At 36.7% G+C, this 60,948-nt stretch overlaps 2 protein-coding genes and 1 pseudogene across 3 annotated transcripts; all 3 read left to right on the top strand.

The window, feature by feature from the left end:
* The first annotated feature begins 7,550 nt into the window (after positions 1-7,550).
* On the top strand, positions 7,551-17,112 carry LOC132629862 (G-type lectin S-receptor-like serine/threonine-protein kinase At4g27290; annotated as a pseudogene).
* A 14,344-nt stretch (positions 17,113-31,456) lies between these two features.
* LOC132633639 (calcium-binding protein KRP1-like) lies at positions 31,457-32,028 on the top strand. Its single transcript, XM_060350170.1, has one exon. It carries the CDS (start codon positions 31,506-31,508, stop codon positions 31,851-31,853), a length of 348 nt encoding a protein of 115 aa, XP_060206153.1. The 5' UTR covers positions 31,457-31,505; the 3' UTR covers positions 31,854-32,028.
* Positions 32,029-46,856: 14,828 nt separating this feature from the next.
* Positions 46,857-59,541, top strand: LOC132629863 (uncharacterized). 2 transcript variants are annotated; one of them, XM_060345259.1, is made up of 9 exons: positions 46,857-47,016; positions 48,159-48,421; positions 48,508-48,719; positions 49,246-49,510; positions 50,186-50,405; positions 54,741-54,901; positions 55,512-55,723; positions 56,447-56,711; positions 59,029-59,541. In XM_060345259.1, exons 1-9 carry the CDS (start codon positions 46,923-46,925, stop codon positions 59,317-59,319), a joined length of 1,983 nt encoding a protein of 660 aa, XP_060201242.1. In that variant the 5' UTR covers positions 46,857-46,922; the 3' UTR covers positions 59,320-59,541. The 2 variants fall into 2 exon arrangements, with proteins under 2 accessions (XP_060201242.1, XP_060201241.1); XM_060345258.1 differs by lacking the exons at positions 46,857-47,016; positions 48,159-48,421; positions 48,508-48,719; positions 49,246-49,510; positions 50,186-50,405 and adding an exon at positions 53,288-53,511 and having other exon boundaries at positions 54,651-54,901.
* The last annotated feature ends 1,407 nt before the right edge of the window (positions 59,542-60,948 follow it).

Consider the following 60,948-nt stretch of genomic DNA (forward strand, 5'->3'; position numbering starts at 1 on the left):
GGAAAGATGTTGGATGAGTTGTGATTTGTATACTCGAGGGGTTAAAGACATATGACAACAATGTTCGAGAATGGTATGTATGTTTATAGCCTCCTAATTCTAAATGTGGTGCACAACACACCCATAAATAGGACTCTACTAGACATGATACGAATTCTCAAAAATTGCCCCATTGTCGAGTTACGGGGACACTAGGATATAAAAAGGGTAGGATTATGAAAGAGTTGATTGAATTGAGATTTAATGGTGTATATGAAAGAAAAATTGGAAAACCCACATATCACATATTTTGGGACATAGGCAGAGTTCGAGAGTAGATCTGTGACCTTTGCTAGCGAGTTTGATATTCCTCTTCAGCAAATTTTGCCCCAATTCACTGCATAAGAGAGAGTTCCACGTTGTGTTACATCTCATGTAGATTGTATTTCCTGTCAAAACTTAAAATAAATAATTAGCAAATGAAGTACATAAAGTAAAATGTAAAAGTAGAATATGATTGAGATAAATGTGAAGCCATATTGCTATGAAAATGAAGTTGTGACGAGTCCAAATAATGTCTCTAGAATCTTGACGTGGTTTCCTTAGCAAACAATGTGTTGTAATGTCTCAAGCAAAAGTTACCTGAAATTCATGCTAAAATCATTAGTAAAGTCTGGGGTAAAGTTGAAAGTGTGAAATTCATAAAGAGTGTAAAAATGATAATAATTATGAGTGTGAGAATGAGGATGAAGCCATGTGGCTTATGAGATGATGAGGCAGTGTGGCCAAATGTTGTCTCCGGTTGTCTTCAGGGACTCAAATGAATGATGCCTTCGATAGTCTTCGGGAACTTGATGTTGAGTGTTAAAAATCCTGTAAAACTTCAGGGTAAAGTTGTTAAATAAAGTCATGATAAAGTAAGGATAAAGTGGATGATAAGTGAGAAATAGAGCCATGTGGTTTATCATGAAGGGGCCGTGTGGCCGATTGATGTCTCCGGTTGTCTTCGGGGACTTGGTGATGAATGACTCCAGTTGTCTTCGGGGACTTGGTGTTGATTGTTGTAAAATCCTCCGGTTGTCCTTGGGGACAGATGTTTGTTGTTGTAAATCCTGCAAAACTTTAGAGTAAAGTTGTTAAATAGAGTCATAAGTCATGGCAAAGTAAATAATAAGTAAGAAATAAAGCCGTGTTGCTTATGACGATGGGGCCATATGGCCAAGCGAGGCCTCCGAGTGTCTTCGGAGTGTTAAAGATGAGTGACGTCTCCGATTGTCACCAATGGTAAACGATGTTTGTAAAAATGAAGGCAAAGTCGTCAAAAGTTGATAAAGTGAATGATATAAAGTAAATGGTAAAATAGAGAGTAAGATAAGAGTGTAGCCGTTTAGCTTATGCAGATGGGGCTGTGCGGCCAAATGATGTCTTCAATTGTCCTCAAAGACTTAGTGTTGATTAAGGCCAAATTAATGATGTCTTCGATCTTTAACATGTAGTCTTAATCTTGTTTTGCCTTTGATCTCGACAACCTGCAAAATATAAGATAAAGTTAGAGATGCAGCCATTTGGCTTATTAAGGCGAAGCCATAGCAGGCCAAATGATATTCTTTGGCCATAATTGGCAGACTTGATTGTTGATCTCGTGGTTTCGTCATTACTGCACTCAAAGAAAAATTCTTAGTTTGGGAGGGGGGAAGTTGATTCGTGTTGACTCGAAGTTTGACTTTGTTGGCGCTCCATTCATCTTGTTTATTCGGACCTTGTGATCTCCGTTCAGGTCTTGGTAAATGAATAGTAGAATTTTTTTTTGAAAGAAATGTATCATTTGTAAGATATATATGTAAGTATATGCATATAGGTTGTAAAAATTTCTGCCAACTTTTAGATTGTGACACTTTCGAAAAAAATTGAAACGTCCTTTGTCTTCATACTTCTTATCTGGTATCATGAATCAAGTGTAGCTTGACAGTGTCTAGTCGTTCCTTGCCTATGTCTTCCAAAAATTTGCCCCAGTTTTCGCTTCGGGAGGGTATAATAAACTTATGTTGTAGTGAGACCGAACCTTATATAGGTTGCCTATATATCCTGCCATGGGAATCAGGTCAGAATGTAGTTCGTACATAAAAAATAGTTTAGGTTTTTTTTTCTAATAAAGGGGGGACCGAACCCGATATAAATTGCCTACGTATCCCGCCGAGGGAATCAGGTCAGGCGTAGTTCTCCTTACATACAAATAATAAGGATTTTTTTTTTGTTTTTACTATAATGAAATCGAGCTCTATGTGGGCTGCCTACGTATTCCGCTGAGGGAATCTGGTCAGCGTAGTTCGTCAGTACATGAAAAATGAAAATTAAAAGCCAAAAGGAACCTATCTAAAGTCATCTTTTGACGTAGTGCCTTGACTTCTCTTAAACGGATAGGCTTCATGCTTGAACTATACGTCTAATTCTCGTTCTTCAAAATCTTATTTGGCATACAAATTTTTCCTTTTGTTTCGTTATATGTCACAATCATAAAATTGACAGATTTGATAATTTATATATTATAATAGAAGATAACAAGTAAAAGACAGTTAAGAAAAACAGAAAACGCATTCATAGATTTTTTAGGTTTTCAAAAGACGAGGCAAAATAACATAAAGTATTAGGCACGATTCAAGCCTCGAATTGTTTTTTTTATCGTGCTATTTCAAAAAGCGTTACTACTTGTTCATTCTACCAAGACTCCTGGCGAGCCAGGGATGGAGTACAAGTCCAATTCTTCAAAGTATCCTCTGGTTCGGCACCCTAGCTTGTCGATGTCTTGGTATTGTGAGTAGTTGTAGCAACATCCACCATTTCAATTGGTATGATTGTTCCGTTCAAGTTCCAAGCTTTCTCGGTAGCTATCATTTTCACATTGACATTCCTTTGGTTAGGTAGAGGGTTTTTGCTCACATTGGATTGAGCTTTAGTAAGTTGAATTGCTCCTTCCTTGATTAAGGCTTCGATCTTATTTTTGAGACCATAGCAATCCTCAGTATCATGCCCAGCAACTCCAGAATGATATGCACAATTCTTGGAACCATCAAACCATTTTGGGATAGGACTGAGGATTTTCCCTTCAATTGGTTGTATCATACCCGCTGCTTTTAACCTTTCAAATAACTGAGCCAAAGGTTTGGCTATTGGGGTGTAATTAGGGGTGTTTCTTACTTTGGGGTTTGGATGGGGTCTGAATTTGGTATTTGGAGGATTCTTATAGGCTGTAACTTGGTATGGTTGTTGGTGCAAAGGTAAGTAGAGGTTCGAGGTTGATAGTAGTTTGGTTGGATGTTATAGGTGGAGTAAAAATATGGTAGGCTTTGGTAAGAAGTATGACAAAAGGTTCGAAAGGCTTCAGTGTATTGGCATGGGTGAGAGGATTTGGATGGATGATTTTTATGACTCGTATTTGGCTTATGTCGCTTGTGTTCACGGGTAGTCATAGCAGATGACACCTTTTTCCTTTCCCTTTTACTCTCGTTAGTCAACTCAGATTGAATGATTTTGCTTGTGGTGTACAACCTTGTTGAGTTTGAGATCCTTCCAGACTTGATTCCTCCCTCTAAGATAATCCCCATATTGGCAACTTCTGGGAACTTTCGACATACCATGCCTATCACCTTCTCATAATATATTCCGTCTAGAGAATTAATGAACATGACGATCATCTCACTTTCGCTCATGCATGGTTGTACTTTAGATGCTTATGACCTCCAGCGCAATGCATATTCCCGAAATGACTCTGTAGATTTCTTTTTTAAACTTGTCATGTAGAGCCTGTCTGGCGTAATATCAGTATTAAAACTGAATTGGTCCATAAAGTCTTGAGCCATGGCAGTCCAACTGTGCCATTTTCGAGGGTTCAGTCGCGCATACCAGATAAAGGCGTTACCAACCAAACTCCTCATAAACAATTTCATCCTGACGTCTTTATGTTTTCCTACTTCCCCTAGTCTGTCACAATAAGATATCAAGTGTGCGTAAGGATCGCCTGTGTCATCAAACGTGTCAAACTTTGGTGGCCTGTAACCCATGGGCAAGTCAACATCAGGGCGAACACACAAATCCTCATATTCCAGATCCTTAGTGCCCCTTGTGGTTCAATGACTTTTCATAGTTTGTTTCAGACTGCAGACCTCTTTTGCTACCGAATTATCGGATTCTTCTATATCTTCGTGCTTATCGAAATTGGGTAGGAACTTTACTGCCCTTGGGGTAGTGGATATTTGGGATTTGACTGCATATTGCGTGTTAGGAGTGGAAACATGTGCCCTTGATATATGTTGGGTGATTGGATAAGTTTGGATAGTAGGGGTATTCTGAGTCAGAAATCACGTGTCTACAATAATAATACTAATAATAGTAAATATAGTAGAAGTAGCAATAGTAATAGTTAAAATATTTAGTTTATTAATAATTTAGAAGCTCAAGAAATTGGAATAAAGGAGGGACAAAATTAAGTGTCAATAGCAGTTACTACTCGAGATGCTAGAACTAATTTAATTTCAATAGGAGTAGTATATTAGATTTCAGCATTGGGATTTTAGGTATTAATTATGTTGCCGTGTTGTAGTCGTTTTCATCATCCCGAACCCGAGGATTTTTTTTAATATTTTATTATATTCAAATTTAATATATATAATATATTTTACATATCTAAACTTATTTGGTATGGTTCAGTATTTTTTGGTTTATTTTTATAAAATTAAGAACTAACCTAACTATTCCGTACGGTTATAAATTTATATAAAAATCGTCGATTTTATTAAAAATAACTTAAAAATCGATTCGGTACGGTTCGGTTCGGCCGGTTAAGTTTTTTTTTTTTTTTTTAAACCATTGACACCCCTAGCTATACTTGTGGGCAGCCTAGTCATGTTATGCGGGACTATCTGTCTTGCGGTAGAGGTGGCCCGGCTCAACCGACAGGTTCGGTTGCAGGCTCTTCATCTTCTATTCGCCTTCCTGGACAAGCTTCTGCTTCAGCCCCAACAGGTAGAGGCAGGGGCTGAGGTCATGACATCTAGTTCAGGTAGCAGTCAGAACCGTATTTATGCGCTCACAGGGCGGAAGGATCTTGAGTCGTCTCCGGATGTTGTGACAGGTATCTTATCCATCTGTTCTCACGATGTTTATGCTTTGATTGATCCAGGTTCCACGTTATCTTATATCAATCCATATGTTGCGGTAAAGTTTGGTATTAAGCCAGAATCATTATCCAAGCCTTTCTCCATTTCTACCCCAGTCAGGGAACCTGCTATTGTGAGACGAATTTATCGTAAGTGTGTGTTACGATATGTGGCCGCGAAACTCTTGCTGATTTAGTAGAATTAGAAATGGTGGACTTCGATGACATTATGGGCATGGACTGGTTGGCTTCTTGCTATGCCGATGTTGAATGTTGGTCCAAAACCGTGAAGTTTCAATTCCCTGGCGAACTAGTTCTTAAATGGAAGGGCAATACTCCAACACCAAAGGGTAGGTTTATTTCCTACCTTAAGGCGCGAAAAATGATCTCCAAAGGCTATATTTATCACTTGGTTCGAGTTAGGAGTACTGAAGCCGAACCACCAACTCTACAGTCTGTTCCAGTAGTTAATGAATTTCAGGATGAATTACCAGGTCTTCCTCTCGAAAGGGAAATCGAATTTGCAATTGATGTGTATTCGGGCACCCAACCCATCTCTATTACTCACTATCGCATGTCCCTTGTCGAATTGGGAAAATTGAAGGTGCAATTGCAGGACTTGCTAGATAAAGGGTTTATTAGGCCCATCACTTCTCTGTGGGGAGCGCCGTTATTATTTGTGTGCAACAAGGATGGCTCACTAAGAATGTGTATTGACTACCGACAACTAAATAAGGTGACTATCAAGAATAAATATCCATTTCCCAGAATTGATGATTTGTTTGATCAGCTGCAGGATGCCAAATGTTTCTCGAAAATTGACTTAAGGTCAGGATAACATCAGTTACGTGTAAAAGGGGAAGATATTCCAAAGACAGCTTTCCGAACAAGATATGGGCATTTTGAATTCTTAGTTTTGTCCTTCAGATTGATAAATGCTCTAGTGGCATTCATGGCGCTAATGAATACTATGTTTCGGCCCTTCTTGGATATTTTTGTTATAGTATTCATTGATGATATTTTAGTATATTCTCATTTTGAAGCAGAACATGCTGATCACCTCCGGAAGGTGTTGCAAACATTACGAGATCGAAGGTTGTATGCAAAGTTCTTCGAATGTGAATTCTGACTAAAGAAGAAAGTCAGCAAAATACTTGATTTTATGAAACATCTTTTATTTTTAAAAGTACTAAAAGAGTAAAAGTACCACTTCTTTTGAAATGGAGGGAGTATGGCTAATTACTACTCCCTCCATTCACTTTTACTTGTCCACTTTTGATTGTGCACACTATGTAATATTTAATAAATAAAGTATATATTTTAATATAATATCCATATTAATTGGTGTATAATTGTATTGGAGTTGGGTATATAATTTGAAATGAGTAATAAATGCTAAGGGTAAAATAGGAAAAACAAATTATTTTTCCCTTGATATGCAAAAGTGGACAAATAAAAATAAAAATCTATTTTTGAAATAGTGAATAAGTAAAAGTGAACGGAGGGAGTAATTAGCATGTTCAGCCATTTCAGGTGATAAAATGAGGCGATAATAAACATTAATTTATTCATGATTGACTTTTAAAAGTTCCAAATATCCATCCACTTATCATCATGCATTTATTACTTCATTATTAAATTTGTAACACATTTTCGCCTCAAACTAGGAAGTCAAAGATTACAGCTTTGAAAACTACAAAATATATATTACTCTCCGGATTAAAAATAGCCTATTTAGACTTTCATAAAGAGTGTTCACTTATCAAATAAAAAAAAATTAATCATATTTTTTTAGATTTATCTCTATTAAGTATTATATGATCAAACACCAATGTCTATTTAATTAGGGGTAATTTAATCAAATTATTTATTTTTATCTAGAAATTAGGGTGTGCAAATGACTAAATTAAAACTCTTTTTGATCCTTAGGCTCTTAGCCGCCTCTATGGCCTCTCAACAGAAAGAATTATTACTCAAGTGAGATATGATATTATTCAATTGATCAATAACTTGAGTGATTGGCTCATACGAAAGTTAATTAAGGTCATTTCCGTAAAATGCTTCCAAGTCCATTTGTTTAGACCCAGTAATCAACGAATTTAGTTAGAAAATTATATGGTCTCAGATTTAAATTTAGACGAGGCAAAAATATAAGTGATTCCTTTTCATATGAACAAGTGGAGGGGAAGGGACTGATGTGTGAGGAGAGGTAATTACTTATTTTAATTTTTTGTTTAATTGTGAGTGGAATATTTTTAATTATTAGTTAAAATTACAGTTGTCAATTATTGATTGTTGATTTGACACGTCGATGGTGAGTGAGTTTCACGCTGATGGTCTTACCGGTACAAGAGTTTAAAAGACAATATCTAAGTTTTGAGTATCAACTTATACGACGTGTAAGTTTAACTGTTGAAGGGGTATTTAGCCTATTCTTTATAAGACGAATAGTGGACATGACTTTTTGATTCTAAACTGGTGTGCAGAAAAGTCAAGTTTGTCAACCTAAGGTTCCTCTGTTGTGTCAGCTATGTTGAGAATCCAAGGCTTGAACCTTGCCAATCAAAAATATGAGTCAGAATCCATGAAAGGCCTACCTTTTTTGTTCCTTTGCTCCCATTTTCTCTTCAAATCACTAACTTCTGCAGCATTAGACACAATCACTACAGATAAATCCATTAGAGATGGTGACACAATTATTTCAACTGGTGGGATTTATGAACTTGGATTTTTCAGCCCTGGAAATTCCAAGAATCGCTATGTTGGCATATGGTACAAGAAGATAGCACCTAGAACTGTCGTATGGGTTGCCAACACATATATTCCACTGCGTGACACTAAAGGAGTTTTAACACTCAAAACCAATGGGATTCTTGTACTTGTTGATAATTCGAATGTCTCAATTTGGTCATCAAACTCATCAAGATCCTTAAAGAATCCAAAAGCGCGGCTCCTGGATTCTGCGAACCTTGTGGTAAGTGATGGAAATGACAGAGACCCAGGAAATAATTTTGCGTGGCAGAGTTTTGATTATCCAGGAAATACTTTATTACCGGGCATGAAGATAGGAAAAAATTTGGTAAAGGGCATGGATTGGAACATAACGTCATGGAAGAGTATGGATGATCCTACTCCTGGTGAATATGTAGTCTATGCTGATTCTCATGGATACCCGCAATTGCTCTTGTCCAAAAATTCATCTATAGTATTTAGCTCAGGGCCATGGGACGGTATTGCATATACTGGTAGTCCTAACAGTAAATCAAATCAATATTACACTAAAGAGTTTGTTATTAATCAGCAGGAAATTTACTACAAATACGAGCTTAAGAATGAGTCCATGCCGACCTGCAGGGTGGTGATCAACCCAGCTGGGTTGATAGAACACCTAACATGGATTGAGCACACTCAGAGCTGGTTTCTCTACTTGACAGCACAATTTGATAATTGTGATCGTTTTGCTTTATGTGGTCCTTATGCAAGTTGCAACATCAATAATTCCCCTCCATGTGACTGTCTGAAAGGTTTCAAGCCTAGGTACGTATTTGCTAAACTATTAGAGGTAACACAAATTTAATTACTTAGTTATGTCCTTGAACGCCCACTCATGTGTGGTCTTGATTCTTTTTCTTGGGCCAGGCACATATCTTTTTGTTTGATTACTTAACTATGTTGGGTCCATCCCATAATTTGAGGAACGAAACATCTCCCTCATTTTAAGGAAGAAAACATTTCCCTTGTTTTGAGGAAGAAAACATATTCCTTGTTTTAAGGAAGAAAACATCTTCCTTGTATTTGGCAAATTGTCAAGTGCTTGCTTGAGTCACAAATGACATCAATAGGTTCATTTCATCCCTATAAATAGGGAAGCCTTCTATCATTTGTAGCATCACCAAGAGCAAGAGAGAAAAACAGTAAGGAAAACACTTGAGTGAGATATAGGTATTCAGTTTAGGATTGGTTTTTTGTAATAGTTGACTGTGAGAGTTGCTCCTCCTATTGCAATTCTGTTCCGGTTATGAATAGAAGACTTTTCCAATCCTAACAAGTGGTATCAAGAGCTTGGTTAATCTTCCAGGCCAATCTTTTAAAGTTTCGTTAAATTTTCAGTCAAAAAAATCTTTGTCCCAAAATTGTGATCTGAGTATACCATTAGAAAGATCTCGTTCCGAGGATTCCGAATATATATTTTTCAGAATTTTTCGACCACCGGAAGGCCTCCAAAAGTCCAGTCAAAGTTTCTCTGTCCACCATCGCCGCCGCTGCTCCGCCACCTTCCGGCCACCAGCTCACCGGAGAAGACGACCGGAGAAACCCGATCCGACCAGCCCGTTTTGTCCAGACCAACCCGTTTGACCAGAACCAGATCTGGTCAAAGTCCAATTGCCACATCATCCTTTTGTTGACTCTTTCAACCAGCCAGTGGTTAAACCGGCCCGCTTCGGTTTGAATTGTGCAGCCCGGTTCACTCTGTTTTTGTCCGGTTTTCAGATTGGTCAGACCAGTTCCCTAGGTTTTCGACCATTCCGGATTCAACCGTGAGTCCCATTTTGCCTGATTCTGCTTCCACAGTCCAGTACAAGCAGATTAGGTGCACTTTATCATGGAGAAATCATCATCGGATACCATGATTCCACTAATATCCTCAAATTATAACATGTGGAAACCTCGTATGGAGGACTTGTTAAATTTGAAGGATTTAGCCGAGCCGCTCGAAAATAAAGGTGCCAAACCCGACAAGAGGACAGACGAAGAATAGGCAAGAATGAATAGGAAAACGGTCGCACAAATTCGACAGTGGATTGACCATAGTGTATTCCATCATGTCGTGCAGGAAACGAGTGCTTACAAACTTTGGGAAAAGCTTGGGAGCATGTACCAAGCAAAAACGGCTCGAAATAAAACATTGTTGATGAGGCGATTGGTAAATCACAAGCTACGTAGCGGTACCTCTGTCACAGAACACACAAGTCAGTTCCAAGATCTCGTGAACCAGCTAAGTGCAGCCGAATGGGTTCTCAAAGATGAGGAGCAAGCAATCTTGCTCCTAAGTTCTCTACCTGATAGCTGGGAGACTCTTGTCGTCACTCTCAGTAATTCCGCCTCCAATGGTAAGGTGACCATGCAGATGGTCACGGACGCCTTAATAAACGAGGAATCGCGAAGAAAATAAGCCGGGGTAGATCAATCATATGCCCTTGTTTCTGAAAATAGTGGACGCAACGGAGGTAGAAGCGGAGGTAGAGGAAGAGGCCGAGGCAAAGGTAGAGGTCGAGGTCAAAGTAGAGGAAGATCTCAAGTTCGAGGGAGATCACGAGAGCGGGGAAAGTTCGTCGATACCAACACTTGGTTCGAGGGCTATTGTAACTATTGTGGCAACTATGGCCACAAGAAGGTGGAGTGTCGAAAGCTTAAACGGGAGCAGCCTCAAACTAACCAGAGTTCGAGCAAGGAAGATGGTGAGACCATGGTCACCGTGTCACCAGACATTGCACTTGTTACATGCGGAGAGGAAGCATGCCTACACGTGGGCACAAATGATATTGAGTGGGTGATTGATACTGCTGCATCATTCCATGCCACTCCACACCGGGATTTGTTCAGTACTTATAAATCTGGAGACCACGGCGTTGTGAAGATGGGCAACACCAGTTTCTCAAGCATTGTTGGCATTGGTGATGTGCACATAAAAACCAGCAATGGAAGCTCACTTGTGTTAAAAGAGGTTCGTCATGTTCTAGATCTGAGATTGAATCTGATCTCAGGAGTAGCTCTAGATCGACAGGGGTATGGAAATCTGTTCAAGGATGGTACGTGGAAGCTGTCCAAAGGCTCTATGGTTATTGCTAGAGGACATATTTGTGGTACTCTTTACAAAACCAATGTAAAGTTGTATCGACCGAGTCTCAATGCAGTTGAAGAAGAGACATCGCCAAACTTGTGGCATAGACGATTGGGCCACATGAGTCTGAAGGGATTGAAGACTCTTGCAAAGAAATAAGCCATCTCAATAGATAAAGACGTAACTTTGGATCCCTGTGATCACTGTTTATTCGGGAAACAACATAGAGTTTCTTTCAGTTCCACCAGAAAGAATCGTTCCGAGTTGCTGAGCCTTGTCCACTCTGACGTGTGTGGACCCATTGAAGAAGAATCTCTTGGTGGTAGCAAATACTTCGTGACATTCATCGACGACGCATCACGGAAGGTTTGGGCTTATTGTCTCAAATCAAAGGATCAAGTATTCGATCGTTTCAAGACATTCCATGCTATGGTAGAAAGGGAGACTGGAAAGAAGCTGAAATGCCTCCGATCCGACAATGGAGGCGAGTACACTTCCCGAGAGTTTTTTGCATATTGTGCTAAACATGGGATCAGACATGAGAAAACGGTGCCACGAACACCACAACATAACGGTGTAGCTGAAAGAATGAACCGGACTATTGTTGAGAAAGTCCGATGCATGCTCAGTATGGCTAAACTGCCAAAGCCATTCTGGGGCGAAGCTGTTCTGACAGCTTGTTATCTTATAAACAGGTCACCTTCAGTCCCATTGAACTTTGAAGTTCCAGAAAAGATATGGTCTGGGAAAGATATTTCATATTCTCACTTGAAAGTGTTCGGGTGCAAGGCATTTGTGCATGTATCCAAGGAGTTGAGGCAAAAGCTTAATCTCAGATCAACTCCGTGTATCTTTATCGGCTATGGAGATCAAGAGTTCGGATACAGGCTGTGGGATCCCGAAATGAAGAAAGTGATTCGAAGTAGAGACGTCGTGTTCCATGAAAACCAGTTTCATGAGTGTGCTCCAACAGTCAATAAGCAACGAAGTTATCATGCTCCAGATGATGTCCCTGAATCACCACGCATTCCTCTCAACAACGAGGAACTTCATGATAATGTCCATGATGAACAAGAAAACATTGATCCGGTAGATGTTGATGATGATCAAAACGAAGAAATTCTTGAGCAGGGGGAGCCTTCACCCCAAGACGCAGCTGGAAATAATCAAGTTCGACGTTCTGCACGAGGGTTAATCCCTCAAAGGTCATACTCGCCAACATAATGGATCCTTCTTACCAGCGAGGGGGAGCCAGAGAGCTTTCAAGAAGCTCAATCTCATCGTGAAAAATCCAATTGGCGACAGGCCATGGAGGAAGAAATGAATTCTTTACAAAAGAATCAAACATATGAGTTGGTGAAACTTCCTCCAGGAAAGAAGGCCTTGAAGAACAAATGGGTTTTCAAGCTCAAGAAAGATGCTAGCGGAAATATCGTGAAGTACAAGGCAAGGCTCGTAGTCAAAGGTTTCCAACAGAAGGAAGGAATTGACTTTGATGAGATTTTTTCGCCGGTTGTGAAGATGATGTCTATCCGAGTGGTTCTCGGATTGGTGGCAAGTATGGATTTTGAACTTGAGCAGATGGACGTGAAAACAGATTTTCTGCATGGTGATTTGGAGGAAGAAATATACATGGAGCAGCCCGATGGTTTTCGAATCCCAAAGAAAGAGCATCTCGTTTGCAAGTTAAGGAAGAGTCTCTACGGTCTCAAACAAGCCCCAAGGCAATGATACAAAAAGTTCGACTCATTCATGCTGAAACATCAATACAAAAGAACAACTGCAGATCATTGTGTGTACTTGAAGAAGTTCCCCGATGGAAAATTTATCGTCCTTCTGCTCTATATGGATGATATGCTGATAGTAGGCCAGGATGCAACTATGATCAACAACTTGAAGAGAGATTTGTCTAAGTTCTTGGATATGAAAGACTTAGGCCCTGCACAACATATCTTGGGCATGAAAATCATTCGTGATCGAAAGGCAAAGAAGTTGTTCTTGTCACAAGAGGAATACGTTGAACGCGTGATCAAAAGGTTCAACATGAAAAATACCAAGCCTGTTGGTACTCCACTAGCAAATCACTTCAAGTTGAGCAAGGAAAGTTGTCCTTCTTCCGAAGAAGAAAAGAAGAAGATGAAAGCAGTGCCCTACTCTTCAGCAGTTAGAAGTTTGATGTATGCAATGGTGTGCACAAGGCCAGAAATTGCTTATGCTGTCGGTGTTGTGAGCAGATACTTATCAAATCCAGGAAGAATACATTGGGAAGCTGTCAAGTGGATACTACGGTACCTGAAGGGTACATCCAGACTATGTTTGTGCTATGGGGGAGCTAAGCCAATTTTGGAAGGTTACACTAATGCTGACATGGCAGGAGATTATGATAGCAGGAAATCAACTTCGAGTTATATATTCACATTTGCAGGGGGAGCTGTGTCATGGCAATCCAAGTTACAAAAGTGTGTAGCACTATCAACCACAGAAGCCGAATACATTGTCGCAGTTGAAGCTGGGAAGGAGCTTATGTGGCTGAAACGTTTCCTTCAAGAACTGGGTTTCCGACAAGAAGAATACATAGTTCATTGTGATAGTCAAAGCGCTATGGATCTCAGCAAAAACTCGAGGTACCACTCACGCACAAAACATATTGACGTTCGATATCACTGGCTCAGAGAAGCAGTCGAGCAACATGAACTGAAGCTCTCCAAGATCAACACAAACGACAATCTTGCAGACATGCTGACCAAGGTGGTACCGAGAGACAAGTTCGAATTGTGCAAAGAACTTGTCGGCATACACTCAAGCTAAAAACCAGTGTACCCTCCTTCAGGTGTATGGGACTGGAGGGGGAGATTTGTTGGGTCCATCCCATAATTTGAGGAAGAAAACATCTCCCTCATTTTAAGGAAGAAAACAAGGAAGAAAACATTTCCCTTGTTTTGAGGAAGAAAACATATTCCTAGTTTTAAGGAAGAAAACATCTTCCTTGTATTTGGCAAATTGTCAAGTGCTTGCTTGAGTCACAAATGACATCAATAGGTTCATTTCATCCCTATAAATAGGGAAGCCTTCTATCATTTGTAGCATCACCAAGAGCAAGAGAGAAAAACAGTAAGGAAAACACTTGAGTGAGATATAGGTATTCAGTTTAGGATTGGTTTTTTGTAATAGTTGAGTGTGAGAGTTGTTCCTCCTATTGTAATTCTGTTCCAGTTATGAATAGAAGACTTTTCCAATCCTAACAAACTATGCTTTCAGGGATCCTCAACAGTCTGTAGCAAACTGGTCTAGTGGTTGTGTAAGGAGAACTTCTTTGGACTGTAACCAAGATGGTTTTCTTAAATTTTCGGGCATCAAGATGCCAGATTCAAGAAACTCCTGGTATAATGAGAGCATGAACCTTGAAGAATGCGAGAAAATGTGTTTGGCTGATTGCAATTGTACAGCCTACTCAAATCTTGACGTTAGAAATGGCGGTAGCGGATGCTTACTATGGTTTGGAGAACTCATAGATATCAGAGAGCTCAGCCAAAATGAGCAAGACCTGTATGTGAGAGTTTCTGCTTCAGAATTAGGTAATGATCCAACTCTACACCATTTTTGTCATTTTATTATACAATATAAAGCACAATTCTTTAGAACTGAAGGAACTCTACTATCTTATTTTACTTACTTGATGTACATTAAAGTTGAGTAGGTGCTTTAGTAGTTTGTATTATGTTGTTTGCATTGTAAAGGATAGAATGCTTTTATACCTATGAAAAAGTCATCCTCTAGTTTTAAACTTGCTTATCTAAGCTGAAACATCAAAAATATTGTTTAAAGATTTATCAACGATTAAAAGGTTGCACATCTGCAATATTTTCTCTTTTAGGAGCCATATAAGTAGGAGCAGATAATTTAGTAAGAACTTGTCCTACTAATAGAGTGACGATGACACATTGCAAAATCTTACTCTATGGATACTAGGACATATTCAGTTAGTACAGTGATGAGTTGTAGGATTGCCAAGGGATGAGACACTTCCTCCCCTGAAGAGGTTTAATAATATACTTGACCTCGTGGCAGATCAAGGTGGTTTACATGGACTACCTTTTAAGTAATACACTCATGCAAATTGCTACTTCTATGTCCAACTCATATGTAAATTGAAGACTGCTTATGGACTAATTATTGAACATAATCAGACAAGAATCGGTGGAGAAAGAAGCCAGTCCTGATTGCTGTCATTTCAGCAGTGATAGGAACATTTATCCTCAGCTGTTTAGCTTGGTTTTCCTTCCAAAGAAGAAAAAGAAGAACAGGTAAATATACTTTGAGGTACTCTTGGCTACCAACTTCATTAGAAAATTGTTAACTCTGAATGTTGTTCTACCTAGGTGGACTTTCTATCTGGCTTACATTGTCCGCCGTTACCAAATTCTCATTATAGGTAAATATACTTGAGGTACTCATGTTTGTGACAGGCATATTTGTATTGACAGGTTCACAAGTTGGGAATGAGGACATGGAGCTTCCACTGTTTGATTTAGTTACTGTTACTAGAGCCACTGATAACTTCTCTTCTGCTAATGTTATTGGGGAAGGCGGCTTTGGACCAGTTTACAAGGTAAATCAACTTTGATCTTCAACTTCTATCTGGAAGTGGGAGCTTTGATCCTTGACAGAAAATTGCAGGGTATCCTACGAGATGGACAAGAGATTGCAGTAAAGAGGCTATCGAAGTATTCTGGACAAGGTGTTCAAGAGTTGAGGAACGAAATCGTTCTCATTTCCAAGCTGCAACACAGAAACCTTATTAAGCTCTCGGGTTGCTGCCTTGAAAGAGAAGAAAGCATGCTGATCTATGAGTTTATGCCCAACACTAGCTTGGACTCTTTCATTTTTGGTCTGCTTTACATGATTCATTAACTAAATACTACTTGATAAATCCTCAAATCTCTGCAGCACTCAATTATTAGCTCTACATTGTGCAAATCCAAGCAGAAAAGCTTCACTTGCATGGACGAACCGCTTTGAAATTTCTATGGGAATATCTCTAGGTCTTCTTTACCTTCACCAGGACTCAAGATTAAGAATTATTCATAGAGATCTCAAAACCAGCAACATTTTATTAGATAGTGACATGAATGCCAAAATTTCCGATTTCGGCCTTGCCAAATTTTTTGGTGGAGATCAAAAGGAAGGAAAAACTAAGAGAGTAATAGGGACATAGTAAGTTTCTATAAATCTTTTTTCATTACATTCAATCAGTACTTTAGCTTAAATTTGTTGAGTTGATGCAGTGGATATATGTCCCCCGAGTATGCTGTTGACAGGCAATATTCAGTAAAATCAGATGTATTCAGTATCGGCGTAATCATTCTTGAAATAGTTAGTGGCAGAAAGAACACATCTGGAACATCATCACAACCTTTTGGGACATGTAAGCACATATGTTGCAAACTTCATTCCCTCAAGTCACTTTCTATTGTGAATGCAACTCATGTATAAATGTGTTCTTTTTGTAATTTAGGCGTGGTTACTTTGGACTGAAGGCAAAGCATTGGAATTGTTGGACGAATGTTTGAAAGACTCAGTTTCAGAATCTCAAGTGTTGAGATGCATCCAGGTCGGTTTGTTGTGCGTTCAAAAACTCCCAGAGGATAGGCCGAAAATGGCATCAGTAGTTTTCTGGTTGGGAAATGAAGGTCTGGTTCTTCCTCAACCAAAGCAACCTGGGTTTTTTATAGAGAGGAATTCAATGGAATCAGCAAAGTCAGCTGATGAAGGATATCTAAGTAACAGTGTGTCGATAACAGTTCTGGAGCCAAGATAGACATAAAATAACAATTGGAACTTTTGAAATGTATCTACTTATTCTTGTTTGTCAACGGTACTAGTGTATATGTGACAGTATGAGGTGAATTGAGGAACATGGCCGAGTATTTTTCGTTTGTCATTGAAATGCATTCTTTCGATACTATGATGGACTATGTTACTTAGACTCTCCAAAAATGTTGTCAGACCCATGTCGGATCCTCAAAAAATGCACTAATTTTGGAGGTTCCGACACGCAGACGATTGATCAGATTATACTAAAAGTGGGAAGCTCCAAAGTGCAAAGTTGGATTACCAAAATTCCCATTCAAAGATAAATGACAACTTTATCCTTCAATCAACTTATTAAGCTAATCCTTTCAAATACCCATGTATGTGAACATTAATTTTCTTATAACTACGTGAGTAAGCATAGGTTCATGCAATCTCGAAAATTTTGTAACTACTAATCATTTCATATACCCATGTATGTGAGCATTAAATTTTTTATAACTACGTGAGTAAACATAGGTTCATGCAAACTGGAAAAATATTGTAACTTCTTATTTATTGTGATTATTGATGGCATGTCATATGAAACATCATTTTAAAATTTATATAATTAGGAAGCAAAAGGTTAACATCAGTTCAAAGTCTCTTATCCTCCTCCATTCTCAAAACGGCCCTAAATGAGTGTTTCCTCTTACAAGTTATCAACGCGTTTTAGGGCTGGTTTGCAAAATACATATGGAGTATAGAGCTCCAACAACAAAGGTTATAAATCAACGCTTGAAGATCAGAATTAAAGAGGATATCTTTCAATGTTAAGTAGGTTTTAAGTTTCTTTGATCGATCGGCTAATCTTGATTTATATTGTATGTATGTGGCCACATAATGTGGGGATTTTATTTTTTGCTTCTAGGCATAGGAAATTTTGTTTTGTAAAGATTGCCGCATGAGCTTTTCAATATATTTTACTCTATTATTCATTTGAGCAAAGAGTACTGAAGGTCTAAAATTATGTATTACTAATATGAATGAAAATTTCCTCTTCTGTCTTTGTTTTTGTATAGGTACACAACAGAAGTTTATGTAATTGGAGGTAGTCCTAAAATTCATCACTTTCACTTAGTGAATACACTTGTTATCATTTGCATTTTACTGCTTTGTTATGTTTTTTTCATCGTTGTACAATAATATAATTTGTACATACATCAATAACATTACATTTTTAATTTGTTGTCTTGGCATATAATTCTGTTATGTCTTCTTTCTTTGTTGAGTTAGTTACATCAAAATCAATATTCCTCACTTTTAAGGAGTTTTTACCTTTTTGCTAAATTTTGTTTAATTTAAACACAAATTATTTGTATTATTTATGTTAGTATAAAAAAATTCATGCATTACTATAAAGGGTTCACGCGCAACGCACGTTCCCAGAAGCTAGTATTATTGAAAAGTCCGAGCAACATAGATGATGGACGTAAAGAATTAGCCTATCCTGAGTAGAGAACTTATTAATAACTTGCGAAATTGGGCCTACTCTAGTCCCTTCTCTATTTTTGCTCACAAATGCTGCTGTCTAAGGCAACTTCAATACATGTGCACGAGGCATGGCATCTCACTGTGTTCTTGATTCAGGTCTCTGAAAGAGATTGTCACCCTGTGACAGAAACATGGCTTTTATACTTGCTGATGCAAATGAAAGCTTGCTAACTTCATCATTTGGTGGAACACAGTAGGCAGTAGCTGTTGGATTCTGTTTGTCATGTCAACTGTAGAACAAGGCTGATTTTGTGAAATAATATCGAAATTTTCTCTGAATTATAATTGCTTCCAGCTCTGTGTCCAGTCTACTTACCAAATTGTATGAACTTGACGCACTTGTATCCTTAAAAGAAGTTTGCTAACTTCATCATTTGTTAATTGCATGAAAAAAAATCAGAATACTGTTCCTGGTGCAATAGGCCTAAAATATGATTAGGCAACCTGATCAAACTAAATCCATACTATCATTTTATCTGAACATGAATATATCAGGACTCAATCAACTTTACTAGGAAGAAGAGCTACAGTTACTCTCTACATGTTATTAGTTAGATCGTGGTCATCGATGATGTAATATGAGAATAAAGATAACACAACAACCAATACAAGATAAAAAGTAGGGAGAAGAGATGGATATTAAGAAAGATAGAAGCTTAATCAATTACATGAAAGAAAAATAAGGCATTCAAGTAAATGATTGTAATAGCGGGATAGTACTACCCATGTAATCAAGAGGGTTTAATTGGAGAGATGAGAGGGTCTCCCCAAAACTCATAAAGGAGCCTAAACCTCAAATGTTCATCCAAAAGCTAACCCCCAAACTAAACCGTAGTTTCTACTATTTGTAATAGTGGATAAACTAACCTAAGCTGCAAGAAATTGCTTTGCCTAGCCAATTGGCTATTTTAAATGTAGCCAGCCCTTTTCTTTAAATCTCCACCTTAGTATGTTGTAGTCTTTCTATGTTTTATTCATTGATCTTCTGAAGTCTTAATAGCACTTTGGATCTAGTTGGCGATCTTCATACCCATGATGGCTAATCCGTATCCCATCAATCGATGTCTTAGATTTTGCATGTTTTGAGCAGAGTGTGCATGATAACTTATCCATCAACAGGGGCGGTCTAGAGGGGAGGAAGGAGGTTCTTCGCCGGAAAATCTCATTCCATATGTACAAGGTCAAAAAAAAGATTGTAGATAATTAATGAAATCTCCTTGGTGAAAATGTTGTCTTCGCCATTGGCCACCAACACTCGGCACAAATTTCATTCCCATAATATTCTGATAGAACAATCCTGAAATGGTGAAAACTGCAAATTGTTTCTAAAATCTTACTCGAAATTGGACATAACTCCTAAAATTAGTTAAAACCGACTCTTGATCGAATATGAGTAAATGCACATTACACAACAACATACCCAACAATGTGGGGTCTGAGGAGGGTAAAGTATACGTAGACCTTGCCGCTATCTTGGGGTGTAGGGAGGCTGTTTCCGAAAGACCCTCGGCTCAAGAGAAAACATGGAAAAAAGGTCAGTTAGGGACAAACAATTCAAAGCAATATGAAAATGAAAATAATGAAAGCGAGAAAGCCATAAATGCACATTATTCATCAGTATAGATTTCATAATAATGTTAAATCAAAATTGCATGTAACGGGACCTAGAAAATGCAGAAGTAATTATTCATTTACTGTGGCATACTCAAGTTTTATGGAGTATAGATATGATGTTATGTGAAGAAGATATTGAACAGTGGCATGGCAAAATTTTGCACGATTTAAAACTTGATATTGAAAGAGAGAGGAAGCTGCACTGAAATTTCCTTTTGTCAAGGAGAATGATGAAACTAAAATCAAAAACTGTTTTCCCCGTGGGAAGCAACAAAAATAATGTCTCGTCCCTTCAATTTTAACTGCCCAACACGGCAACTCCTTTTAACTTTACATAATGCTACTTATAATTTTGTGTTGTCTTGAGGTTTAAGGAAACACCCAGGAATATTCATGTACTTGCCTGTTTTCACTTTACATTGTGCACAATATGATAAAAATACTTGGATATTAGTGTCTTTTTCCAACCTCAAAAATAAGTTATAATTTTGTGTTGTCTTGAGGTTTAAGGAAACACCCAGGCATATTCATGTACTCTCCTATTTTCACAGTACAGTGTACAGAATAAATTAAAATACTTGGATATTTTTGTCTTTTTGTAACCTTACAAATAAGTGACAGAGCTGATCAACCCCCAAAAGTTATAATGTTGTGCTAGCAAATAGAATCACAAAAGGTTATAAAATACAAATAAAAGCCAGTAGAGTGTCACATGATGCACTAATAATCTTGGAAGTCCAAAAGATTGTGATCAACATTCAATCAAATCACATATGAAAAATTTGGGTTAAAAAAAAAAATATTGCTCCTCTTTTCTCTCTTGCACCTACAATTTATGTAATATTACTATTTTCATTATTAGTCCGTTCTAGAAAGAATGACTCGTTTATTTATTTAAAACAATTTTACTTTAAATTTCTTATTTGACGCTTATTAGAAAGTTTTTATAGCCACATGTTATGTCATGAGAGTAATAATATAGGCATTCCAACCAAAGACAGACAAAGACGGATTGCGACTTAACGTGCTGAAAGGAAAACATTCAGTACATTTCCTTCGCGTCCTTTTATTCTTCTAACTAATAGACAGTAAAAATAGACCCCCATGGTTCTGCCTTTTTCCGGACCCGCCATATAGCGGGAGCTTAGTGCGTCGGGTTGTCTTTTTTATATTTTATTTCCGTATTTCTAGTTTAACTCTATATATCTAAAAGACACTCAAGAAACAAAATTTTGAATTATATAGTGTTTATGTATAGAGAAAATAAATTGTCACATTTTCACTATGGTGTGACCGCGTGGCCTTAAAAAGTGTTAATAGAATAAAGGAAAGTTGTGAAAGTTGTGTCGACAAGAGAGTCGCACATAACCTATCTTAAATAACTTTGCATGATTATATATTAAGAGTAATATTGTAGTAATGAACTTGGTAAAGAGCTTCTTAACGTACAATAGCTTGAAATATGAAAAAGAACAACAACAACAACATATCTAGTGTAATCTCACAAGTGGTCTAGGGAGGGTAGAGTGTACGCAGACCTTATCTCTATTTTGGCAGGTAGAGAGGTTGTTTTCGATAGACCCTTGGCTCAAATAACACAGAAGCAACATCAGAATAACAAGAAAACGAACGCAGAAAGGACAACAAGTAGCAACAGAAAACTAAGAATAAAAGATATGCGAATGGTAAAATAAAAATACAAGAAAATGACGGAAATGAAATGTGAAAAATAGTATAGTAATAATTAGCTGGTAAGGTGTCAAATCAAATTTGAAACAACATAAATGACTATTAATTATATTAGTTCAAATTGTTAGAGGTAAAAAGTTATCATTTAAGGAATTAAAGAGATTAACTTTTTTTTCAGCAGTCGTGGCTTAGCTAAGAAAGATGAACAAGTTAACATAGAGATTGAATTCTACTTCCTGGTCTCAACCCCCAATTAAAATTGATTGTACTCTTATTTTTAGGTTGTTCCAAGTTAAAAAAGGAAAACTTATTAAATATATATATAAATATTCTACGATATGCATGTGAGACAACTTGTGTCCAAAAAGTTCTAAGTAGTTCTTTTTTATCCACTTATGTTTAAGTACAATATTTTTCTTTTCAGATTTTCAATTTACAATATTTTTCTTTTCAGATTTTCAATTTGCCCAAAAATATAAATAGACATCTAATACTGGTATGGAAGAAGCAGAAAGTACAACCTTAAATAGAATAATGTGTTGGGCTAAAACAGCCCAAAGATACTCTTAACATGATGTGATATTGACCGTTTTGGGTCAAGCCCACACTATTTTCCCCAAAAGGCCTCACATCATTCAAATAGACAATCAATACAGCCAAATACAACCACAAGCTCTGATACCATTTGTTGGGCTAAAACGGCCCAAAGATACTATTAACATGATGTGATATTGCCCGCTTTGGGCCAAGCCCGCACGGTTTTCCCAAAAGGCCTCATATCATTAAGAGTATCCAACACATTACAAGTAGCTTCTTTTTCTTTTCAGCTACCAATGTGATACTTTATTCGCACACCCAACAATCTCCCCCTCGAACTAAGTTCCACACGACTCATTACAGGTCAGAGATTCAATGTGTCAATATGCCACCCACATCGTCAAAGTATTTAGGGTCATCGACGCCCAAAGGTTGTGGATGCATCTTCAAAGCTATGGGTAAATGTCGTAAACAACCCATAGACGACCAAAGGCACTAAGCTGGGCCCCACGCCACACTCCGTCATCTTCATACTCGTCCCGCCAAACCATTGGCTCTGATACCAGTTAGGAGAAAACGGCTCAAAGATACTCTTAACATGATGTGATATACGCACGGTTTTCCCCAAAAGGTCTCACATCATTCAAATAGACAATCAATACAGCCAAATACAACCACAAGCTCTGATACCCCTTTGTTGGGAAGAAACAAGCAAATACCAAATTGCACGACAAGGTAACAACAGAAGAAATATCCAAGTCAAAACTTCTAACACTATTTGAACCAAGAGAAGACAATAAACACTAGCACAAATGAAAATCCGGGAAGCAACTATACCAACAATAAAATAGCAAAGCAAGCAAAAATAAATCAATGCAAGAGACACCAAATTTACGTGGTAAAACCCCTTCAAGGCGAAGAGGAAACATCCACGGGACCTATGGCCCACAAAATCTCCACTGATAACCAACAAGATTTACAACATTGTTCTCCAAATGGCTACAACATCGACACCAAACATGAGGCAACATTACATAAAAGATAGCACCAAAACTAGTGAAGAAAGGAGAGAAATCATCCCCAAAAATGAGCCACTGTTCGTACTCAAAAACTGGAGCTGCTCAATCCAAGAACCATATGTTGAGAACCTTCAGCACGATCCAATGGTTAACGAATTAGAAAACATAATTTAAAGCGGATTGTTGGAGCTGATTTTCACTGGTGCTAAAATCACCTCTTCTCTCTCAATTTTTCTCTCTATATGGCTGCTATGAATTCACTCTTGTGTATATGTAAAATAAAACCTAAGTTGATTCTATATATAGAGTGTATTTTAGGGCAAAATTAGGCTAGTCCGAATTAGATTGTGTTTTATTAATCGAAATCCACATAGGAAGGGAAAATCCAAAAACCCAACAATTCCACGTGGCTCATGTAACGACCCGTTTAGTTATTATAGTTTTTTGACCCATTTAATCTTGTTGACCCTTCCCCAAGTCCTGTTACTATGATCTATGACTTAATGAAGTCATTGGGTTGGTTTCCGCAAGGTTTGAGTGTAAATTGAGTCATTGATGGAGAAGCTAGTTAAGTTAACGAGTTAGAGTTGACCACGGTCAACGCCAGGTTAGGATGATCCCGTGACAATGTTTTGGAAGTTCCAACATGTTAATATGATAATTTTAAACTTGTCTACAAGTTTTGGTGAGGTTCTGAAGAGTTTTAGACGGGTTTGGGTTTTGTCGCGCTTGTATTCGATGTTTTCGTCGTAGGTCTGTGAATAGAAATGGATCCGGATTGCTCAAACAACCTTTATTTTGAGTGAGGTTTGAACCTTTAGATCCATATCGTAATTATGAAGCCATAGCAAAAAAATCGTCGCGTTTGGCCTCCGTATGAGGGAGTTATGCCCGTTTTAGTGCGGACTATTCCAGCAGGTCTGTTGTAGCGACCAAGAGGCCGCTATAGCGGTATGGTGACCGCTGCCAGCGACAGACGGGGGGCAGAATACCCTATTTTTATATTTTAACTCCAAACCATTATCCACAAGTCCCCAAAGTCAGTTTTCAAGAGAGAAAGAGGCAAACTTCATTCCATTCTTTGGTGGAAGCATCTTGGAGGGTAAGTCCCCATCTTTATTTGTTCCTTTTCCTTTCTTCTTCAAGTTCCATGATTATTTTAAGGTCCATCAATGGTGGGTGAAAATCCTAGAACCCTAGAATTAGTAAACCCTTAAATAATCTGTGGGTTGTTGATTTTGTTGTTGATTAATCATCTAGGAATATAGATTATCACCTTCTAGGAAGGGAATTTGATTTCTTATGGTTGAAATTGCATGTTGAGACATAGGGTTCTAATAAAAATGGAAATTTTATCCTAAAATCTATTTGGAAGGGTAAATTTATTAGAAACCCAAGGATTGAAGGTTAATGATTGTAGAGATAGAAGTTACGATAAATTCGCCATTAAAGAATGGTTTCATCCATTGAAGAAGGTAGAAGTAAATGGGTCTTCTTCCCCAAATTGTTGTTCTTGTTTAAATACATGGTTTTTTGCCTACTTAGCATCATATTGTTAGACTTTGACTGTTATGAGGCGCTTCAAAAATAGAAGACTCGTGTGGAGTAGTTCGTGGCTCCTGTTCTGCATTCCAGGTAGGTTATGGCTTACTTTAGTTAGACTTTGATTAGCGAAACGTATGTATTGTGTAGAATTGACGGGAGAAAGCATGATTAGGTCTCCGGACATAGTGTTTTGGTTGGATATGACATAGTGTTTTGGTTGGATATTAGCTAGGTTGGTATGACTTCTGATTTTGTGGGCTCGTCGCCACTACTTTATGTATTGAAATGTGAGGTGTAGTTATATTCATACTGTGGCGATTCGGGATGGATCTCTATTAGGTTGATTGTTGTTGATAGTGGCTCGTTGCCCCGTTATTGTGATTAGACTTATTACCTAAATTGTCGTGTGGTACTCAATTCTCTCTTATTGTGACACATATCATCAAAGAAAGGAAGGATACTGAGATTAGACCTAACTTGTGATTTATATATTTATGATAGTACGCAGATAAACACTTGATGTATGATTTACTGTTGATGATAATATATAGAAAAATGGAGCATCTTGGTAATACAAGACTTAGTTGTGAGGCGTACTTGCTATATGTGGAAGTAAAGAGAGACATAGACTCTTATGTTGGTTGAGACGGTTTGTATGATTCATTTCATTGTTGAGTTGATCTAAGTCTTGATATGACTTGTGGCTTTGTGATGTGTACCTTCACTGTTGCTTTATTGGTTTGCATTGATTTACCATGTTTACAATCATTTATGCATTCATACACTCATACATGATGGAAATAGTTCGGAAGACTTGTGGCATGATGCCTTGTGTTTGACATTGATATTGCTAATTGTTCATAGTCCATACATACTAATGAACTGGAATACATTGAGACATACATTGTGATGTGAAATTACTGAAGAATTTAATATAATCTTCTTGTTGAATTTATGATACTATTTGATACATAGTACTTGATGAAATGATCATTGAGAGTGATGTGACAATGTTACTATACATACCTAAAGGCACAATTGTGACCTAGATTATGGGCTCGTGGTCCGAGGTTTGTTCCTAAAACGAGAGATACATTGATGTGGCCTGCGTCTGAGGTTCTTTCAGGAGCGGAGGTTTATGCTCGGGTCCGAGGAGTGAGTCCGGAACGAGTGGTACATGGACACCATGGGTCCCCTGCAGGTCATGACTACTGAGCAATGACATCAGTTAACATGTGTGTACAATGTGTATTTGGCCAGTGCATTGCACACCATCATATTTTGCATTGCACATCATTACATTTTATTTTGCATTATTATATGGCTCGTTTAGTTCTGATTTTGGTGTGGTTTGCTGAAACGACTATTGTGGTATTGATATGATCATTGACTGAGTTAAATTGTGGATTAGTGACTCTACCTAAGGAAGGAACTTGGACTTGTGATTATCAGGTGAGATTATTGAAACTTAACAGACTTGTGGGTTAGAAGTTTCATCTTAGGTTGTGACTCGGTTATGGGATATTCTGTGACTTGAATATGAGTATTAAGTGCCTATCTGTTTATCTTGTTGATTTTATGCTTATATATATACGTGAACTAATCTTAGTCGGCCTATGATGCTTACCAGTACATAGTGGTTGTACTGATACTACCTTGCTGCACCCTTTTTTAGTGCAGATTGTGTTCCAGAGATTTCATCCAGACTACATCTCTAGCTTGAAGCTAGTTTGCTCGATCAGATCCGAAGGTGAGCTTTTATCCATGCCATGCCACCTGAAGATCTCTCTCTCTCCAGATGTCTATTTTTATTCCAGACATTCTTTGTTATTATATTTGAGATATACTTCATTCTTTAGACATTGTTAGTTAGAGTCCTTGCACGATGACTTTCAGATTTTAGGGGTGTAATGGTTAGACTTCCGCGCTTACATTAATTATTATTTATGACTTGGTCAGACTATTTATTCATTCACATGTTCATTGATTGTTTAAGTATAAATTATTAAAGAAGTTGAAATTGGATAATGATTAATGGATTAATGGGTAAGGGTTCGCCTACTAGTGATAATACGGTAGGTGCTCGCACGATCAGTAATTAGGGTCGTGACAGCTCATTATCATATCAGACCAATGGTTTGGCGGGACCAATATGAGGATGATTTGAAACAAGCTCCTAGGCAATGGTACAAGAAGTTTGGTTCTTTTATGAGTCAACAGGGCTTCAAGAGACTTCTTCAGATCATTGAGTTTTTGTGCAAAAATTCTCTGATGGTGACTTTATCATTCTATTGCTTTATGTTGATGACATGCTTGTTGTTGGTAATATGCTTGCAGAATTCAGAAGTTGAAGCAAGAGTTGAATAAGTCTTTTGCTATGAAAGACTTGGGACCAGCAAGACAGATTCTTGGCATAGAAATTGTTCTCCAACAACCAGATTTTGTGGCCTGCAGTTCCAGTTTTCGAGTACGAACAGTAGCTCGTATTTGGGGGTGATTTCTCTCTTTTATTCACTAGTTTTGGTGCTATCTTTTATGTATTGTTATTTCGTGTTTGGTGTTGATGTTGTAGCCATTTGGAGTTGTAACTCTTGCTGATTATTAGTGGAGCTTTTGTGGGCCGGAGGTCCTGCGGATGTTTCCTCTTCACCTTGAAAGGGTTTTACCACGTAAATTTGGTGTCTTTTGCATTGATTAATTTTTGCTTGCTTTGCTATTTTATTGTTGGTATAGTTGCCACCCGGATTTCCATTTGTGCTGGTGTTTATTGTCTTCTCTTGGTTCAAATAGTGTGGAAAGTTTTGACTTGAGTATGTCTTCCGTTGTTACCTTGTCGTGCAATTTGATATTTACTTGTTTCTTCCAAACAAAGTTGTATCAGAGTTTGTAGTTATATTTGGTTTTGTATTGATTGTCTATTTGAAATTTTGAATGATGTGAGGTCTTTTGGGAAAAATCGTGCAGGCTTGGTCCAAAGCGGACAATATCACATCATGTTAACAGTATCTTTGGATCGTTTTAGACCAACATAATGGGTTAAGTTAGAAAGTTATAAAAAATCTTTTCCAAAATTCTATTTTCTTTATGTTAAGTGAATGATCTAAAAAGTCTGACGAGAGGTATAAGTTATTTGAAGAGATATGAATTAAAGGATAATTTACTCAAATTAAATAACCAATGATTAATGCTACTAAGATTATCTTTTTTAGTATGTCAAAATTTTAAAAGACATGTCCTGAACTAGAGGTAGTAGCAAACCATTTCGCTGACCTCTTGGAAAAAGTTCCTCTAAGAATTGGCGTGTTTTTAAGGCTCTTATTTATTTACACTTAATGCACTTGTTATTTTTCTTTCAAAGTAATTTACTTATTGGATCTTAATAGGTTTGAATCACGTAGATCTTGTACATGTCATTAGAATCACAAAGACATGTACAACCCTTTATCACTACTCTTTTTTTTCCATTACCATCGCCAACCTCCATTACCAGCCATCTCCACAAGCTACGTACACTACTAGCTAGCCATACCTACATTCATCAATCACTACCACCGAATCACCTCTACTACTTCTAGCCACAACCACCAATCACTCGCACGACCATCATTAATATTGTCAATCAACACCAGTACCACCAACCCTTTAATTTATTACTGGTCATCAGCACCAATCGCCTCTACAACCGCTCCCTTCGTTGCACAATCACCACTGCTAGTTACCTCTGTTACCACCTTATGTAAGAAAAATAGGAATACAGAATCGAAGAATAAAGACTTTGACATGATACCACTATCCTTAAAGAGATATTGCTTGTATATTCTCTAGGGGGATATAAACAATTCCCTTCCACATTCAACAAAGCCCTAGTATACTGCAGATTTTTCTTATGCTACTTCAAGAGTGTCATTATATTTATAAAAATTGAGAGATGACTTTTCAGAATAGTTATGTCCTTTCATAAACAGTTGTGACTGTTCCATTTAAGACCTCCTAATATTACAAACTAATTCAACACCTTAATACTATACAACCATCACCTCACCGTTAGCAACCATCACACATCCGTCACCTCTGGCCACCATCGTACAAACCACGACCGACAAACGTTGCATAACTACCATCACCAGAAATCCTTAATACAACCATGGCCACCACCAGCCATCACTCTACAAGTAGCAATGTTGACTATAACGGCTAGCTACCACCATTTATATTATACCAAGTTAAAGCTAGCTAGTGAATGAAGCTAGCTAAGTGGGTGTGAATAAGAAATGGAGGGAAAAAAAAATGGAGGCAAAATGAAATTTAAGGAAAGTTCCTTTTTTTTTTTTTTGAAGCTTTGTACCACATTGGTGGTGAAAAGAAAGAGTTGTGTGCTTATATATGAAAGCACCTCTTCTAGCTCTTAAAGAGTTGAGAAGAAGGACTCCCCTCACGCCTTCGTTGTCGCTTGGCTTTGGATTTGGCTTTGGTCAAATGATTTGATTGATAGATAATTTTTTTAGACTAAATTTATTTTATTCATTTTTGCATTTTTGATATTTTCCGCGCTAAAATTAGTTTAAAATAAATTCGCGAATTTTTTTTTCCAACAGACATTTCTATTTTCTAAAAAGGTATGGCCTTTTCCGAACAAACACCACACCTGTTTTGAACAGGTATTTTGTGGCTATAAATACAGAGGAAATGCCTCATTTTATGCATTCTGAAATTCTGAAAATACTCTCTACATTCTTTCTGCATTCTGCATATTTTTACAAACAAAAACTGAGTCAGTTTCATGTGTGATTTGTTGCCATCTTTGAGTTCGCGTGAAGTCAAAGGCGTTTGAGGTACCGCTACATCTTTGACAGGTTTATCCGTTTTATCCTCGGAGGAAGTAATCCTTAACCTCGGGTACTTGAGGGGATTAAATTCCTTAAGGACACACAGTGAATTATGTGGACTCGGATATTTAGTCTCTAGATATTTTTATCGTTTCTGGTTTATTGTTTTCGTCATTTTCTTTTCTCGTTTTATTGAGATATTGTTTCGTTGTTTGAATATTCTTTTACTAACGGCATTTGTGGTTTTGAGCACAGTCTGAATAACACACCATTCATATAAATCAACACATATGTTCTCTAATATGGATATAATATTTATTAATTTATTTGATTCTATATTTAACACTTTTAGAATAAAGACTAGTTATCCACAGTCAAATTCTGGCAAACAATTAAACAATCTTAATTATTCTATGTCCAGATCTAAATACATAATTTTAATATTCAGATATGCATTTAGATTCAAGCGTCTTAATTTTAATAGAAATAAACCGGACCTAGAGCTAATTGATTAAATTAAAATTTAATCCTAGGTGCAAATTTCAATAGAGTTAATTACACCCCATATCAAGTAGAGTACTAATGCTACCAAAATTAACCCACATTTTAAAACCTTTCAAAAAATGACCCACTCCATTCCCTCCCCTCTCTCTTCTTCGCTTCACCGGCATCCCCACGACGCCGCCACCGGCGGTCGGTACCATCAGAAAATATAGAGACAGAGGTCGTCGCCCTCCCTGTACTTGCGCCGCCGCCGTCACAAGGTCACTAGAGATCTCAGATCTGAGACTTTCCGGTAAATACGAATTGAGATCTAGCTCAGGTAGGTCACTAGAAAGGATAGATCTGAAGCTTTCTAGCCCCGGTGATTCATTATGAACATCTGAAACTATTTGCTGAATAGAAAATATACGTGATCACACGCAACATTAAGTTCCTTTTGGATTTCTTTATCCCCATTTTCAATTTTGTTTTCCTTATTCCAACTTCGGATTGTTAACCGACTTTTCTGTAACTCTTGCTAGATATTATTTTTGCTTAAAATTTTGCTTATGAAATTAGAGGATAAGATAGTAAGCTGCATTTTTTCTGTTATGACATCTATCTCCGGTATATCGCCGGAGAGGATAGATTTGAAGTTTTCAATTGCATAATATAGTATATGGGTGTATGTGAGTGTATCCATAATATTGTATATGGAAGTACATGGGTGTATATGGGTGCTTAATATTGTATATGAGTGTATCCATAATATTGTATATGGGTATATACGGGTGTATATGAGTGCATAATATTGTATATGGGTGCATAATATTGTATATGAGTGTATCCATAATATTTTATATGGGTGTATAATATTGTATATGGTGTATATAGGTATATGGGTTATTATATTGTATAATATTGTATTTGGGTTAAAACTTTGCAATGTAAATTTTGGGCCATTTTTTTATAATGTAAGTGAGCAAATTGTATATTTATGAAATTTTCCCATTTCAATAACTAGTTATAAGATGTTGCAAATCAGCCATCATTTAAGAAGAAATTTAAAAAAAAATTGCAATAACGAACAAATTAGGAACATAATTATATTGATTCAGATTTAGGGTTGGATATACCGAAATAGCCAGAAGTTGCCCTAGCCCTAGAAGCAATCATATGAATGACATCCCTTTATACATGTACGTACCCTAAAAAACACACATCGTTATCATTCAAATCCAAGAAATCAATAAAAAGTACAGGTTTTCCCGTAAATCTCACTAAAAACCAGCTCCTTTTTCACTAGTGTGTGCTTTTCAAATGATTCCCCATGCAGCTTCCAGGAAGGAGAATCTTACAAGCCAACAATTTTACAACCCCCACAAATTACATTTTTCTATAAATACACACACACATCAACCCCACCCTTACTTTTTAACTTACTCCGAAATCCATTCTTTCTTTAGTGGTAAAAAATGGCTCACGAAAACCCTTTTGGTTTCGACGATTATTTTCCTTCAATGATGCAGAGATTAGGCGCCGAAGGGTTCATGAGGGAACTTTGTAATGGATTCTGCTTGCTTATGGATGTAAGTATAGGGCTAATTACTTATGAGAGTTTGAAGAGGAACACTATGAATCTTGGTTTAAATGATTTAAGAGATGATGAGTTGATTTGCATGTTGGCTGAAGGAGATTTGGATGGTGATGGAGCTCTTAATCAGATGGAGTTTTGTATTCTCATGTTTAGATTGAGTCCAGGTTTAATAGATGGGTCTAAGCACTACATGGATGATTTGGGGCTTCTTGATTTCCAACCCTAGTTTAAGTTCCATGTTTCTCTATGTGTCTTATGGTGTAACTTGTACTAATATCATGAGAGATATCTTATGCCAAATAAATAATTCTCCATGTATATTTGTGTGCCTTATTGGAAGGAGTGATAATTAATTACTTATCATACTGCATCAGGTAATAACAGGTATTTAATTTCGACTATTATGATGTTTCTCTTGATCATCTTTTGTTTTCAGTAAAATAGTGAGCACAGCACCTTCCATCAACCATAGGGTCTATTCTACCCTTACCAAATTCATTCTATTGAAGCGTAAGTAAAAAGCTCCTTCTCATCTTACGTAAGACGGTAATCCTTCTTTCTAAGAGTCCTCAGGCTTGCTCCTTTAAATTACTCGTAGCGTAAACGAGCGTAGAGGAATGAACGGAGCATCTCTCGTAGCGCTAAGTAAGCAAGCTACCGCTCTGTGGGGTAAAAACCGAGAAGAATACTTCATTATTAATTGTAGACACGTAATTTTGACCCTCCCCGGGTGTTTCACCTTATAGTGTCAAAATATTTCTTTTAATTTTTTTTTCTTTTCTTGATGTGTCAATTTTATTCTATTCTATTTTTATTTTTAGTACGCTTATTTGCGATAATCAAAAGAAAAATATTTACTATTTCTAGAGTAAAAGTTTTGTATTTTAAAAAAGGAAATTAAAAAAAAAAGTTTCATTTTTTCTAGTATTTTTGTACACATGCACACATGATAACATTTCTACATTGGATACCTTTTTCTTTCGGATTGGGATCCTCTCCATTTCCCTTTTCTTTTCCCCAAGTTTTACATTAGATTAAAGACACATGACATGGGTTAGAATTAATGGCTAAGATTTAATTGACTAAAGCAAGGACCTAACCATAAGTTACATAATTAATAACTTATCCATAAATATATTAAAATTATTTTCTCTCTTCCTATTTACTTTTCCTACGCAGTAAAATATCTTTTCTCTTTTACCCGATTATTTTTCCCACTTAATTGTTTTCCCTACGCAGAAATAGACCCCATTATTCAATTGGTGATATTTTCCATTTTTTTCAATTACGATGCTTACTAATTCACATAATATAGACCCCATTATTCAATTGGTAATTGTATATTTCCGAAAGAGTTATCTATATTCCGGAAAGTATCACCATTAAAGAGTTGTCATAATTGGAAAAATGAAATATTAAAATAGGAAGAGAGAGAAAATATTTTAATATATTTATGGATAAGTTATTAAATATATAAATCATGGTTAGAGAGTCTTGCTTTAGTCAATTAAATCTTAGTCATTAATTATAATCCATGTCATGTGTCTCTAATCTAATATAGAACTTGGGGAAAATGGAGAAATGGGAAATGAAGAGGAGTCCAATTCTTTTCTTTCCCTACCCTACACTAGCACACATGCTAACATTTCTGCATAGAATTCCTCTTTCCTTCATACCCTAAACTAGCACACATGATAACATTTCTACATAGGATTCTTTTTCCCTTCTAATCCACTACACAAAAATATCCTAAAGGGACAATATTGAGCCTAATAAATATCTTTTTTTTTTGTTGGCTGCACCTAAGCAATATATGGATGATGTGAGGCTTATTTATTTCCAACCCTCGTGGGGCTTATTTATTTCCAACCCTCGTGGGGCTTATTTATTTCCAACTCTGGTTTTTTCTGTGTTTCTATATGTGTCTTAATGTTTTGATGTAACTTGTACCAATATCATGAGAGAGGCATATGAAATAAATAATTCTCCATGTATATCTACGTTGCCTTATTGGAAGGGGTGATAATTATCACAGTACATCAGGTACTTCTACTTCCTGTTGTTAATATTCTCTTATTTATGCTTTTTGTTACTTATTTACCTACAACATATTATCCAACCAAATCCACTTCTCTATAGATGCATTTCTATAAAGAATTCAGTTTGGATGGGTTCTTCCCAGTAGCGGATCCAGGATTTTCATTCAGGGTGTTCGGAAAAAAAAAAAAAACTAAATATACACTGTAATTTTTTGCCGAGGGTGTTCAAAAGTTATATATGCACATAAATACAGAAAATTTATCTTATATATACACTGTAATGTTTTGCCGAGGACCCTCACTTACACGTAGATCCGCCCCTGGTTCTTCCCCAGCTAACAAAGAAATCTTTGCAAAATTGTCACATATGAAATTGAGCAAGGTTTTGCAAAGAAATAGCCCACTTGTGCTGCAACTTCATCCTCACTTTACTGGAGCCTCTCTTTCTTGTTTAAAGCCTCCTTGCATCCACAGCCGGTTAGGTCACAGCAGTATCCATCTTGGTCATTTATTCAGTAAAATAGTGAAGGATATTCTATCAGTAATGGAAAAAAAATGATGTAAATCCATAACATGTTGTTCTGGTCGATTAATTGGTATACAAATTTAGGAATGAACAAAATGGGGTTCGAGCATTATTTGTAAAAACTAGAGTAATATACAAGGGGAAGAGATTAGGGGCAAGATCAATATAAGTATATATTTAATTTTATGAACCTAATTAATTTTTCATTAGGCTATATATGCTCATACTCGAGATTTTCTAGTGGGACACAAATGTACAATTCTATAGCACACTTCATTTGAAAACCCTGAATCCATGACGCATTTTTTACTGTTCGAAGTAATGATGAATATTGAATAATACCATAAGTTGGTCTTCGCAATGAATCTTTTCAAAATTTTAAATGTGAAAAAAACAAAAATCTGCTATAAGTTCATCTTCTAACACTACATCCAACTTTGAGATATAATGATTGTACGTAGTTGAAAATCACTTCATGTTAATCTATAGAAGTTCTTCATATATATTATAGTAGGTGACGTGAAGGAAAAGTGTAGCAGTGCATGCTCTTGTAGTTAAAATAATGTCAGTATATCGCTGAAGAACAAGGCATTCATACAGTACTGACAAACGAAAGCTTCTGTTTATTAAGCATCTTCTCACGTTTGTTTCAGAAAGCATGTTCTTGGAAAATTTATCAGGAAAGAATATTCATATCTGAATATTTCGCTTGCAGTTGAATAATGACAGTATATCACCAAGACACTTGGATAATATTGCCTCTATTTCATTTTTTGTGGCCTATTTGTTTTTCTAATTGATTTGTTCCGAAAAGAATGACCTTTTTATAAATTTGGAGATAACTATTAATGTAAACGTCTTATTTTATCTTTAATGACAAACTTTTATAGTCACTCAAATGTTATAATAGCATATTTAAGACCAAAAGTTTCAAAAAACTTGCAGTCACACAAGTGTTATATTAGAACATGTTTAAGACTATGAGTTTCAAAAGTTTTACTATTTCTTTTTTTAAACCCAATGAGTCAAATAGGTTCATACAAATTGAGACCAAGGAGTATTAGATATTTGTCATAGATTTTGAGGTTTGTCCTTAAAGTGTACAAGTTCATCTCACTGAATGTTAAAGGTGGCAACCGGTTCCAACCGGAACCGGTTATGGAACCGCTAGGAAACCGGCCGGTTCCGGTTCCGGTTTACCGGTTTTAAACCTCAAACCGGAACCGGTCCGGTTTGGAGTGGTTAAAATCTATTTTTTTTTTGTTTTTTGTATTATATATATATATATTATAGTATTTATTTGTATATTGTAGCTATATTTTCATATGTTATACAACTTTATAATTAAAGTTTAAATATTTACTGACTAACAGCCTAACAGCAAGTCAGCAATACAGAATAGTGTTTTTTGTATACATATATATGTATAACTTACATATACTTATATATATGTATAACTTATTATATATACTATACATATCTACTATATATACTTAATATATATGTACTATATACTTATATATATATGTATATATATGTACTATATACTATATATACTTATATATATGTATAACTTAATATATATACTATATATACATATCTACTATATATACTATATATACTTAATATATATATTATATACTATATATACTTATATATATGTACTATATACTATATATACTTACTTATATACTTTAGTTTTTTTTTTTTTTTAATTTTTTACCGGTTAAACCGGTTTAACCGGTCCGGTTCCGGTTTTACCGGTTTAACCGGTTCCGGTTTCCAAAATATTGAAACCGGACCGGTAAACCATTAAACGGTTAACCGGTTCTACCGGTTCCGGTTCCGGTTCCGGTTTAACCGGTCCGGTTACCGGTTAAAACCGGTAAGGCCAAACCGGTTGCCAGGCATACTGAATGTACAAACATGTGAGAATTGTTTATATATTAGTGGGACCTTGTTATGTTAAGCAAAATATGATATTTATCGACATGAGGATGGTTACTATGTTGTGAGGTTCCAACGCTTAGAGGATATTCAAAGTGTGTTGTACTCTGGGCCCCATACATTTAATAACAGACCAATCATCCTCAAATAATGGACTGCTGACTTTAACTTCACTTTGGATTTCTTTACTGAAATTCCACTATGGGTCAGCTTTCCTAAATTACCAATGAGCTGTTGGGGAGGGGATTCTTTAAGTAGAGTTGCTAGTGCAATTGGGAAACCAATATTTGCTAATGAATGCACTTCAAAACGTACTAGAATCTCATTTGCCAGTATCCTGATTGAAGTAAATGTCACCAAAGGATTGCCTGAAGTAAACCCTCAGGGGTTGGCCTGGTGGTAATTGGCTTGAGCCTTGGGGTGCTCCCTTTCAAGGTCTCAAGTTCGAAACCCACTGGGTGCAAACAATTTCTGAGGGCCATCGGACTGGGGTAAAACTCTGAATTACCCGTGGTGCACTTGCGGGAAACTCCTTGCCGAGGGCCTGTGCACTCCCGGGATTAGTCGGGGCTCAAAGAGATCCGGACACTCGGTGCTTAATCAAAAAAAAAAAAAAAAAAAGGATTGCCTGAAGTAGTTAAAGTCATGGATCCTAATGGAAGACAATTTTTACAAGAAGTGGAGTTTGATTGGAAGCCTGAGTATTGCCCATATTATATGAAGGTTGGACATGTTTGTCCTCCACCTAAACCAAATGCTCCTCCACCAGGTCTTGCACCTTCTGATGCCCCTCCTGTTGCTAAGGAGAAACCATTTATGCAGCCAAAGAAGAGAAGAAGGCCTCAGAAGCCCATTCAACAGTGGGTCTCTAAAGGACATGTGATGGAACAAGCAGTAGAAGCAGCACAACAAGAGGTGGTGACTGCCCCTAGGCCTAACAATCAATCTAAAGAAGTAGAAGTAGCCTCCACAGAGATTGCTCATGTTGTGGATAAAGGGAAATCACAAGCTCTTGATGGTGTGGTGGATGGGCTAAGCCTTGCAGAGTTCCCAATTTTAACACCCACTCCAACAAGAAATGGGTATGAAGTTTTAAATATAGGTGATGCTGTGATAGATAAAACTACTCCCACTAACAAAAGTGGGGCCTCAACTTCTCAATGAATTGGGTCATCTGCAATGTAAGGGGAGCAAATAAGTGGTACAAACAGAAGGAATTGAAGAAATATCTGCATACCAAGCATATTCAACTTGCAGATTTAGTAGAGACTAGAGTCAAGGAACATAAGGCCATAAAAATTATTCAAAATATAATACAAGGATGGCAAAGCTACAATAATTATCCCTTTGCTTTGAATGGAAGAATATGGGTACTGTGGGATGATAGAGCCTTAGAGGTTATACTAATCAAAGTTGTTGCTCAATATATTCATTGTCACATCAAAGATAGAAAGGGTGGAATAGAGTGTGTTTTTATTGTGGTGTATGGATTTAATACCCTTGAACAGATGAGATGTTTATGGGATGACATTCAAATCATGGCTCAGGGTGCCTCAATGCCATGGTTGATTGGAGGTGACTTTAATGTTGTCCTCTCTGCACAAGATAGAATTTATGGCAATCCTATCACAGCCTCAGAAACTAAAGACTTTGTTGAATGTGTCAATAATGTTGCCCTCACAGAACTGCCATGGAGAGGAGATTCTTACACTTGGACTAATAAACAAGCTGCTAATGATAGAATCTATAGTAGAATTGATAGACTGCTTGGAAATGATGAATGGATGTGGAAATAGGGACATATCACCACTGATTATGACTTGCCAAATGTCTCTAATCATTCACCTATGTTACTGCATTTATCACAAGTGCACTGGACTCCTAAGTTACCTTTTAAATTCTTTAACATTTAGGCAGAGCATGGAGATTATATGGATATTGTTGTACAAGGTTGGAACAAGAGGAAGCATGAGGGTAAAATGAAGCATGTACTTAAAGCACTTGAAGACTGCTTTCAAACAATTGAATAAGAATGAATTCATACATCTTACTCAGAAGGTAGAAGCACAAAGAGAAGAATTACAAAGGATCCAAACTGAAATGAGAACTGATCACTCAGATAGGCTGATACAAGAGGAGAAGAGGATACTGCTCCAGCTTGAAAAATGGTCCCTCATAGAAGAAAATGCAATGAGACAGAAAGCAAGAGTGAATTGGATCAAATTGGGGGATGCAAATACAAAGTACTTCTCAGCAGTCATGAAGGAGAAGCAACAAAGAAAGCAAATTCTAACACTTACTTCCCTTAGAGGTACCCTATTAGTAGAACCAGCAGAGATCCATCAGGAAATTATTCAGTTTTATAAAGGGCTCATGGGCTCAGCTACTAGTGTATTGCTTGCTGTCAATAGAATTGTAATAAAGCAAGGTCCTGGACTCACTCACCGTCAACAAAAGTTGCTATGTGAAGATATCTCTAAAGCAGAAATCCTGGATGCTCTCAAAAGTATTGGATCTGATAAAGCTCCTAGAGTAGATGGCTATAATGCAACCTTTTTTAAAACTGCTTTACCAGTGATCAAGAGTAACATAGTGGATGATGTCAAAGAATTCTTTAGTACTGGTAAGATGTACAAGCCAATTGATTGCACTGCTGTCACTTTGATTCCCAAGACTGCTAGTCCAAAAAATGTGAAAGAATATAGACCTATTGCATGTTGTACAGTGGTGTATAAGCTGATTTCTAAACTGTTAGCTGATAGATTACAGAAAGTCATTGCTTGTGTTATAAGTGAAGCCCAATCTGGATTCATTCCAGGGAGAAATTAAATTTCTGATAATATTATTTTAGCTCATGAACTGGTACAATCTTATAGTAGGAAGAATGTTTCTCCCAATTGTATGCTAAAAGTTGACCTACAAAAGGCTTATGACAGTGTGGAGTGAATTTATCTGAGACAGGTTATGGAATATTTGAATTTCCCTGAAAGGTTTATTGATTGGGTAATGGAATGTGTTCAAACAGTTAGCTATTCAATGGCATTAATGGAGAATATACAGAACCATTCCAGGCTGCTAGGGGACTTAGACAAGGAGATCCAATGTCCCCTTATCTATTTGCAATCTCAATGGAGTCCTTGAGTAGGTGTCTGAATGGGTTAAAGGGAAACAAACAATTCAAATACCATCCAAAATGTGCAAAGTTAGAGGTGACATATTTAAGTTATGCTAATGACCTACTAATGTTTGCAAGAGGAGATCTTAGGTCTGTTACTACTTTGAATGAGTGCTTTAATCAGTTCTCCTTGGCTTCTGGGCTGAAAGCAAATCTGGAGAAAAGTTGTGTTTATTTTGGAGGGGTCCAACATAAGGAAAAAGACATAATTTTACAAAAGTTGGGATTTGTAGCAAGGGAACTCCCTTTCAGATATTTAGGGATTCCTTTGGCTACTAAAAAACTCTGTTTGCTCCAATGGCAACCTCTCATAGATAAGATTGTGAAAAGGATCTCTTCATGGACATTTTAAAATTAATAATAAATAGGTTAAATCTCAAAGAAGATAAAAATTTACCAGCATCAGGTGTTTACGCCAAATTAACAAATTTAACTTTAAGAATTAAGAAATTAATGTGAGAATACATATAATTAAACCATAATTAAGTGATAAATATGTGTATGAAAGATAACTATCATGCATTTATTGATTTGATATAAATATCGGGTGCAGACAATAGGAGGTATTACAAGAAAATTGAAACAAGAGAGTTAAACGTATTCCCTCCATCCCAAAATAGTTGTCACGTTTTATTTTCAAGAGTTAATTTGACTCATCTTTGGATCTAAATTTGCTTAGATTAATTTAATATTTTAACATTAAATTTTAGCAAAAACTATACAAAAAGTATTACTCCTTAAATTACAGTCTTCTCATATGAATATGGTAAAAAGTGTTGGGCTAAACGGTCCAAAGATAGTCTTAACATGATATGATATTGTCCGCTTTGGGCTAAGCCCGCACGATTTTCTCCAAAAGGCCTCACATCATTAAGAGTATCCAACTCCTTATAAATAGCTCCTTTTTCTTTCCAGCTACCAGTGTGGTACTTTGTTCGCACACCCAAAAATATCCCCCTCGAACTAAGTTCCACATGGCTCATTACCATAACTCACGAGTCAGAGATTCAACATGTCTGTGTGCAACCTTCATTGTCAGAGTATATGTTACACCTCAGAAAAAAAAATTGAATACATGAAATAATTTTGCGGGTGAACAGTAGACGCGGGTGAACAGTAGACGCGGATGAACAGTGTCAGTGAACAGTAAAAATCAGAGACTAAAAAAACGAAAAAAAATCTGATTTTTTTTCATTTTCTACCCCTCTCTCTCACTCTAAACTCTCTCTAAACCCTCTCAAAATCTCCTAAAAAGATCTCTAAATCTTTCAAGTTGAATTCCTCCAAATCAAACCAAAATTTCATCTTAGGAAATTGGAAACTAGTTAAGAAAGGATTATAGTATTTGGTGCTTGATGTGTGGCTGATTATTGAAGCTTGGAGCTAGGATTTTAGTTGAGTTTTCTGGGCAATAAGGTATGTAATATAATCTATTCTTGTTAATTAAGTTATTCATGGGAGAATTCCCTAGTTTAAAGTGAAGGGAATTATGTTATGAAGTCATAGATTAGTTGGTTGATATGGTTGCCTTGAGGGTTGTTTTTTTATTGGAACTTTGAGAGATTTCTAGATGCTTATATTGCTATATGAAATTGTTGGTATTGTTGTTGTTGGTATTTTGATTGACGTTTGACTAAGTTGGAATTTCGAGGATTGTTAAGTTTACAGGGGAAATGCTGCCCAATTTTCTCTAGAATTTACGACGCGTCCTTATAATCTATTAACTAATGTTAACATGAATTCTCCCGTGAAGGTAACGACGTGACATTGGGGGAGAGCAAGTGAACGATAACATAGCTAAACGACAAAGGTATGTGAGGCTAGTCATTTCTTTCAAATGGCATGAATCCTATAACATAAGTTTTTTTCCTCTTCATGAGTTCCTATTTTCCGGAAAGCTAGAAGCCTAAGTCCATAAATGTCTATATAAGATAAGAGATATGATATGATGATGCCATATTGATAATGATGTTATTTATTGCTTACACTCACCTTATGTACTAATTCCTTCAAGGTGAGGCAGAATGTCAATAATTGCTCCATAATGAAATCGGGGGATCACGACCTTACGTCACCCCGATAGAGTATAGTTGATCTTGAGTCTTATGCATGTACTATGATAAGCATATTATTACAAGTATTTTTTATGAGCATGTCATGATCATATTACACCGCGCCTAGTTGGCCGGGCAGTCACCGCCAAGGCGGGCAGCTATACGGATACACCATGACCTTTTGGCATGGGCAGACACCACTAGTGGGCGGCATGAGATGGTACCCCGGACGCGGGAGTCCTGGACGCGGGCTAATGTTATTGATTATTACACCGTTCCGATATGGACGGGCAGCTTGCATATTATGCATATATGAAATTATGATGAGTATGAGTAAGACAGCATGCATTACTTCTTTTATGATTGTCATTCAGATTTAGATGTTTCATATTGATGTTCACATTATATTAACACTGTCTTTCTTTATTATTTATGCCTCTCATACTCAGTACAATGTTCGTACTGACGTCCGTTTTCTTTGGACGCTGTGTTCATGCCCACAGGTAGACAGGGAGGTGAGCTTGGTCCAGACCCTTAGTAGCTGTCAGCTGATTGAGAGCACTCCATTGTCCGGAGGTGCTTATGATTCTTCTTTTGGTATATATGCATATTTTGGGCACGACGGAGTCTTGTGCCGTCTATATGTTTAGTATGTCAGTAGAGGCTCGTAGATACGCAGTGTGGGTCAGATGGTCTCACAAGATGTTATTATTATGTATATATTATTTTGATGACCGAGAGGCAAATGTATATAAGTATTTATGTTTCTATATAAAATATGATTTTCCTACAATTTGTGTATAAAATTGGTAAAAGGGCATTAAATGAGTAAGATGAGTATTAGAATGAGTGGTGCTCGGTGGCTAGCCCCGGGTACCCGTCACGGCCCCTAGCTGGGTCGTGACAGTATATACGGTCACCGAAGCCCAAAGGCTATGAATGCGTCTTCAAAGCTACGGGTAAAGGTCGTAAACCGGCCTATAGACAGGCAAAGACACTAAGCCGAGCCACACGCCACACTCCGCCATTTTCATACTCATCCCGCCAAACCACTGGCTCTTATACCAGTTGTTGGGCTAAAAAGGTCCAAAGATACTTTTAACATGATGTGATATTTTCCGCTTTGGGCCAAGCCTGTACGGTTTCCTCAAAAGGCCTCATATCATTAAGAGTATCAAACTTCTTATAAGTAGCTCCTTTTTCTTTTCAGCTACCAATGCAGTACTTTGTTCTCACACCAACAATGTTGTTGGGCTAAAACGGCCCAAAGATACTCTTAATATGATGTGATATTGCCCGCTTTGGGCCAAGCCCTCACGGTTTTCCTCAAAAGGCCTCACATCATTAAGAGTATCCAACTCCTTATAAGTAGCCCCTTTTTCTTTTCAGCTACTAATGTGGTACTTTGTTCGCACACCCAACAATCTCCCCCCTCGAACTGAGTTCCACATGACTCATTACGGGTTAGAGATTCAACGTGTCAATATGCTATCCATATCTTCAGAGTATTTAAGGTCACCGAAGCCTAAAGGCTATGTATACATCTTCAAAGCTACGGGTAAAGGTTGTAAACCGGCCCATAGAACGGGCAAAGGCACTAAGCCGGGCCCCACGCCACACTCCGCCATATTCATACTCGTCCCGCCAAACCATTGGCTCTGATATGAGTTATTGGGCTAAACGGTCCAAAGATAGTCTTAACATGATGTGATATTGTCCGCTTTGGGCTAAGCCCGCACGGTTTTCTCCAAAAGGCCTCACATCATTAAGAGTATTCAACTCCTTATAAGTAGCTCATTTTTCTTTCCAGCTACCAATATGGTACTTTGTTCACACACCCAACAATCTCCCCCTCGAACTAAGTTCCACATGGCTCATTACCATAACTCACGGGTCAGAGATTCAACATGTCTGTGTGCCACCCATATTGTTAGAGTATTTACGGTCAACGAAGCCCAAAGGCTGTGAATGCGTCTTCAAAGCTACGGGTAAAGGTCATAAACCAGCTCATAGACAAGCAAAGACACTAAGCCGGGCCCCACGCCACACTCCGCTATCTTCATACTCGTCCCGCCAAACCATTGGCTCTTATACCAGTTGTTGGGCTAAAACGGCCCAAAGATACTCTTAACATGATGTGATATTGTCCGCTTTGGGCCAAGCCCGCACGGTTTCCTCAAAAGGCCTCACATCATTAAGAGTATCCAACTCCTTATAAGTAGCTCCTTTTTTTTTTCAGCTACCAATGTGGTACTTTGTTCGCACACCAACAATATTGTTGGGCTAAAACAACCCAAAAATACTCTTAATATGATATGATATTGTCCGCTTTGGGCTAAGCCCGCACGGTTTTCCTCAAAAGGCCTCACATCATTAAGAGTATCCAACTTCTTATAAGTAGCTCATTTTTCTTTTCAGCTACCAATATGGTACTTTGTTCGCATACCCAACAATCTCTCCCCTCGAACTAAGTTCCATATGACTCATTACGGGTCAGAGATTCAACATGTCAATGTGCTATCCATATCGTCAGAGTATTTAAGGTCACCGAAGCCCAAAGGTTGTGTATGTGTCATCAAAGCTACGGGTAAAGGTTGTAAACTGGCCCATAGAACGGGCAAAGACACTAAGCCGGGCCCTACGCCACACTCCCCCATGTTTATACTCGTCCCGCCAAACCATTGGCTCTGATACCAGTTGTTGGGCTAAATGGTGCAAAGATAGTCTTAACATGACGTGATATTGTCCGCTTTGGGCCAAGGCCGCACGGTTTTCTCCAAAAGGCCTTACATCATTAAAAGTATCCAACTCTTTCTAAGTAGCTCTTTTTTCTTTCCAGCTGCTAATGTGGTACTTTGTTCGCACACCCAACAATTTAGCCCAACAAACTGGGCTGAAAAGAAAAAGGCTCCGAGTTCTCACATTTTTCATATATGAAAACTGTATAAAAATAGTATGAAATATGTATATAATTATGTTAATTTTGTATAAATTTCATGTTAGCTTTTTGGAAATTTAAAACGACTACAATAACATTGTATACAACTTTTGTACAATATTCATACAAATTTAATACAACAACAACATAGAAAACTTAATATACAAATTTCATAAATCGAATCAAAAGTCTTTGACAAAAATGACGGAATTGGCGTTTTTCCAGATCTGTATTCAAATATGCCGCCCGAGCGTGACCTAAACTCGCCAAAGAAGACGACAGAATTCGGGGTTACTATTAATCGATCGCAATTGGGATTCTTGATGAATGCAATGAAGAAATATGTGCGGTATTGGTATTTAACCAGCAGGTCATCAGGTGGCAAGTAGAGCCTCAATGCAATCACATGATTCCAACATCTTTTTCGTCCCAAAGAATATGAAAAGTAGAGAATGAGGAATGTTTCTTCACTTTAACAGATGTAGAGAGCGGGAGAAGCGAAAGGGAAGGGTGGGGTGGTGGAGTTCTTGGAGGAAATAGAGAACGGGGAGAAGGGGAAGGTAAGGGTGGGGCAGATATGTTCTGTATAAAACAAAGAACATGAAAAATGGGAGAAGGTTGGGCTTTTAATTTTTTCAGATCTGGTATATTTTGTAATTTTGTTGGTATGTTTTGTAAATAAGAAAAAGTATCCTTATTTTTTGTAATATAGAGTTTTAAGTAGTATTATTAAGTCATTTCCCCCCCCCCCCCCCCCCCCTTTTTTTTTTTGCTGGTGGCCTCTTAATGTCAAGTGGCATTGAATCATGGAGCAGTTCTATAACATTTTGTTCAGCCCAATTATACACGTTTTGTGAGCCCATTAAACCAATCGTCTATTGTATAGGCCGAAGTCCAAATAGTTCTCACATCTAATTAAAGCCCAATATTTACATGTGGGGAGATGGAGAAACGTCAATATTTGGAACAATTGGTAAATTGTTGGTAGTATTAGTAACAATTGGTAAATTGTTGGTAATATTAGTCAATATTTAATAATGTAGGTAATAGTAGTAATATCGATCCCCACGTAATTTTCCCTAAAAAAAATGAAGGATAAAATGTATTAAGTGGAAATTGATCTCTAGTCCTCTAGGTATATAACTCAACCTTCAACCAAGTGCACCATTAGCCTTCTTATAGCATGTGTTCCAGCAATTAATATTATACCAATTTTTAAAAATATATACATAAAATATCTATTTTTACGGAGAGACCATGTGTTCACGTGATTCAAAATTATTACATAAAATCACCCTGGTACTACTAATCCATCAACATATATTATCTCGTGAAATCTGCTTCTGTTTTTTTGTTAATTAAGGAACGAAGCTAAGTATATTACGATATGTATATTTTTCATTTTGTTTGCCTTTTTTTCCCCCCATTAATTCAATAATATACCATGCGATACAACTGAGTTGCTTCAACGTACTTGACAAAGCACTAGCTAGTGGGATTTATTTTTAATGGAAATTCAAGGAAAGAGAACTACTGAATATATTGACTAAACATTTCTGCTGAAAATGAAATTAAATAGTTGTATTTTAAAACTAGAAAAAATTGAAAATGTCAAAGACGTGCTGGTTGGGTCGAGTATTTATTTGATCCTGAAAAATGTGGTTCAACAACCCCAAGTTGACTAAAATCTGTTTCTAGAAAGTTAAATTGACAAAATGAGAAAGAAGAAAGAAAATCTTACATCTTTTTTCTCTTTTCTTTTTGAATAACTTTTGATTTTTCCATGTTGCACTGGTACTTCCTTTCTACATGACTTTTTACTTTTCTTGCTTCCCAATTGGTGTTTGTATTTGTAGTAGGTCCTGATTAAATTTAAATACGCTCTAAAAAAAAATCCCATATTAGGCCAATGAACGCAAGACATGTACCTTTTACTTTTTTATTTTATTTCTCATTTGGTGTGTTGTACCCGCATGAGGATTCACTAAATTCGGATTCGAGTCCCACATCAGGGGGTAAAACGCTCCCTCCGATTAAATTTTCATTTGCTCCAGGAAGTTTCACATTGGGCCAATAAATGCAAGACATGTGTCTTTTTCCTTTCTTTTCGTTTTCCCCTCGTGTTTGGGGCCCAACTATATTCAAATTTGTGTTGTGTAGTCGCACATGGGGTAAAACGCTCCATAACAAAAGTGATTTCACGACCAAACCTCGAACTCAAGACATCTGATTAAGGATGAAGGAGTACTTACCACTTTATCACAATTCTTATTGGTACATGTGTCTTTTACATACATATTTATCATTAACAAATCATGGTTAAGTGATTGCTATATATTTCCATTTCATTTTAAACTGCATCAATTAAATTGCCGTGACAATTCATTTTGACAGGAAAACACATGTCGGGAATAAACACAAACACTTGTTGACAAACTCTTTAATTCCTTTATTTACAGGTGGATGTTCTGAAACCAAAATATAAATAAAATAATGCTAGTAGACAAAAAAAAACTGAAATGTCTGATATAGTAATGATTAGTTGATAACCTTACCAAATAGACCTTTGAAAGTTTCCACATTTTTGTGCTTTAAATTCTTTGAGGGAAGAAAAGTATGGCAGGAATAATGAGCAAAAAGATTTCTGCAGCATCAGCCAGGTCTCATACTAGAAACACTAAACAGAAGAGTTCATTTCCTCTTTCTTCAGGTACTCAATCTTTCAATTCTTGTATTTGTTATAGTGCCATTTACTTAAGCATTTAAATGATGACAAAATGATAAGTTCACCAGCAACTGTTAGAAAGTTGTGATTTTTATTTGAAATTCTTCACATATTGCAGAAATGGATTGCTGGATTAATCTTTGATATGTATGTATAGTTTGGTGATTAATGCTTTAGATAGAATCGGATATTGGGTTTGTTTTGGTTGAAGAAATGGGTTAATGATTGTTCAGATATTGCTTGTGTGAAGTGTGTGACTGCTTCATCTAAAAGTTTAAGCTGTTAAAGAGAACATATGTATTTTTATTTACTTAATTATATTTTCAATATGGACCTGATTCTTTTTCATGGGCCAAGCAGAGGCAGAGCCAGTATTTCTAACTTTATGGGTTCTTGATTTTGGAATGGCGACTTCAAGTGTTTATAATTAGGTTTCAAATTTAATGTGTACACATTTAGTGAATTTCTTAATAAAAGTACATTGTTTAAGCAAAAGTTGCTGGGTTCGGCCTAACCCACATCAGGGCTTCTACCTCTGCCTTTGAGAGGCCAAGCACGTAGAAATTCTTTTTTCATGATGTGTGATGGTGAGACCCGACACCCGACCTCTGCTTGCTCTGATTCCATGTGAAGTGTGTGACCGTCTCGTTTAAAAGCTTAAGTTGTTAGAGAGCTCATGCTTTTATTCATCGATAGTTTCTTGAGACCGGAAAGATTGAGGAAGCTTCTACATATATAATATGGTAAACAAAGATGGAATAAAGGTAAATGACATCTTTATAGCAACTTGCTGTGAAGAATTTAGCATATCTTGTTATCTAGAGTTCGCTAGAATTTTTTATTCAACTTGAAAATTGTGGTTGAAATTGTTTGAGTTGTTAATAATACTAGCTTGCAATCTTCTTGAAATCATAAAAACTATGTTAAATGTTGTCGCACCCGTGTTGGATCCTTAAAAATTCATAGCTTTTGGAGGACTGACACACACCCGACTGTATTTTTGTAGAGCTCGAGCACTTGTGGCAAAGCTAGTTAGATTAGATATTACTGTTCAAGTGTGTTCTGTTTTATTCATGTTTTCTTAATTTTAAGATTTCATTGCAAGCTGAAAAGGGGAAAAATTTCAGGGATGTTTAGGAAAATTCTCACGGTCCTCTTCGTTGGGTTCTTGGCGTATGCTTATCGGGCAATGCAGCCTCCTCCAACGAAAATTTGTGGCACCCCTGATGGCCCTCCTATCACAGCACCTCGAATCAAACTAAGTGATGGGCGACACTTAGCTTACAAAGAGCATGGCGTACCGAGAGATCAAGCAAAACATAAGATCGTGTTCATCCACGGATACGATTCTAACAGACATGACGCTGTTGTTGCAACTGGCCTCTCTCCGGTGACTCTCTCGTATCATTTGTTTTGCTTATATACTCTTTTAAGGTCTTATAACTTTTTGTGGTAATAAAATTGATATTTTGACAGGAGGTTACTGAAAGCTTGAGAGTATACATTGTTTCAATTGATAGACCTGGTTATGGAGAAAGTGATCCTAATCCGAAACGAACAGTAAAGAGCTTGGCGTTTGACGTACAGGAACTTGCTGATCAATTAGGACTCGGGTCCAAATTCTATGTTATTGGCTTTTCAATGGGCGGACAAGCCGTTTGGACCTTGCTCAAATATATTCCTCACAGGTATTTATATTATTTTTTGTACAGAGAATTAGCCCATATGCCTACTACACATTTATATTTTAGGGGGAATGGTTGTTGATATTTTAGGAAAAATGACACAAAAGAGATGATCTTAGTAGATTTTATTAATAGTAGCTGTTGGAACTGTTTCTTGTTCTTAGTAGCTGTTGGAACTGTTTCTTGTTCTTTCTCCAGTAGTTATTAGTTTCATCCATCTTATAAGCTCAGAGGCAGATATAGAATTTAGACTATATGGATTCATTTTTAAGATTCTTAGCATCGTATCCATTGTATTTTTCAAAGTATGAGTGCAGATATACAATTTGTTGGAATTTTAGTGGATTTTTACACAAATTTATGCTCCAGGAAGTACTGGGTTCAGATACATTATTTGTTGCAATTTTTAGTGAACTTTTACACAAATTTATGTTCCACGTGGAAAGTACTGGGTTCAGATGAACTCGATGCTCGGTGCTATAATGTTGTATCCCTCTCTGTATAAGCTCACTTGTGTGATATTTAACAGATTGGCTGGAGCGGCTCTTCTAGCACCGGTTACCAACTACTGGTGGCCTAACTTTCCCGCTAATTTGTCCAACGACGCGTTGAGCCATCAGCTTCCTCAGGATATATGGAATATTCGCGTTGCTCACTACCTTCCATGGCTTATAAACTGGTGGAACACTCAGAAATTTTTCCCTGCTTGTAGTGCTGCTTCTTACAATCCCGGTGCTCTTTCTTCTCAGGACTTAGAACTAATGCCCAAGTTTCGTGCCAGAAGAGACCTTTATGTAAGTAATCTTCTCTTGAGATCATACCTCTCGTCGCACTGCATGAAAGGATAATCTATTTCTTGAGTAATTAACAATTATTGTGGCTTGATCATCTTGTGATCTTATGAAATACTGGTTGTAAGATATTAATGTCATTAGCTATACCTGTTTGGAAAGGGAGCCTTGGAGCAACGGTAAAGTTGTCTTTGTGTGACTTATAGGTCATCAGTTCGAGCTGTGTAATCAGCAACTAATGCCTGCGTCAGGATAGGCTGCTTACATCACACCCTCTTAGGGTGCGGCCCTTTCGCAGAGGCCCACAGCCTATGTGAATACGGGCTCCTTCTGCACCAGATTGCCCTTGTTTTTTTAGTTGTACCTTTGAATATCTGATAGATTATTTCTGTTTTGAAATCTTTCCCCTACATATCATCTAATTTAAACAAACTCCATGGTAAACTTCCAAATATAAAGATTAGGCATGTTTGCTTAAAAAATTTATCAGCACATGAAGATATTTGCTTGATGGAACAAAGATAACTTCTTCAGTTTTGGAGAATCCGACACAGGTGCAATAACATTTTTGGAGAATTCGAGCAACATAGCTTGTTAGTGCATGTTTGTGTATCTTATAGCTTTGATATTCTTATCTTATTAGTACCTGACTATTATTTTGATCTCGTGGCTCCTCAGGCTCAAGTGAGACAACAAGGACAACACGAGTCACTCCACCGCGACTTGATGATTGGTTTCGGGACATGGGAATTCGACCCTATGGATTTGGAAAATCCATTTCCTAACAACGAAGGTTCAGTTCACTTGTGGCATGGGGACGAGGATAAGCTCGTGCCTGTAACTCTACAACGATATATTGCACAACGACAACCATGGATCAAATATTATGAAATTCCGGGTGCTGGTCATATGTTTCCGGTGATTGATGGAATGGCGGACAAAATTGTGAAAGCTCTTTTAATAGGAGAGAAAAATGTTTCGTAAGAGCTGCATACATGACTACGTAGGTTGTGATTTGAGTATCGCTTTATTTTTAATAATAGAATATCATTTTTAGAGACTATTTACAATGGTATATTGTGTAAGAATCGGTATTTTTGCGCCTTTATAGCCAAATTCATATGGTATAATTTAGAACTTTTTGTTGTCCAATTGTTTTCAAAGCATTTGTACAACTATTTCAGTTTCATTAAAGATTGTAGCGGCCATTTAAGAGCGGAAGAATTCAAGACCTGTGTGGAAGACATAATAATTATTATTATATATTAACTTGCGATCGCAAAAAAAATCATGAACTTTAAATTCTGGATTTGTCTCGACAAGTTCACAACCAAATAAAAGCACCTGATATAACCTAATGATAGACCGCATGTCTTGCATCCTTTAAGTGTTAAATTAGATTATCAAAATTCATCTTTTTAATTAGCTTTTCCTCAACCCCTCCACTAACCAAAAAGAATAAAATAAAGAAAAGCTATGTAAGAAAAAATCAGTAAGATTATTATGAATATTTTGATTTTGTAGATGTTCATAATTCACGTCTTTTCATATCCATAATCTTAAAATACTTTATTTCTATAACCCCTAATTATTAATACCCATGTTCATGCATGATATCCCTTGGGGTCCATGTTCATTTTTTTGGTCTTGGTGACTTCTATATAATCCTCGATATCAAAGAAAAAACTGTTTAATTCTACAAATATTAATACCTTCAAATAAAATGGAGCAACATGAGTAATTTTTTTAATGTAAATTTTAGTTTAAGCAAATAGAAAGCGTAACTTGATCATATTCAACATTTTAAAATTAATAATAAATAGGTTAAATATCAAGGATAAAAATTTACCAGCATAAGATGTGTATGTCAAATTAACAAATTTAACTTTAAGACTTAAGAAATTATTGTGAGAATACATATAATTAAACCATAATTAAGTGATAAATATGTGTATGAAAGATAATTATCTTACATTTATTGATTTGATATAAATACCGGGTGCAAACAATAGGAGGTATTACAAGGAAATTGAAACAAGAGAATGTACTCCCTCCATCCCAGTTGTCATGTTTCATTTTTCAAGAGTTAATTTGACTCATCTTTGGATTTAAATTTGCTTAGATTAATTTAATATATATATATATATATTTTTTTTTTTTTATTAGCGCCGGGTGTTCGAGTCTCTTTGAGCCCCGACTAATCCCGGGGGTGCACAGGCCCTCGGCAAGGAGTTTCCCGCAAGTGCACCACGGGTAATTCAGGGTTTCCCCAGTCCGATGGCCCTCAGAAATTGTTTGCACCCAGCGGGTTTCGAACTTGAGACCTTGAAAGGGAGCACCCCAAGGCTCAAGTCAATTGCCACCAGGCCAACCCCTGAGGGTTAGATTAATTTAATATTTTAACATTAAATTTTAGCAAAAACCATACAAAAAGTCTTATTCCATAAATTACAGTCTTCTCATATGAATATGATGTGTTAAAATTCACGTAGTTCGACTCCCGAATAGCTCGACAAGTATTTTGGGAAAGGTTAATTTTTTATATTAAAAAAAGAAATACTGTATTAGCAATCAGAAAGAAAAAAAGGGGAAGATATTGAAAGAAAAATAAAATATAAAATGCTTCAATCAAAAGCTGTCTATACATCATATGCTAAAAAATCAAAATACAATTACTATTAGATCTGCTCATACTCAGATCTCTTAAATCTTCCTTATTATTAGTATCTGAATGAGTTCAAATTCTGTAAATCTAGACTCTACAAATACAAAGCTAGTAATTTCAAAATCAAGAATTTGCAACTGAAAAAAGAAAAAAAAATGGTTCTTAAATCTTATTACGTTGTTTACATCAAATTAATCAATTAAACTTTAGTAATCAAAATTAAAGGTTAAACACACGTTATCTCCGGTTAAGTGATAAAAATGTGGATAAAAGATAACTTTGTACTTATTGATTAACTGTAAATATCGAGTGCGAATAAATTTTTACCTTATAAAAAAATTATAAAGAAATCGAAACAAGTAATCATAAACCACACGAGTGATTAGTATTACAATATAATATGAGAGAGGTATTATTTTTTTTATTTATATTAAAAAAATGTACAACAACAACAACATACCAAGTTAAATCCATAATGTGGATCTGGGGAGGGTAAAGTGTACGCAGACCTTATCCTTACTTCGAAAGGTAGGGGCTGTTTCCGAAAGACCCTCGACTCAAGAGAAAACATGATGAAAAGAGGTAAGATAAGGACAAACTGTTCAAAACAGTATGATAATGAAACTAACAAAAGCGAAAAAATGTCATGATAAATCAGTCTGAAAGAAAAGAGCAATATCTACCATAGATAAATAAGATAATCGAACTCCAAAAACAATAGTATTAAAAAAAAAAAAGTAATCCTACTTAGTAGGCATTTGGCCATGAAAACCAAATATTTTTCACTTTTTTTGGAATCTTGGAGTTGGAGCTGAAGATAGAGTTGTGTTTGGTTATAATTTTTGCACAGAATATTTGGTTGGTTAAATGTATCAAAGCAAAAAAAGTGAAAATAAGATTTTGATTGTTTTTTAAATTTTAAATACAACTTCAAGTTGTATTTAAATTTTTTATGGCTAAACGCTGGTTTCCAACTAAAGTGAAATAATTTTCCGGAAAAAGGTGAAAAAATTTCATGGCCAAACTGGTCCTTAATTAGCAACCAAAAGTTAAAAAGGGAATAAATAGAAAAATATAGAAAGAAAAAAAAAATGCTAGGGTCAAAAGTTGTGGATACATCTTATATCTTATATTATAAACTCAGATCTCTCTAATTTCCATTTGTATCTGAATGAGTTCAAATTCTGTAAATCTACACTATACAATACATAAACAGTAATTTGACAAATCAAGAATTTACAAAAAATGGCAGGTGGGTCAACAAGGAAAATTTCAGCAGCTTCAGCGAGAGCTCACACTCGTAAAGCAAAGCAAAAAAGTTCAATTCCCCTTCCTTCTGGTGGGTTTTTCCTTTTTTTTTTTTTAAATGAATTTTTCAATTTTATCATAAAATAGTGATGAACTGAATCTTTATGTATGTAAAGTTGATAACTTTGTTACATTTGGTAGAAAGTTCTGATTTTGATTATAGAGAGAATGGGTCCTTTTAGTGAATCTTGGAATAACTTTCCAATTTTATTTTATCATATGTAGAAACTATAGTGAAAAATTGAATCTTTATAATGTAAAGTTGATAACTTTCTTAATCAGAGTTCTTGGGTTCGAGTCTGTAGTTCCCTTCAGGGAGCACTTTATCCCCAATGTGTGACTTTTCGGCGTGAATTTTGATTTAGTGGGCCCCAATGAATGTTCCACTGAGTGTGAAACCCAAATTTGAATTTGCCCACCCCCCCACCCCTCAAATCTGAATGTGTTTGTTGGAGCATGTAGAAAATATTTTGATGAACTGAATTAGAGGCGGAGTCAGGATTTGAACTTATGCATTCTTGATTCTGATCTTTTTAAGTAACTGAGTTAAAAAAAAAAATTAATTTGTATATATTCAATATTTGTTAAGACAAATACATAGTTTGAACTAAAGCTACTGGGACAGAACTCGTCACTGACACTCTAGCTCCGCCCTTGAATCGAATCTTTATTATGTAAAGTTGATAACTTTTGTTACATTGTAGGATTACACTGGGTTTGTTGGAAAGTTTTGATCTTGATTATGATTTTGATTTTTTCACACATCTAAATGAGTTTGTTGAAGAACGCACGCATATGATATTAGTATCATTTTAGTTATGTAGGTTTGGTTAGAAACTGCAAATAGAATTGAAAATTCCGCTTTAACTTGCTTGAGTTTGCAAGTGCTTCTATACAAAATTTCATTAGTCTTAGAGTTGTATTAGATGCTCTTCATCAATCTTTGAATTGGAGATATCAATGGGTAAATAGGAAAATCTGTATTTTCTCAAAAGCGAAAATTTTAGTTTAACTTGCTTTAAGTTGCTTGAGTGTGCAAATGTCTCTATACACAATCTCCTTTTTCTCAAAAGCTTTATTAGATGCTTAAATGAAATCGTTCTTGTCTTTTTATCCTTCTAAATTATCCGAGTTCACGATTATCTTGCAACTCAAATGAGAACATTTCAGGTATATTTGCGCTGGTTGTTTTGGCGGGGTTCTTGGCGTGGGGTTATCAGGCAACACGGCCACCTCCCCCGAAGACCTGTGGGTCCCCAGATGGTCCTCCCGTCACTGCACCAAGAATCAAACTTAGTGACGGAAGACACTTGGCTTACAAGGAGGGTGGTGTACCTAAAGAGAATGCAAAGTATAAGATTGTGTATATCCATGGGTACGATGGTTGCCGGCATGATGTTCCAATTAGCATCCTCTCTCAAGTAACGTCACTTGATTCTTTGGCTCGTATTTTTTTTTTTAATGTTTTTAGCCAAAATTGTCCTTATCAATGGGAGTAGATCTATTTTAGTCCTTCAAATATAATCTTGAGCATCTTTATTCCCTTAAGTTTGCTAAAGTGGAACACTTTTGGTGCAACTAACAGAATGGACTTAAAAACTAACTGTGACTACCAAAAAACATGGCAAAACCTGACTGACTCGGTTGGTTTGATCCCAATTTTTTAATTTTTTTTCAAATAAACTGACTGAGCTCGTTCGTTTTTTTTTTTTTTTTTTTTTTTTTTGTAAAAAAAAAATTGGTATCAAACCGATCAAGTCGGTCAACTTTTCGGTCTGTCCAAATGTAGATAGGTTTTGGCCATGTTTTTAGTAGTGTTTCTTGGTAGTCATCGTTAGTTTTTATGTCCATTCTGTTAGTTGGACCAAAGGTGCTCCAGTTTAGCAAACATAAGGGACTAAAGATGTTCAAAGTTATATTTGAAAGACCAAAATGGACCTACTCCATAGATAAGGGACAATTTTGGCTAAAAACTCTACTTTTTTACGGACCAACTTTGTATTTTGAGCATAATTTTTTGTTTTTTTGCAGGATGTTATTGAAAGTTTTGGAGTGTACATTGTTTCCTTTGACAGACCTGGTTATGGAGAAAGTGATCCTAATCCGAAACGAACAGTCAAGAGCTTAGCTTTCGATGTACAGGAGCTTGCCGATCAATTAAGTCTTGGATCCAAATTCTATGTTATGGGATTTTCAATGGGCGGACAAGCTGTTTGGACGTGTCTCAGATACATTCCTCACAGGTAAATCTCATTTACATTCCGTGTACATTAGGAGAGCGTTAGACCTCATATGGAATTTGTAGATTACGTAGTTTGTACAAGAGAAGCTTGAATCTTTTTCTGGAAAAAACAGACTATATAGGAATATCAACTCCTTTTGTCAGGAGGAGAATTCAAAATAGTAACCTAAGTATGCACTTGACAATTTTGGTCCTTTAAGTTTGTCAAAAGTTAACACAGTCTCCGTCAAATATTTACCGAACTGTATCTATTAGATTTGTCGGGACCTATGGAAGAAAGGAAATTAACGCGAACTCACATTTGGAGTTACTTTTTTTGTAGTTTCTGCTATTTTAAATTTATTTCTAGTCTGGTGCAGCCGTTTTGAAGTGTAATTTCTGCTATTTTTAATATCTTTTTGGTGTCTACTGTCTAGTTTAGCTTTTTTGTGTTACATATTTTAGGATTTGCTGGGACTTTATTGATGTTTATAGTCAAATCTTTTTTTTTTCCTCTGTTTCCGTTAAATCTAACCGACAGTTCGGTAAATATCTTATGGAAAGGTGTGTTTAACTTTTGGCAAACTTAAAAGGACCAAAACTGATTAGTGCATACTTAAGCGACTATTTTGAACCTACCCTCAAACATTAGGGTCCATTTTTGGCATTTTCTCGGTTTTTTCTTATATTAAGTAATTTGAAATGAATATCAAGATTCAAGAATCACATTCGTTACTTGTAATAGATTGGCAGGTGCTGCTCTTATTGCACCAGTTGTCAACTATTGGTGGCCTAGTTTACCTGCGAATATGTCCCAAGAAGCATTCAACCTTCGGCTTCCTCAAGATCAATGGACACTTCGAGTTGCTCATTACTTTCCGTGGCTTACCTATTGGTGGAACAGTCAAAAGTTCTTTCCTGCATGTAGTGCTTCAAGTCGCAACCCTGCGGTTTTCTCTTCAAAGGACCTAGAGATAATTTCCAAGCAAAGTTCGAGCCGTGACTATCGTGTAAGAGCTCTTTCCTTTTAGTATCCATTTGTTATGACAATGCAAGTATGGGTGGCCTAAATTTTGGACAAAACTTAGTTGCTCGCCAAAAATGTTGCCATCCTCCAAAAATGCACTACTTTTGGAGGATTTGACATGCGCCCGGTCGCATTTTGTTTTTCACGAGTCCGAGCAACATCGGCCAAAGGTATCATTTGACCATGGCCGAGCATCTTTGTTTTGATCTTCACTATCCTTCGTATTCTGGGGTAGACAACTTTTCATTGACACGATTCCAAACCTAGGGCATGAAATGTTCTGGTGGTGTGATAATTTTCGTTAAATGACTTGCTACCTAGGTTCCAACTTCTTAGATCTAACCTTTTTGGAGTCGTGTTGTGCGTGTCAATACTGATTTTCTTTCATGGTCTGAATGGTGCGTATATGTAAATAGATGGATCAAAAGAAGAAGTTCCAATCTAATGATGGACCGGGACTACAGATAGTTAGCTAGATTTTTGGGAGGCCTAAAGCATCCTTGTGCAATCTACTTTATATAGCTAAAACTGACATGGTGTACATCAACGAAAATGTATAATTTATTGAAAAAGAAAAATAGCTATTTAGTTTGCATCATTCTCTGCATTTTTCTTTACCCCATAGCAGAGGTTGTTAGATCCATGCTGGATAACATACATTTGCCAAAAAGGGGCCCGCCTTTTTCTTTTGTACAGAATGTATGTGTGTATTGCTTGCAAAATTTAAAAGGATCACTAGTAGTTAAAGGTTTAAGTAGATCGAATCGGGGTGATACTGCAGGAAATAGAGTCCAAGAGCTTAAAATTAGTCTATGCTTTGGACATGGCATGTGGTCTACTCTACTGAGTTACTTGGAATGCTAGTTTTATATTTTAGACCTAGAATAAGAACCTCTTGTTTGTGGTTATTGCAATCAAAGCTTACAAGAATAAATGTGACGAATTTGTACTAACCAAAATGTGGCAAGTTAGTGCTTATAGAAGCCGAATCCAGATTTCTTCCCACACAAGTAGTCTAATCTACAACTCCAGCTTTGGTTCGTGAGATATAAAATATATGTATCTGAGTATCGGAAGTGGAGCATTGATACGTAAAGCACATGTGAGGTCAATCATAATACTTCCATTGATAAGGAATGATAGGCATTCAACAAATAGACATTCTTTTCTTTTTGATGAAGATGGTGTTTGGACCAGATTGTGCACCTTGACTAATCTACAGGTGCTTGTTATCTGTTACGGGTACACGTATTGATTGAGTAACACCGTCCACTAAGACCCAGACAAATAGGAAGAATTTTTCTAGTTTTGCATCTGCTAGGATTCTAAGTTTCTAACTCCAGTGTTTCAATCACCCCCTCGGAAATGAAGCACAATAGCTAATTTATTTCAGTATAATGAATCATTAATTGAATAAGGAAATAATACTTCATATTGTTAGCATCAACTGGTGTTCAATAAGGAGACATTGTATGGCATAATGAATAATATAGTCAGTTGTAATGGTTCATTAGTTGAATCAGGAAATAATACTTTTCTGGCCAAAGATGTCTAGGTAGGTTCTGGAGAGGACCCACATTTGCTGAAACCTCCAAGTCCCACTGTATCTTAATAAAAGAACTTACATTAAAATCAGGTCTCTATGTTCGTGCCATTTTCTTTGCCTGAGTGGCATTCCAGAAAATTCGTGTTAGCTAGGTCTTGGGTCTTGTTGGATGAAGTTCCTGGCATGCTTTCAGTGTGAGATCCAGTGCATGACCTGCTAGAAGTGCAAATATGAAAGGGTTTCACTATTTCAAAGGACTGGTCTGATGGGATAGAGCGACGTTGTAATGGATCTTAGTCATTTCTAGTTTCTTTTCTCGAGATGTTTCTTCCAACTGATAGTCATCCAGATGCTACTTTGCGCGGATATTTTGTTTGTTTTGGCACACACATGTCAAAGGGGCGACATGGGCGTGAGTAACTTTGTGCAGATTTTTCAAAAAACACTAAGAATTAGCAAAGAAAAGTTCGAAAAAACACTAAGAATTAGCAAAGAAAAGTTCTGTGAGCCTTGCAAATGCACATGCTTTACACTAATAAGGTCATAGTAATAGTTGTCTAGATGGGCTCTCTATAATCTTTTTACATAGATTTGATAAGCTCTCTGTAATCTTTTTTGCACAGTAGTGTTTTTGGTCTATCTGTTAATATTGGCTCTGCACCGCCTTAGTTTCTTTCTCTTTTTTAGTTTTGTAGAGCTTTTCATTTTCTTTAATTGCACTGTTTCTGGTACTCATTCTGCGATGACACTTCAGGCACAGGTAAGACAACAAGGAGAATACGAGTCCCTCCACCGAGACTTGATGATCGGCTTCGGAACATGGGAATTCGATCCGGTGGATCTTGAGAACCCGTTCCCTAAAAATGAAGGCTCTGTTCACTTATGGCAAGGGGACGAGGACAAACTCTCACCCGTCACACTACAAAGATATATTGTCCAGCAGTTGCCTTGGATCCAATATCATGAAATTCCAGGCGCGGGTCACTTGGTTCCAATGATTGATGGAATCGGAGGCAAAATCATCAAGGTGCTTTTAACCGCGTAAACTTATCATTCTTATGGATGCACGTCGTGATGTGTCTTATTTGCCTATATATCTCGTGTTGTTCCTTCAGTTTCATATTATCGATGTCAAAGTTTTGACTTTAAGAGAAATATTTTGTATTACAGACGTCTTTTGCTCCTTTTGTAATGAGTGATAGTGATGTTAGACAATTACCTTGGCCTTGTTATAAAATAAAGCTATGAAGTAAATACACAGAAGAAATATGTAGAGAGAATATGTAGAGAGATATCAGTTTATATTACTTCTGCTCTTTCAACATTGCATTTGTGCATCCTATTTATAGAGAAACAGGACATAAGATATTTTGAGATATTTTGGGATATTTTGGGATATTTTGGATATCCACTATTTGGGATATTTTTGACACTCCCCCTTGGATATCCATTAATAGATGATGTGTCTCGTTAAAACCTTATTAGAAAAAACCCTGTGGGAAAAAGTCCTAATGAAGGAAAAAGAGTGCGCATATCTAATAATACGCTATGAGAGTTGCCTCATTAAAAACCTTACCAAGAAAACCCAATGGGACAAAACTTGGTTAAGGGAAAAAGAGTACAACACGTATTTCACTCCCCCTGACGAAGACCAAGATTCAGATGTCGGAGTCTTCGCATTCCAATCTTGAATATCATCTTCTCAAGAGTTGAAGTTGGCAAAGATTTAGTGAACAAATCTGCAGGATTGTCACTTGAACGGATTTGTTGCACATCAATATCACCATTCTTCTGGAGATCATGTGTGAAAAATAACTTTGGTGAAATGTGCTTTGTTCTATCTCCTTTTATGAAACCTCCTTTTAATTGAGCTATGCATGCAACATTATCTTCATATAATACTGTGGGTATTTTTGTATCACACTTCAAGCCACATCTTTCTCTGATGAAATGTATTACTGATCTCAACCACACACATTCTCTACTTGCTTCATGAATAGCGATTATCTCAGCATGATTTGAAGAAGTAGCAACAATGGACTGCTTGGTCGATCGCCATGATATAGCAGTACCTCCGCATGTAAACAGATAGCCCGTTTGAGATCGAGCTTTATGTGGATCAGATAAATAACCTGCATCTGCATAACCAACAAGATCTGTACTACCTTTGTTAGTATAAAACAGACCCATATCGCTAGTTCCCTTCAGATATCGCAATATATGCTTAATCCCGTTCCAATGCCTCCGTGTAGGAGAAGAGCTATATCTTGCTAGCAAATTAACAGAAAATGCTATGTCAGGTCTTGTAGCATTAGCAAGATACATAAGTGCACCTATTGCACTAAGATATGGTACTTCAGGACCAAGTAGCTCTTCGTTTTCTTCCTGAGGTCGGAACGGATCTTTGTAATCTGATTGAATACATTTCCCGAGACTTTAAACCAAATGCTTCAAGCATTTTATATCCTTCAGGAATTTTCATATAAATTTCATTATCAAGTGAACCATAAAGATAAGCTGTAACCACATCCATAAGATGTATTTCAAGGGTTTCATAGACAGCTAAACCCATGAGGTATCGAAATGTTATAGCATCCATAACTGGTGAATATGTTTCTTCATAGTCGACGCCGGGTCTTTGAGAGAATCCTTGTGCAACAAGGCGTGCTTTGTA

This window comes from Lycium barbarum, chromosome 3 (genome assembly GCF_019175385.1).
Source record: "Lycium barbarum isolate Lr01 chromosome 3, ASM1917538v2, whole genome shotgun sequence".
NCBI lineage: Eukaryota > Viridiplantae > Streptophyta > Magnoliopsida > Solanales > Solanaceae > Lycium > Lycium barbarum.

What these genes read in the sequence shown, in the direction of transcription:
- LOC132633639 (XM_060350170.1), top strand. Translation starts at nt 31,506, where the DNA reads ATGGCTCACGAAAACCCTTTTGGTTTCGACGATTATTTTCCTTCAATG.
- LOC132629863 (XM_060345259.1), top strand. Translation starts at nt 46,923, where the DNA reads ATGGCAGGAATAATGAGCAAAAAGATTTCTGCAGCATCAGCCAGGTCT. An exon ending in CAAATATTATGAAATTCCGG is followed by an intron (nt 50,406 to 54,740) that starts GTGCTGGTCATA and finishes GTGGGTCCCCAG; the next exon opens with ATGGTCCTCCCGTCACTGCA. An exon ending in CTCAGATACATTCCTCACAG is followed by an intron (nt 55,724 to 56,446) that starts GTAAATCTCATT and finishes TACTTGTAATAG; the next exon opens with ATTGGCAGGTGCTGCTCTTA.